At 51.3% G+C, this 71,188-nt stretch overlaps 2 protein-coding genes across 3 annotated transcripts; both read left to right on the top strand.

Moving 5' to 3' along the window:
* Positions 1-5,249: 5,249 nt before the first annotated feature.
* On the top strand, positions 5,250-20,128 carry vps72b (vacuolar protein sorting 72 homolog b). Its single transcript, XM_073061291.1, has 6 exons — positions 5,250-5,417; positions 12,005-12,157; positions 13,726-13,849; positions 14,606-14,791; positions 16,385-16,529; positions 19,318-20,128. Exons 1-6 carry the CDS (start codon positions 5,301-5,303, stop codon positions 19,685-19,687), a joined length of 1,095 nt encoding a protein of 364 aa, XP_072917392.1. The 5' UTR covers positions 5,250-5,300; the 3' UTR covers positions 19,688-20,128.
* A 5,668-nt stretch (positions 20,129-25,796) lies between these two features.
* tmod4 (tropomodulin 4 (muscle)) lies at positions 25,797-65,565 on the top strand. 2 transcript variants are annotated; one of them, XM_073061292.1, is made up of 10 exons: positions 25,797-25,948; positions 36,004-36,209; positions 36,969-37,125; positions 37,840-37,965; positions 46,497-46,586; positions 51,439-51,575; positions 59,985-60,092; positions 61,081-61,224; positions 61,410-61,554; positions 65,324-65,565. In XM_073061292.1, the coding sequence occupies exons 2-10, from the start codon at positions 36,093-36,095 to the stop codon at positions 65,344-65,346; spliced, it is 1,047 nt and encodes a 348-aa protein (XP_072917393.1). In that variant the 5' UTR covers positions 25,797-25,948; positions 36,004-36,092; the 3' UTR covers positions 65,347-65,565. The 2 variants fall into 2 exon arrangements, with proteins under 2 accessions (XP_072917393.1, XP_072917394.1); XM_073061293.1 differs by lacking the exon at positions 25,797-25,948 and adding an exon at positions 30,260-30,388.
* Positions 65,566-71,188: the final 5,623 nt, after the last annotated feature.

Genomic DNA, 71,188 nt, shown 5'->3' with positions numbered 1-71,188 from the left:
GACGGGGTGAGCCAGTCCCACGGTACCGGTCAGGACACCCGACAGACCCTCGACAACAGTGTGTCCGTCCTGGGTCACCGGTCTGCTGTTCCAGAGCGAGAAACTGCTCAGCTGAAGCGGGGCAGGATGCAGGACCCCCTACCCTCATCCTGCACCCCAGTCACGTTCCTCATTCTCCCCTGACACCAGGAAGGTGGGAGAGCCAGTCAGCCGGTTTCCTCGACCACGTGGGCCATCCAGCCTGCATCTGCTGCAGCCAGCTGAGGCTGACGTGGGAACCGGCTTCAGAGATGCCACAGCCGGGGCCGGATTGTGGGCAGTGGGGCTGGAGTGGAGGAAGGATGGGTGTAGTTGGGAAGGCCACTCCCCAATTACCCAGCTGTAGCCCCTTGGCTGAACAACACACCCTGGGACAAAGTCTTTCACCCATCAGAGAGCTGGCTTCATGTTCAAACGTAACAAGGATGCATAAAGATACACAAAATACAGACACACACGAACAGAGAGACACAGGCACACACACAAATACACACTCACTCATTCACAGACACACACACACTCACTCATACACAGATACACACACTCACTCATACACAGACACACAAATACACACTCACTCATACACAGACACATAAACACACACACACTCATACACAGACACACAAACACACATTCCCTCATACACAGATGCACTCACTCATACACAGACACACAAACATACATTCCCTCATACACACACAAACACACATACTCATACACAGACACATAAACACACATTCCCTCATACACAGATGCACTCACTCATACACAGACACATAAACACACACTCACTCACTCATACACAGAGACACAAACACATACACACTCATACACAGGCGCACAAACACATACACACTCATACACAGACGCACAAACACACACTCCATGTAAAGGGTCTCTACGTTCTCCCCGTGATCGCATTGGTTTCCTCGGGCTGCTCCGGTTTCCTTCCCCATCCCAGACAAGGTCAGGGAGTGGTGGGTCTGCTATGTTAGTACCAGCAGCATAATGACATAACTGGGCTGACCCCAGTACATCTTGTCAGAAACAACACATTTTACTGTATGTTTCCTTGTACACGTGATAAATAAAACTAATCTTTAATCTTTTAAAAAAATGTCAGTTCTTGAACCCCTGTGCAATTCTAATCACTACCTCAGTACAGCAACTTGGCACGAAAATGGACTTGTTTTTGGTTTAATTGTGTAAATGAAGATGGCAACGAGGAGGCGTAGAGGAGTGAGATACAGTAACAATAACCTCGCACTTAACACCAAGGAGATGAAGTAATTGATTGTGGACTTCATGGAGGCGATGTTAGGAGAACACACGCACAGTGACAAGATGAGCAGTTTCAAATACCCAACACCAACGTCGCAGAAGATCTATTTTCGGCTCAACACATCGATGCAATCATGAAGGGGGCACACCAGTGGCTCTACTTCATTAGGAGTTTGAAGAGATTTGATATGTTACTAAAAACTCCCACAAATTTTTTGAGATGCACCACGGAGAGCATTCTGACCGGTGTGGAGGCTCCAATGCAGAGGATCGTCAGGCAGCCAGCTCCATGGAGGACATCTTCGAGAGGTGATGCCTGAAGGAAACAGCATCCTCCCCCACCCGATAGAAAGTGGCTCCTCCCACTTTCTCCAGACTCGAGGGGTAGCCATGGGCCCCAGCTATGCCGGCTGTCTCACTGGCTACACAGAACAGTCCATCTCTGGTAATGCTCGCCAAATCTTTCTGCGCTACACTGACCACTGCCAAAAGGACTAGACAGGCTGGATGTGGAGCAGACGTTTCCTATGGTGGGGGTATCCAGAACTAGAGGACGCAGCCTCATAATTGATGGGTGACCTTTTAGAACAGAGGTAAGTAGGAATTTTTTTTAAACCAGAGAGTGGTGAATCTGCGGAATGCTCTGCCACAGACTGCGGTTGAGGCCAAGTCTGTGGGTATTTAAGGCAGAAGTTGATAGTTTCCTGATCGGTCAGGGCATCAAAGAATATGGCGAGAAGGCAGGTGTATCTTGTTGAATGGGATCCCGGATCAGCCCTGATGGAATGGCAGAGCAGACGATGGGCTGAATGGCCTAATTCTGCTCCTATGTCTTATGGCCTTATGGACTGTATTGGTGCTGCTTCATGCACCCATGCTGAGCTTGTCAATTTCATCAACTTTGCCTCAAACTTCCACCCTGCCTTAAATTCACTTGGTCCATTTCAGACACCTCCCTCCCCTTTCTCAAACTCTCTGTTGCCATCACTGGAGGCAAACTGTCCACTGGGATCTTTTATAGACCCACTGATTCCCACGACTATCTTAAGTCAAGTCAAGTCACTTTTATTGTCATTTCGACCATAACTGCTGGTACAGTTCATAGTAAAAATGAGACAATGTTTTTCAGGACCATGATGTTACATGACACAGTACAAAAACTAGACTGAACTACGTAAAAAAACAACAACACAGGGAGAAATAAAAACTATTAAAAAAACTATACCTCTTCCCATGCTGTCTCCTAGAAAAATGTTATTTCCTTTTCTCCGTTCTTCCATCTTTGCTGCACCTGTTTTCAGAATGAGGTTTTCCTTTCCAGGACATCAGAGAAGTCCTCCTTCTCCAAAGGATGGGATTTCCCTTTCCCCAGCATTGCTGCTGCCCTTGCCCACATCTCCTCCGTTTCCCGGACATCTGTGTTCCTGTTGCCTTAACAGTGATAAGAGTTCCACTTGTCCTTACCTGGCACCCCATGAGCCTCCACACCCAACACATCATCCTCCACAACTTCTGCCGTCTCCTACTACTAAACATATCTTTAGTTCCACCCCACTCTCCAGTTTCCACAGGGATCGCTCCCTCTGTGATTCCCTTGTCCATTCATCTCTCCCCACTAATTTCCCTCCTGGCACGTACCCCTGTAAGTGACAGAAATGCTACACCTGCCCATTCATCTCCTCCCTCACCTCCGTTCAGGGCCCCAAACAGTCCTTCCAGATGAGGCAACACTTCACCTGTGAATCTGTTGGGGTCACCTCGAGGACTTGATGCTCCTGATGTGGGCCCCTCTGTATTGGTGAGACCTGACGTAAATTCTGAGATCAAGTTGTCGAGCACCTCCGCTCCATCCGCAAAAAGCATAATCTCCCAGTGGCCAACATTCATTCCTATCCCCGTTCCTGTTCTGACATGTTAGTCCACGGCCTCCTCTTCTGCCTCAATGAGGCCATTCTCTGGGTGGAGGGCCAACACCTCAAATTTCAACTTGATGGCATGAATATTTATTTCTCCTTCTAGAAATATTTTCCCTCCCTCTTTCCTTTTCTTATATCCCTCACGCTGGCCTCTTACTGCTTCTCCTCACCTGCAAATCACTCCCCCATGGTGCCTCTATTTCTCTGCCCTCCTATCAGATTCCTTCATCTTCAGCTCTTTCCCACTGACCTATCACATCCCAGCTTCTTAGTTCATCTCCACTCCCCCACCCCCAGCTTCTAGCTTGTACTCCTTCCCATCCCCCCTCCCTCCCAATCTTCTTATTCTGAACTTCCTTTCCAGTCCTGATGAAGGGTCTCTGTCCGAATCGTCAGCTGTATATTCATTTCCACAGATGACTGGAATGTAGAAGATTGAGGAGGGATCTTATTGAAACGTATAAAATTCTAAAGGGATTGGACAGGCTAGATGCAGGAGGATTGTTCCCGATGTTGGGGGAGTCCAGAACGAGGAGTCACAGTTTAAGGATAAAGGGGAAGCCTTTTAGGACCGAGATGAGGAAAAACTTCTTCACACAGAGGGTGGTGAATCTGTGGAATTCTCTGCCACACGAAACAGTTGAGGCCGGTTCATTGGCTATATTTAAGAGGGAGTTAGATATGGCCCTTGTGGCTAAAGGGATCAGGGGGTATGGAGAGAAAGCAGGTACAAGGTTCTGAGTTGGATGATCAGCCATGATCATACTGAATGGGGTGCAGGCTCGAAGGGGCGAATGGCCTACTCCTGCACCTATTGTCTATGTTTCTATGATGCCTGATCTGCTGAGCTTCCCCAGCATTTTGTGTGTGTTGATCCATCATTAAGGACTGTCACCATCCAGGATGTGACCTCTTCTCATTACTACCACTAGAGAGAAGGTACACACTCGACGTTTCAGGCAGAGTACAAAGTAAATGGCAGGATACTTGGTAGTGTGGAGGAGCAGAGGGATATGAGGGTACATGTCCACAGATCCCTGAAAGTTGCCACATAGGTAGATAGGGTAGTTAAGAAAGCTTATGGGGTGTTAGCTTTCATAAATCGAGGGATAGAGCTTAATAGTCGCGAGGTAATGATGTAGCTCTATAAAACTCTGGTTAGGTCACACTTGGAGTACTGTGTCCAGTTCTATTTGCCTCACTATAGGAAGGATGTGGAAGCATTGGAAAGGGTACAGAGGAGATTTACCAGGATGCTGCCTGGTTTAGAAAGTATGCATTATGATCAGAGATTAAGGGAGCTAGGGCTTTACTCTTTGGAGAGAAGGAGGATGAGAGGAGACACGATAGAGGTGTACAAGATATTAAGAGGAATGGATAGAGTGGACAGCCAGCGCCTCTTCCCTGGGGCACCACTGCTCAGTACAAGAGGACATGGCTTTAAGGTAAGGGGAGGGAAGTTCAAGGGGGATATTAGAGGAGGGTTTTTCACTCAGAGAGTGGTTGGTGCATGGAATGCACTGCCTGAGTCAGTGGTGGAGGCAGATACACTAGTGAAGTTTAAGAGACTACTAGACAGGTATATGGAGGAATTTAAGGTGGGGGGGGGTATATGGGAGGCAGGGTTTAAGTGTCGGACCAGCATTGTGGGCCGAAGGGCCTGTACTATTTATGTTCTATGTTCTGTTTCAGGAACAGCCTCTTCCCCTCTGCCATCAGATTTCTAATGTACCCATGTACATTGCCTCACTGACCTTGCTCTCTCTTGCGCTACTTATTCATTTTTTAAAATGTATTTCATATTGTAATTTGTAGATTTTTATAATGTGTTGCAATGTACTGCTGCCTAAAATCAACACATTTCAGGGCCTATGTCAGTGATCCTGTTTCGATATTTATGAATGTAATGCATCTGATTCTGCACCCGCGAATACTTGTGCACGTGACAGTGAATGCCATCGATGCTCTCGGCTCTCGATTGTCGGTTCGATCGGAGTCCGCTCGTCACTCGACGGATCGCGCCTGGCCGTTGTCAAGGAGGGTCGAACGCATCGAGCGGGGAGGATGAGCCTGGCGGAGAACAGGCCGTCGCGCAAAAATGCCGGCAACCGTATGTCGCGGCTGCTGGAGGCAGAGGAAGAGGACGACTTCTACAAGACGACTTACGGCGGCTTCCACGAGGTAGGCAACGGCGGTAGGGGCAGTGGCCCCCGCTCCCGGGCCAAGGCGGTCGGCCGGACGGCCTAATGGCGGGTATGGCGGCTGAAGGGAGGGCGGGACCAACTGTGCTTCTTCGCCCTCCGATTGGCTGGATTGCTACCTCTCGTAGGGGAAACCCTCGTGTCCTATTGGACGCCACCGCCGTCAGTCACGAGGCAGTCCCTCTGCAGTGTATGAAGTGTGCTGTCAATCATACGAGCGTCCCGGGTTTCTTTGAAAGGTAACCCGAAGGGTTTGCAACTCCCTCGGAGATGGAGTGGAGAGAATGGAAGGAAGGAGGGTTTGCATACTCCCACTGCGTTGTGGGAATTGAAATGCACCCGTCCTCACCCCCCCGCGCACGGCAGAATCGCACTACGCCCAGAGAGCAACCCATAGAGTTGCAGAAGCGATTTACCAGAATGCTTCTGGGTCCTATTAGTTGTGTGGAGATGTTGGAGTTTAGAGGTTAGACGTTGATCTAATTGGAACGTTCAAAGTTTATGCAGGGCCACAAACATCTCACTGAAACAGCAAGTCAAGTTAAGTTTATTGTAATTTAACTATATTGTATTTATTGTAATGCCTGTACAGTTTTGTGCACTTTATGTGTCCTGGGTAGGTCTGTAGTCTAGTGTAGTTTTTTTCTGTGTTATTTTTTACGTAGTTCAGTCTAGTTTTTGTACTGTGTCATGTAACACCATGGTCCTGAAAAACATTGTCTCGTTTTTACTCTGTACTGTACCAATCAGTTATGGTCGAAATAACAATAAAAAGTGACTTGACTTGGCTTGACTTGACTATGTACATGTATACCGTCAAATGAGACAATGTTTTGTCCGGACCAGGGTGTAAAGCACAGTAGCACACTTAGGATAAACTCTACAGATAAATTATGTATAAATAACAAACTAAGGTGCATAAATTAAATATTGTAAACTATGGAACAGATTAGCTGGTGATACTTTGCATGTGACACAGCTGGGAGTTCAGATGCCTAATGAACTGGGGGAAGGAACTGTTTCTGTGCTGACCGTTGTTGTTTTTATACATCGTAGTTTCCCGCTTGATGGTAGCGAGCTGGCAGGATAGGTGGGATCCGTGTTAGTTCGAAGGGGCCTGCGTACACAGCACTCCTGATCAATGCCCCTGCTGGATGGTAGGGAGACCACTATGATCCTCTCAGTTGTTCTCACAGTTCTTTGTAGGGACTTCTGGTCTGATGCTCTGCTGTTCCCATACCAGATGGAGCTGAGATGCAGCTGGTCAGGACGCTCCCAATGGTGTTCCAGTACAATGCAGTTATGAGTGGGGTGGGAGAGCCTCGCTTGCCTCAGTCTCAATCGTGTTGCTGCGGCTTCTTGTTCAGGGAGGTGATGTTGAGGGACCAAATGAGGTCATCTGTGATGTGAACTCCCAGGAACTTGGTGCACTTAACTTTCTCTTTGGAGGAGTCAGGTGTTCGCAGAGGGGGATGATTCATTTGCACCTTCCTAATGTCAACAATTATTTCCTGGTCTTCTCCACTTTCAGACTTGGGTTCTTCTTCTCACAACTGTCCACCACTTATTCCAGGTCTTCAGGCCAACCCATCCATACCATCCAAGTTGCCTGTCTATGCCAATCCATTTGCCTGCATTTCGTACATACCACTCTAAACTTTCCTAATCAGTGTACCTGTCCATATCCCTCTAAACCTTTCCTATCCGTGTACCCGTCCGTATCCCTCTAAACCTTTCCTATCCGTGTACCTGTCCGTATCCCTCTAAACCTTTCCTATCCATGTACCTGTCCGTATCCCTCTAAACCTTTCCTATCCCTGTCCCTGTCCGTATCCCTCTAAACCTTTCCTATCCATGTACCTGTCCGTATCCCTCTAAACCTTTCCTATCCCTGTCCCTGTCCGTATCCCTCTAAACCTTTCCTATCCGTGTACCTGTCCGTATCCCTCTAAACCTTTCCTATCCGTGTACCTGTCCGTATCCCTCTAAACCTTTCCTATCCCTGTCCCTGTCCGTATCCCTCTAAACCTTTCCTATCCCTGTCCCTGTCCGTATCCCTCTAAACCTTTCCTATCCCTGTCAGTATCCCTCTAAACCTTTCCTATCCGTGTACCTGTCCGTATCCCTCTAAACCTTTCCTATCCGTGTACCTGTCCGTATCCCTCTAAACCTTTCTTATCCCTGTCCCTGTCTGTATCCCTCTAAACGTTTCCTATCGGTGTACCTGTCTGTATCCCTCTAAACCTTTCTTACCTGTGTACTTGTCCATATCCCTCTTTCCTATCCGTGTACCTGTCCAACTTTTTTTTTACACCTTGTAATTGTATCTGCCTCAAGTACTTCCACTGGCAGCTCATTCCATATTTCCACAACCCTTTGTGTAGAAGAAATTGTCCCTAGGCCCCCTTTAAACCTCTCCTCTCTCACCTTAAACTTGTACCCTCTTCTTTTTCCCAGGGTCCCTAGAGTCTAGTCTCCCAAGCCAGGGAAAATTGACTGCATTCACCGTCTATTCCCCTCATTATTCTACACTCCTCTGTAACATCACCCCTCAGTCTTTTACAGTTCCGTAAGGTTGTCATAGCCGGGGGTGGTAATGGAGATAATCTCCCACTACTTTTAAATGTTCCCAATGGCATGTGCCTCATGTATCCTCTGACAACCAAGTCCAGCTCCTGACCTTCATGTGTAGCCAGTACTAAGCTGGGCATAACCGTTTGTACCAACAGGAGGAGGAGTAAAGGCAGGTTACTGGCACTTTAAAACCAGTTGCATTGTGCAGACAAGGCTTGTCAACCGTTATTGGCAGCTTGTCTAGGAGAAGGAAGACTCCGATCTCAAACCTCACTGCCTTGCACCGTACCTACTCATGGGGAAGGCTTTGGGAGTAAACCCCGAGGGGAAAAATCCAGAGCTGGAGTCCCTAAGGCAGTTGGACGTTGAGTTCAATGCTGACTAGCAACTCCTGCAATGCTGCTGGTGTCAAACTGTATTGGTCTCTGCAGTTCCTCTGGGTTCAGAGGGGGAGTGTGGAGAGAGGGAGCCTGCTACAAGGGCAACAGCTTGCTTTCAGTGTCATACTACCCTGGCTTCTATATCACCTAGACAGCTGGGACACAACGTCCATGGTTGACCCCAACTAATGGAGGGGCCTCAGCAGTCTCCTATGTTTCAGTGATTAAATTCCCAGCATGCCAAACCTCTTCCTGTAACTCAGGCTCTTAACTCCTGCCAGTACCTGGTAAAGGCAAGTTGGGCTGCATCTGGAAGTTAGCATTTCAGAGTGTTTGTATGTGGCTTGCCAGGGTATACAGTGGTGCTAGAAAGTCTGTGAACCCTGTAGAATTTTCTCCATTTCTGAATGAATATGACCTAAAATATGATCAGATCTTCACCTGTCCTAAAACTAGATGAAGAGAACCCAATTAAATAAATAACACAAAAACATTTTACTTCATTTATTTATTTGTTGGAAAAAGTATGTGAACCTTTGTTTTCAGTAACTGGTGCAACACCCTTGGACAGCAATAACTTCAACCAAGTGTTTCCAGTGACTGTTGATCAGTCCTGCACATCGGCTTGGAGGAACTTTAGGCCATTCCTCCTTACAAAACTGCTTCAACTCTGGGATGTTGGTGGGCTTCCTTGCATGAACTGCTTGCTTCAGGTCCGTCCACAACATTTCTGTAGGATTAGGGTCAGCACTTTGACTCAGCCATTCCAAAACATGAATTTTCTTCTTTTTAATCCATTCTGTTGACTTACTCTTGTCTTTCAGATCATTGTCTTCTTGCATTATCCAACTTCTATTAGGCTTCAGGTGACGGACTGCTACCTTGACATTCTCCTGTAAAATGTCCCGATACAATTTTGAATTCATCGTTCCCTCAATGATTGCAAGCTGTCCAGGCCCCAAACCATGATGTTCCACCGTGCTTCACAGTTGGGGTGGGGTTTTGGTGTTGGTGTGCACTGCCGTTTTTCCCTCCAAACATAGCAGTATGCATTTCTGCCAAAAAGTTCAACTTTTGTCTCATCTGTCCACAGAACATTGTCCCAGAAGCATTGTGGAACGTCCAGGTGGTCTTTTGCAAACGTGAGACGTGCAGCAATGGTTTTTTTTGGAGAGCAGTGGTTTTCTGCATGGTGTCCTTCCACAAACACCATTCTTGTTCAGTGTTTTTCTTATAGTGGACACATGAACAGAGACTTTAGCAAGTTCTGGAGATCTCTGCAGGTCTTTTGCTGTTACCATTGGGTTCTTTTTCACCTCCTTCAGCATTGCACATTGTGCTCTTGGTGTGATCTTTGCAGAATGCTCACTCCTAGGGAGGGTAGCAACGGTATTGAGTTCCCTCCATTTGTAGAGATTTTTTCTCGCTGTGGACTGATGAACACTCAGGTCTTAAGAACAGCTTTTATATCCTTTTCCAGCTTCATGCATCTCTACAATTCTTCCAAGGTCTTCTGAAAGTTGTTTTGATCAAGACATGGTGCAAATAAACAGATCTTTCTTTGAGAAGAGCAGGTTATGTCAATAACCTGACTTTGTGTGTCTTTTTTATAGGGCAGGGCACCTCTACAACCCACACCTCCAATCTCATCACATTGATTGGAACACCAGACTCCAAATAGCTTTTGTAGAAAGCTTTACTCCAGAGGTTCACATACTTTTTTCAACAAATACATGTAATATTGGATCGTTTTTCACATTGAATAAATGAACAAGTATAATGTTTTTGTGTTATTTATTTAATTGGGTTCTCTTTATCTAGTTTTAGGACAGGTGAAGATCTGATCACATTTTAGGTCATACCTACACAGAAATCGAGAAAATTCTACAGGTTTCACAAGCTTTTATATCACCACTGTATGTGGAGAGGATTTTACTGCCTGGGGTGTCCAGAGCCGGGGGATGTCCTGCCAGGCAGTGACACAAGAGGTTTTGCAGATGATGGAAATCTTGAAGTACACACACAAAACACTGGAGGGTCACAGAGCATCGAGGTAGGGGAATAAGCAGTTGACATTCTGGGCTGAGACCCTTCGTCGGGACTGAAAAGCGAGGGGCAAACACCAGAATAAGAAGGGGCAGGAGCAGAGTACAAGTTGGCAGGTGATAGGTGAGGCCAGGTGCACCCCCTCCCTCTAGTTCTCCACCTCCTTCATTCCTTTCTTCCATGGTTTACTTTCCTCTCCTATCAAATTCCTCCTTAGTCAGCTTCTCACATCAACCTTCCCAGCTTTTCCCTCACCTGGTTTCACTGCCCCTCCCGCCATGCAGCTCTCCCTCCTCATTGCTTCTCCTGTGGCAGGGCGATCCCTCCTCACAAACTACACCCCACTCCGCACCCAGTGTTTACTATGATTAAAAATGTAGTTCATAGAATTTGTTCGCAAATCCCTTCAAAGAATTGGAGATATTTATCAGGAGCTCTGGGTATGCAGGGCCCTTCGCATTGTAAATCAGCCCTCCCATCTGTCCAACAATCTCTTTGACCCTTACTGTCAGGCTGGAGGTACTGCAGTATTAGACAAGGGCTGTTAGGATGGGAAACAGATTTTCTCCCAGGCTGTAAGACAACTGAACTCCTTGACACCATCCAGGTCTCATCACGTATGAAGTGCCAGTAGTGTTAGCCTGTTTACTTTTTAACTTGTGATGTAAATGCACCTTATTACTTGTTAATTTATTTGTGGTAATATTACTTCATATGTCGTGTGTGTGAGTTCAGTGTATTTTGTTGTGCACCTTGGTCCAGAGGAACATTGTTTCATTTGATGGTATATGTGTATACGACTGAATAACAATAAACTGAACTTCAACTTGCTGTGTATATTGGGCTACTGTGTTTACTGGCAGGGAAGGGCTGTTGGGGACTGGGGAGAATTTTGCTGGGCAACAGGCAGGCTATGGTGTTGGCTGTCGCTGATGACACTCTCCACCCCACTCTCTCTCTTTTGCCTCCCTCACTGCTCTCCCCTCCCCTTCAAACTTTTCCTCATATATCTTTCTCTCCATATCTCCTCCCTCTTTCCCTCCCTCCCCCTTTGTTACCTCCTACCCATTTCCCTCTGTCCTTTCTCTTTTTCCCTCCCTCTCCTCCCTCACTTTCCATTCTACCATCCTCCTTCATCCTTTTCACTTTCTCCCACTCTCATTCTCTACTACCTCTCTCTACATTCCCACTCCCCCTCATACCCACTCCCCTTCTCCTCTCCACCCCCTCTCCCCCTCCCCTACATTTCCCCTTCCCCATCCCCCCTGCCCCCTCCTCCCCTGCATCCTTCTCCCCCTCCCCTCACACCGTCCCTCTCCTCTCGCTCTCCCTCCCCCCACGCCCCTCTCCCCCTCTCCCTTCTTCCCTCACTCTGCCTCCACCTCCTCTCACACCACCCTCCCTCTCTCCTCCCACCATCCCTCTACCCTACCCCTCTGTCTTCCCTTTCTTCCTCCCTCTTTTTGCTTCCTCCTCATCCTTCCCTTCTCCCTTCCTCCACCTTCTTCCTCCCCTTTCCCTCTTCCCTCCCTGTTACCCTCCCCTTCTACCTCTCCTCCCTCGGCAGGAGTCCGGAGATGACGAGTACAATACGGACCAGTCAGAGAGCGAGGACGAGGTGGACTCGGACTTCGACATTGATGAGGGCGATGAGCCAGCCAGCGACCAGGAGGACGATGAGCCGCGCAGGAAACGCCGTGTCATCACCAAAGTCTACAAGGTGAGGTGTGGGTGGGTGCAGAAACTCTCCGGTGGGCTCTTCTCCATCCTCTTGTATATCTGACTGCCAGCTCCTTGACTGCAGGACAGATTGCGGATCAGATGATGGGAGTTGGCATCCCATTCCTCACCCTGCCATAGTCTAGTTCTATTCAGACACTGACACAGAACCTGTTCACCTTCTACGGGGCTCAACTCTTTGCTCCCCTGGGGGGGAGTTAGTCCATGCATTTGCCACATTACCTCTCCCCATCTACAAGGCACAGGTCAGGAGTGTGACGGGACACTCTCTGTGGACACCCTTCCACAGGTCTTTATCATCCTTGCGACCCTCAATGGCAGTCGTTCACTTTCTCAAAGCAATCGCTGATTCTCTCTTTTGCTTTCACATTGCAACCAGCTTCCTCTGATGGGCTCCATCCGCACTTCTCACTGCTTCAGTAAAGCAGCTAGTATGATCAAAGACATTTTCTCTTCTCCCTCCTCCCACTGGGTAGAAGGTACAAAAGCCTAGAAGCACAAACCCCACTGTGAAAAGCCGGAGAGTGGTTCCCCAGTATGACCTCATTATGGCCTTGTACCTTACTGATGACCTGCCCTCATTTTCTCTGTAACTGGAACACTAGTCTGCATTCTGATGTTGCACATTCAATGGTATTTCCATCACTGAATCCTCCACCATCACTATTTATGTGACTACCTTTGACCGGAAACTGAACTGGAGTAGCCCTTGACATGCAATTTGGCTACAAGAGCTGATAGAAGGAATTACCTCAAAACTCCCCAAAACTTGATCACCTGTCTACAAGGCTCAACTCTTCACTCCCCCTGGGTGGAGTTAATCCATGCACTCAACATTTGCCACATTACCTCTCCCCTGTCTACAAGACACACGTCAGGAGTGTGTGACGGGACACTGTCCAATTCCCTGGGTGGAGTTAATCTATGTACTCAACATCCACCACATTACCTGTTCAACGTCTACAAAGCACAGGTCAGGAGTGTGAATGGACACTCTCCACTTCCCTGGGTAAGTACAGCTCCAACAACTCTCGGGAAGCACGGCACAACCTGAGACAAAGCCGCCCAATCAGTTGTGGCACCTCATCCACAACCACTCACTCACTTTGTTACTGACGCACGGTAGCAGCAATCTGTACAGGATGCACTGCAGCGATGTAGCAAAGCTCCTAAGATATAAATCTTCCAAATCCACAACCTCTACCAGATAGAAGGACAAGAGCCACAAAACCACAGGGAACAGTACCTCTGGAAGTTGCCCTCGGAGCACACATCATCCCTTTTGGAAATATATTGCCGTTCCTTCACCGTCGCTCGGTCAAAATGTTAGAAGTGCTTCCCTAACAGCTTCCTCACACCTCAAGGACTGCAGCGGTTGTAGAAGGCAGCTCAGCGATACCTCCTCAGAGCAACTAGGGACAAATAATTAAACGCTGGTTCAGCCTCGCGTGGACAAGACACTGGGTGGGCTGAAGGTCCTGTTTCTGTGCTGGATCTCTCTGTGTTCCTCCCCCCACGCCAGAGTTAATGCCTGTTGTCATTCTGCAGGAGCCAGTGAAGTCGAGTCGGCCAAAAGCCAAGCCCAGGAAGTCCTCGGGCACCCCTGGCACGTCAGAGAAAGCATATCCTGAGAAGGGGGATGCCACCGATCTCCCAGACGAATTTGGAGAATGTAAGTGTCCATCGCCACATGTTGTTCACTCACTAACAAAAGCAGGTGGACTCAGGTATGCACAGGGCCGACAGCGGCAGACTGTGGTAATCCAGACTATTGGTGCTCTGTGCTTGTATGTAATCTACATATTCTCTGTGTGACGGTGTGGTGCTCAGTTCCCTCCCACATTCTCACTACGTGGGGTAGATGGGTTAATCAGCTGAGTGGCTGAGAAGTACAACCTCTGCCTTTGGTGTGCTCTTAGGATCCAGTCTGATGAACATTCCCTTTATTCTTTATAAAGACGTCTGGGACTGGTCTCTTAAGCCAAGTGGGTCTTACTAACCACCAACCACCCATTTACGTCCATCACATTTCATTCTCCAGCATTTTCCTGTCAAGTCCCCCCAGATTCTACCCCTCTTCAACATACCAAGGGGGGGGGGGGGGGCTGTTACAAGTTACTGAGGGCAATTAATCCTCCAACCCAACGCATCACTGGGGAGGGGGGGGGCGTCGAAGCTGGAGCACCTGAGGGAAACCCACATGCATGCACACACACACACAGACCCCACTGGAGGTCAGGACTTAACCTGGAATGGGTGTACTGCTGTCAGAGGAGGTATCTGGTCGGGGGAGGTTGGGGTGTTATCTTGCTGTGTCAGAAATCAGTAGGAGCAGTGACAGGATGGGGTTCTGAGTTTTCGAGTCAGGAGCCACAACTGACCATCACCGTCCATTCCTCTCAACTCCTTCCTTCCACTCTCCCTGCAGGTGGTCGTAAGTCAGTGCGGCAGTCGACCACAGAGCACACCCGGCTGACGTACCTGCGGGTGCAGGAGCGCCAGGTGCAGCCCCGCCGCCTTCGCAAGGCGCCGCACGCAGAGACCCACCAGCTCAGCCAGGAGGAGCTGCTGGCGGAGGCCAAGCTCACCGAAGAGATCAACCTGCGCTCCCTGGGTAGGTTCAGAAGCACAGGGCTGCTGGCTCAGCACATGCTCATGGTTAGAGCTGCTGCCTCGTGGATTTGATCCCCACTTCCAGTGTTGAGTGTGCATGTGTGTCAGTCTGTGTGTGTGTGTGCGCGCATGCGCACATGTGTATCTTTGTTTGCATGTGTGTTTGGTCTGTCTTTGTGTGTGTGATTTGCATCTTCTCCCTGTGATTGTGTGAGTGTCCCCCTCAGGTGTTCCATTTCCCTCCCCCGTCCCAAAGGTGTGACTCACCTAATTTTCCAATGTCTCTTGCCCAAAGACAAGACGCATGTCAGGACACTCCACTTCCATGGGTGAGTGCATCTCCCACAACAGTCAAGATGCTTGACTCCACAAGGCAGCATCCACAAACACTAGCTCACCACCTGTCGGAGCGAGGGGAAAGAGAATCTCCAGGGCGGGTGGGGTCTTTAATTATGCTGGCTGCTTTCTCAAGGCAGAGTGAAGGCTGGTTTCCGTGATGTACTGAGTTGTGCCCACAGTTCTCTCGTGGCCCGAATATGTTCTCTGTGATGCACTGTAAAAAAAAGATTGGTGAGGACGTGCTGAATTCCTTATCCTCCTGAGGAGGAGAAACATCAGTGGACTTTCGCCTCCAGCACAGCAAAGTAATGTAGTGCAGTGGTCCCCAACCACTGGGCCGCAAAGCATGTGCTACCGGACCGTGAGGAAACGATATGATTTGGCGGTATGAAGCGATATGAGTCAGTTGGGGACCACTGATGTATTGGGTCAGCCCCGATCATGTAGAGACTTGAACAAACTTCCATAGATGCATAGTGGAGAGTGTGGGTTGGTACGGAAACACCACTGCCCGGGAACAGAATAGTCTACCGAAAGTGGTGGACGCAGCCCAGTCCATCACAGGCAAAGCCCTCCCCACCATTGACATGGAGCACTGCAACAAGCAAAGCAGCATCCATCCAGGCAGAGGCACCCACACCACCCGTGTTACCTTACGATCAGGCTCCTGAACCAGTGAGGATAAGTTCACTCACGTCAGCTCGAATTGATTCCACGACTAACAGACTCACTTTCAAGGTCTTTACAACTCACGTACTCAGTACTATTTTTATTTGCAGTTTGTCTTTTGCACATTGGTTGTTTGTCAGTTTTTGTTCATGTATGCTTTTTCATAAAGTTATATTGTATGTCCCTTTTCCTGTGAATGCCTGTAAAAATGAATCATACGTTAGAGTGTGGTAGTGTACGTACTTTGATAGTAAACTTACTTTGAACTATGAGTGATGGGATAGTCTAGAGGGACTGAAGGTCCTCCAAGTGTCCGTGCTCTAAATGCTTAACTGTGCTGGGAGCTCTCCCAAGTGCAGAGTCTTTTCGCTGATCTCTCTTCCCCCTCCCCACACAGAACTTTTCAGACTCGATGGTGTGGTTAGCGTTACACTTTACAGTGCCAGTTCCTCCTGCTCTCTGTGACCATAAAGTACTATGACACTTGCATCCAGCACAATCTTTGGACACTGTTGGCCGTTGACTCTGTGTGTTTTGATGTACTTGACAAAAGTTAACCTTTGACTCTTTTATCCCACCCCTGCAGAGAACTACGAGCGGCTGGAGGCGGACAAGAAGAAGCAGGTGCTGAAGAAGCGGCGGTGCGTGGGACCTACGATCCGTTTCCATTCCGTCACCATGCCGCTGGTCACTGAGATCAACGTAAAGGAGGAAAACGTGGATGTAGAAGGGTGAGTGAGGGGCCATGTGGAGAGGGAGGGGAAGGGATGATGGCTCCCCTGCTTTCCATGAAATGCAGGATCGGTAGATTGGTTTATTATTGTCACACATGCAAAACTCTGTTTTGAATGCCATCCTTGTGTTGCATCAGTACTTTGAGATAACCCAAGTGAAAACAACAACAGAATGCAGAATAAGTGTTACTGTTGCAAAGAAAGTGCAGTGCAGACGGGCATTAAGGTACAAGGGCCATAACAAGTTAGATTGTGCTGTTAAGAGTCCATCGTCTTGTACTAGAGGTAGAAGCTGTCCTTCAGCCTTGTGGTACATGCTTTCAGGCTTTTTATCTTGTACAGTAACAAAGAACCTTTGACCTCACAGTCTGACTCATTGGACTCTACTACTATCAGCTCCTACCTCCTGCTGCGTTCTGTGAAAGCACGTAGCACCTGGCTCAAGGACAGCTTCTATCCCGCTTTTATAAGAGCATTGAATGGTTCCCCAGCACAATAAGATTGTCTCTTGACCTCACAATCTTCCTCGTCTTGGCCCTTGCACCTTATTGTCTGCCTGCGCTGCACTTTCTGTGTAACTGTGACACTTCATTCTGCATTCTGTTACTGTGTTCCCTTGGACTACCTCAGTCTATTGAGGTGCTGAAGTACTCTGTACAGATGGCATGCAAAACAATGTTCAATGGGTTATTGTCACATGTACTGATTACAGTGAGAAACTTAAAGTTATCCATTTTGTCATACAAGGGGTCCGTTAAGTAGTGTTCTAACAGTGGGGAAGCAGCTGTCCTTGAATGTGGTGGTAGTACATCATTTTAGGCTTTTTATTTACCGCCCTTTGGGAGGGAGAAGAAGAGGGAATGTTCAGTGTTGGAGGGGTATTTGATCATGTTGGCTGCTACACTGAGGCAGTGAGAAGTGTAGACAGTTCATTGAGGGGAGGCTGCTTTTAAGCTTCCAGAGAGTTACTGGAGCCACACTCACACAGGCAAGTGGAAAGCGTCCCGTCACACTCTGACCAATTCCTTGTAGAGCTCTGGACAATGTCAGGATGGATTTTGGTAGGCATTTGGAAAGGTCCTTCATGGAAGACATCCAGAAGAATATGCATGGGATCTCTGGTGAATAGGCTGTTTGCATTCAGACAGGGTCTTATTCTGGCTGGAGGTCTATGTCTAGTGATGTTCTGCAGGGATCTACATTGGCACATCTGCTGTTTGTGATCGATATAAATGAAAATGTAGATGGGTAGGTTAGTGAGTTTTCAGGTGATACAAAATTTGGTGGTGTGGACAGTGTAGAAGGTTGTAAAAAGGTACAGCAGGGATACACTGTAGATTAGGTGCAGATAAAGGCAGAGAAATGGCAAATGGAGTTAAACGCAGCTAAATATGAAGTGTTGAATGTAAAGTACACTGTTAGAGCAATTCCTTTAACAAGTGTGGAGAGCAGAGGGATCGTGAGGTCCAAGTTCATAGCTCCCAGAAAGTGGCCACACGGGTTGATATGATGGCAAAGAAGGCGTATGGCATGCTTGCCTTCATTAGCCGAGGGAAATTATGTTACAGCTTTATAAAACTCTGGTTAGGCCGCATCTGGAGTTTTGCATTTGTTTCTGCTCAAACCATTACAGGAAGGATGTGGAGGCTTTAGAGAGGGTGCAGAAGAGGATCAGCAGAATGCTGCCTGGATTGGATATGAGCTAAAAGGAGAGGTTGGACAGACTTGGGTTGTTTTCTGTAGAGCAGTCAGGGTGAGGAGAGGCCTGATAGAAGTCTGTAGGATTATGAGAAGCAGTGATAGAATAGACAGTCAGTATCCTCTTCCCAGGATTGAAGGATCTAATACTAGAGGAGGACAGGCACTTCAAAGTTCACAGTAAAATTCAATATCGAAGTACATATATGTCACCACATACAACCCTGAGATTCTTTTTTTCTGCGGGCATACTTAGCAAACCTGTAGAACAGTAACTGTAAACAGGATCTGTAAACTGTAAACAAATTGTAAATGCAGATAAGGTGAGAGGGAGAAAGTTCAAAGGAGGTGTGTTGGACAAGTTTTTTTTTACATAGAGCGGTGGGAGACTGGAGTGTGTTGCCAGGGTGGTGGTGAAGGCAGATACCATAGGGGCATTCAAGAAACTCTTAAGGCACATGAATGGAAGGATATAGACAATTGTGTAGGCAAAAGAGATTAGTTGGACAACTGATTACTAATTTCATTAGTTTGGCACAAGATTGTGGGGCAAAGGGCCTATTTCCATGCTGTAGACTTTGTGTCTGATCCCGGGAGTGTATGATTGGATAGTATAGAGAGTTTCACTCTGTGTCTGACTCCGGGAGTGTGTGATGGGATGGTGTGGAGGGAGCTTCCAATCTGTGTCTGACCCCGGGAGTGTGTGATGGGACGGTGTGGAGGGAGCTTCAATCTGTGTCTGACCCCAGGAGTGTGTGATGGGACGGTGTGGAGGGAGCTTCAATCTGTGTCTGACCCCGGGAGTGTGTGATGGGACGGTGTGGAGGGAGTTTCACTCTGTGTCTGACCCCGGGAGTGTGTGATGGGACGGTGTGGAGGGAGCTTCACTCTGTGTCTGACCCCGAGAGTGTGTGATGGGACGGTGTGGAGGGAGTTTCACTCTGTGTCTGACCCCGGGAGTGTGTGATGGGACGGTGTGGAGGGAGTTTCACTCTGTGTTGACCCCGGGAGTGTGTGATGGGATGGTACAGACTGAGCCCCTGAACATCCATATCTGATCTCTCTATCTTTCTTTCTCCCTCTGCAGGCTGGACCATGACCCACAGCCGACATCGGAGCAATCCCAGACACCGGTGCTGGCCCCCGTGGGGAGGTGCCTGCGCAACTTCATCACGTTCAGCGATGACGCCACCTTTGAACGAGCCTTCCCCAAGGCCAAGCCGCCCAGGGTTCCGGCCCGCGAGCTCTGCCCCGTCACCCATAAGCCAGCCCTGTACCGTGACCCCATCACCGACATCCCGTACGCCAACACCCGGGCTTTCAAGATTATTCGTGAAGCCTACAAGAAGTACATCACGGCGCATGGGCTGCCCAGCTCCCAGGGTAGCTCACAGCCCGAGCAGGCTGGCCGCAACCGCCAAAGGATCATCATCAAACAGGCGGCACCTCCAACCTGAAGGGAGAGGGGAGTGTTGGGGTGGGGGCGGTATGGGAGGGGAGTATTTTATGGCCCCCTCCCATTCCCCCTCTGATCCGAAGAAAGATGTATCATCACTTCCTGGGACGGTGTAGGGGGAGCTTCACTCTTTATCTGAACACATGAGCGTGTGATGGGACTGGATGGAGGGAGCTTCAGTCTGTGCCTGAAGTCCTGGGAGTGTGTAATAGGACTTGTAGAGGTCACAGAACTCTAGGCTCCCAACTACTCTATGACTGACCCCAAGAGTACGAGATGGGACAGTGTAGAGGGAGCTTCACTCTGTGTCTGGTTGAGTTTGTCACATCCACCTGCCAGGGGCAGTGTGTGGCAGAAATAACAATCCTTTTTATATTCACAGCCTACCTTTATGCCCCTAAATATGTCATTTTTAAATAATAAATCTACAAAATGATTACAAGTTGTTCCTCTTTGTAAAAGCTTGTAGGTTCTACTGCTGAAGATATTTTGGAACTTTCTGAGTTTGCAGTGAATGATGGTGGAAACTTTGCAAAATCCTCCTAGAACAGTGTGAAGGAGAGAGGTTCAAGGTCTAGCCCTGGGACAGATATTCCCCTGTTATTCAAATCACCTTTCAAAGACCAGGAACCCTTCTGTTCCCAGTTTCCTGCTTGGATCTGGATGCAGTGTGTATCTGGAGTAGCAAGGGGCTATGGCTGCCTTACACCAAGAGCTCTCCCAGTTTACAGTCTCCCATTTCCCAGAGGAACCCTCCCCCCATTGTAACTGCCCATGGGTTTGTGAATGGTCGAGGCTTCCATTTTTCTTAACCTTTTTGTCCATTCCATTCCATGCAGGACAGAAACAGAACCCACAGGGTCCACGCCGTCTGAGCTGATTTCAATTTAATCTCCCCACGTTCCACCCCTCACCCACACATGGCAGGGGGTTGCACACAGCAGCCTATTAACCCACCAACTCTGGACGTCATTATGTTCTGGCAGGGAAAGTAAACTCCGTTTCAAACTCTAGGCATGTGTGTGCGCTCATTTGTACACACACAGACATACGTAGCAGCAGAGATCAGGATCGAACCTGGAACCTTACAGCTGTGTGGCAGCGACTCCACCTGCCACGCCAAGTTGGGGTACGGGTGGCAGTGGAGAAGTAAATTATTGGGTTACAAATCAGACTGGATTCAGAAGGGTAAAACTGTAATTGCCTCACACTTGTCCACCAACCTTGGATTACTGAATGAATGTTTTTTTAAAGAGCACCACCGTCATCCCCAAGTTAGTGTAACAAAATCTCAACTTGTAAAAGAACACTACCTGTGAATGCTGTACCTCGGGTATCACTCCAAGAAATCTAGTTGTGCATCTATAAGATTGAGATGTGTATTTTGTTAGTTTGGATTCAGAATTGGTTTGCCCATAGATGACAGAGGCAGTAGTGGAGTCACCTCTGCTGACCAGAGGTGAGCCACAGGGATTGGTGTTGGGACCTCTGATGTTTTTTGAAATCTTTAAATGACGTGGATTTAGATGTAGATGATGAGTTAGTAATTTAGCAAATGACACAAAGATTAGTGGTGGTGTGGACAGTGAAGGTTGTCAAAGGATACGGCAGGATATAGATTGATTATTGACATGAGAGATGGAGTTTAATCCACACAAGTGTGAGGTGTTGCACTTTGGCAGGACATTTAACACCATAGGTGTACAGAGGAATATTAGGGTTTAAGGCCAAGTCTGGAAGGCAAGGCCTATTGGCTGAAGCCAAGTCTGTGAATCTCTGCCCGTCTGCTGGGGAGATCAAGGCCTGGTGTCTTCAGGCCCAAGTCTGTGTCTGCTGGAGGGCTGTCCTGGGTTTAAAGGGCTGTGGACGTGCTTGGGAGGGAGCGAGGAAAAGGGCTTGTTTTTGTTGTTGGTTGCTTGCCGATGTACAGGCGGAAGCTGAAACAAGAGGCGGCCATAGTTAAAACTGTCCACTTTGGGTCCGACCAGTCGGCCTCCATGCTGCGACACTGCTTCGATGATGTCGACCGGAATGTCTTCCATGATGAGGATGTCTCCAAGTTCACTTGCTTCATCCGGAAGTGCATCGACGATGTTCCCCAGAAGTCAGTCAGGATCTTCCCGAACCCGAAACCCTGAATCGATAGTTCCGTGCGAGCAGCACTTACAGCGCGACATCGAGTTTACATCGCTGGCGATCAACTAGAGCTCAAGAAAAGCAGCTATGGTCTGCACAAAGCTATCAAGACTGCAAAACAACAATATAGGGAGAAGACTGAGTCAAGATTCACAACGAATAGCACACATGACTTGTGGCAAGGGCATACCATCGCAGTCTTCGAAGCCAAGCGTCATGCTGCTGCTAAGTACAAGAGGACATGGCTTTAAAGTAAGGGGAGGGAAGTTCAAGGGGGATATTAGAGGAAGGTTTTTCACTCAGAGTGGTTGGCGCGTGGAATGCACTGCCTGAGTCAGTGGTGGAGGCAGATACACTAGTGAAGTTTAAGAGACTACTAGACAGGTATATGGAGGAATTTAAGGTGGGAGGTTATATGGGAGGCAGGGTTTGAGGGTCGGCACAACATTGTGGGCCGAAGAGCCTGTAATGTGCTGTACTGTATTATTCTATGTTCTATGTTAACATAGCAGTCTCTTTGCCAGGTGAGCTCAATCGCTTTTACACTCGATTCAATGTTGCTAACTCTGAGTCTCCGAGGAAAGCCACCACTGCAACCTGGTCATCTCCGAGGCTCAGGAACGCAGATATTTCCAATGCGTGGACAGTCACAAGGCTGTGGGACCGGACGGCACCCCAGGGCGAGTACTCAGGATGTGCGCAGCACAACTGGCAGGTGTGTTTACAGACATTTTTGATCTCTCCCTCCCCCAGTGTAGAGTGCCCTCCTGCTTCAAATTATCCATCATTATCCCTGTACCAAAAAAGATAAAGGACAGACTGGCGTCCTGTTGCACTCACCTGAATAATAAGCAAATGCTTTGAGAGGCTGGTCAAGGATTACATCTACAGCTTGTTACCACCCACACTGGACCCCCTACAATCCGCCTTTCCTACACAACCGATCGACAGATGACGCAATAGTCAAACTGCTCTACACACTGTCCTTACACATCTGGTGAAAAGGGATGCTTATGTGAGAATGCTGTTCTTGGGACTACAGTTCAGCATTCAACACCATAATTCCATTCAGGCTCGACAAGAAGCTCAGAGACCTCGGCCTTCACCCTGCCTTGTGCAGCTGGATCCTGGACTTCCTGTCAGGTCACTAGCAGGTTGCAAGAGTGGGCTCCCTCACCTCCACCCCTCTGAGTCTCAAAGCAGGAGCCCCTCAGGGCTGCGTATTGAGTACCCTCCTTTACTCCCTGTATACCCATGACTGTACCCCACAGCTCCAATCTGCTAATTAAATTTGCCCATGACACTACATTTATTGGCCTTATCTCAAACAAGGTGGCCCACAGGGAGGAAGTCATCTCTCTGACACAGTGGGGTCAAGAAAACAGCCTTTCCCTCGACATCGCAAAACAAAGGAGCTGGTTGTGGATTAGAGGAGGAATGGAGATGGGCATCATCTATTGACATCAATGGATCTGGGGTTGAGAGGGTAAACAGCTTCAAGTTCCTCGGCATCCACATCACCAAGGACCTCACGTGGTCTGTACACACCAGCTGTGTGGTGAAAATGGCACAACAGTGCCTCTTTCACCTCAGACGGTTGAGGGAGTTTGGTATGGGCCCCCAAATCCTAGGAACTTTCTACAGGGGAGCAATTGAGAGCATCCTGACTGGCTGCATCACTGTCTGGTATGGGAACTGTGCCTCCCTTAATTGCAGGACTCTGCAGAGAGTGGTGCCGACAGCCCAGCGCATCTGTACTTGTGAACTTCCCATGATCCAGGACATTTACAAAGACAGGTGTGTAAAAAAGAAAAGAAAGCCTGTAGGATCATTGGGGACCCGAGTCACCCCAACCACAAACTATTCCAGCTACTACCATCCGGGAAACAATACCGCTGCATTAAAGCCAGGACCAACAGGTTCCGGGATAGTTTCTTCCACCAGGTCATCAGACCGATGAACTCACACTGATTTGCATGTACTCTATATTACATTGACTGTTCTATTTATTATAAATTACTATGATTGCACGTGGCACATTTAGATGGAGACATAACGTAAAGATTTTTACTCATGTATGTGAAGGATGTAAGAAATAAAGTAAATTCAATTCAATTTGTGTTCTGAACAACATAGCACACCCTCGAGTGGTTAATGCAAACAATACATTTCACTGTTTTGAGGAACTTTGAGTCATAGTTCTCTCAAAGGTAAAGAAGGCATATGGCATGCTTGCCTGTATTGGTCAGGACATTGAGTTCAAGAGACAGGAACACAGAAGATTCTGCAGGTGTTGGAAATCCAGAACATCACACACATAATGTTGGAGTAACTCAGCAGGTCAGGCAGCATCTCTGGCACAGGTGCAGCCTGACCTGAGACGGGAAGACGCGTTGCAGTTGCATGAAACTTTGCGCAGGCCGCACTTGGTATTGCATGTGATTCTGGATGCACTGTTACAAGGAAAGGTGTGGAAGCTTTGGAGAGGGAGCAGAAGGGATTCACTAGGATGCTCCTATATTAGAGGGCATGAGCTATAAGGAGAATTTGGACAAACTTGGCAGCACACACAAAATGCTGGAGGAACTCAGCAGGCCAGGCAGCATCTATGGAAAAGAGTACAGTCGGCATTTTGGGCCGAGACCCTTCATCAGGATGGGAGAAAAATGAGGAGTCAGAGTAAGAAGGTTGGGGGGGGGAGGAGAAGTACGAGTTAGTAGGTAATAGGTGAAACTGGGAGGGAGATGGTGAAGCAGAGAGCTGGAAGTCGATTGGTGAAAGATAAGGAGCTGGAGAAGGGAAAATGATAGGAGAGGACAGAAGGCTGTGGAAGAAAGGGAAGGGGAGGAGCACTAGAGGGGGTGAAGGGCAGGTAAGGAGATGTGAGAGGGGAATGGGAATGGTGGGGTGGGGGGAAATGGAGAAGCAATTCCAAATGTTCAAGAAATCGATGTTCATGCCATCAGATTTGAGGCTACTCAGATGGAATATAAGGTGTTGCTCCTCCAATATGAGTGTGGCCTCATCTTGGCAGTAGAGGAGGCCATGGACTGATATGTTGGGGTGGGGATGGAAAGTAGAATTGAACTGTGTGGTCACCGGGAGATTCCTCTTTCTGTCCTAAGGAGGGTAGGTGCTCGACGAAGCGGTCTCCCAATCTACATCCAGTCTCACCGATATACAGGACGCTGTACTGGGAGCACTGGATACAGTAGATGACCCCAACAGACTCAGGTGAAGTGTTGTGTCACCTGGAAGGGCTAGTTGAGGCACTGAATGCTAGTGAGGGAGGAGGTGTAGGGTAGAGTGTGGCACTTGCTCCGCTTGCAAGGATAAGTGCCAGGAGGGAGAGGCGAATGGACAAGGGAGTTGTCTAGGGAGTGATCGATGTGGAAATTGTGTGTGGCGGGGGATCCCATTGGAAGTTACAGAGAATTATGTGCTGGAAGTGGAGGCTGGTGGGGTGGTAGGTGAGGACAAGAGGAACCCTATCCCTGGTGGGTTGGAGGGAGGATGTACGCAAAATGGAAGAGTTTTGGGTGAGGGCAGAGTTGATGGCGGAGGGAGGGAATCCCCTTTCTTTGCAGAGGGAGAACATCTTTATTCTGGAATGAAAAGCCTCATCTTGAGAGCAGATGCGGCTGAGATGGAGGGCTTGAGAGAAAGGGATGGCTATAGTCCAGGTAGCTGTGAGGGTTTGTGAGTGGACAATCTTGGAGCGCGGGAGGCTGAGGTGAGTCGAGGTACATGCTTTAATGTTTCAGTGTCTTCAACCCTCCTGGAGGTGCGGTGAAGAGGGTGGAGAAATGTCCTGCTCTCGAGGGGTCTTGTCAGAAAGAATATTTAATAGGAAAGGTTTTCTGGGATATGGGTCAAATACAGATGAGTGGGACTTGCTTAGATGGAAACTAAGCCACACCACATGACTCTAGACAACCGTCCCGAGTTCTCCTTTGGGACGCGGTGCAGCGAACGGGTTTACCTCAGCCGCCAGACGGCGCCTCCCCACCACTGCCAGCACGGGTCACCTCGCCTCTGCTGAATAGACCAGCCTCTGCTGAGTAGACAGTTCTGCTGCCGGCCGGACTTGTTGACCAGACCTTTCCTCTTCCACCGGCACCGGGGGGTAAGCCCTTTCAAATTACTTCTGCTAACTTTAAACCAAAACTTTCTTTCTTGCAATCGGCTGCCTTCCTCCCCGGTTGCATTTAGTATCACGTTTTCTGCAGCTACGAGCCTGACAGATTATTTTAAACTTGCAAACAGGTATTTCCACGCGATCTCGGGCGTGGAATGAAAGAGGCGGACCCGAACTCCCGGACTCGATGCAATTAATTTTATAGAGTTTGCAAAAGCAAGTTTTATATTGCTGTATTTCAGTTTTAAGTTGTTTATCAATTTATCGGAATGTGTGTTACTATAGCATCAGCAAATCGAAACCGTGTAGTGGGGAATTTGTCATTTCGCCTCTCTTGGTGCTGTGCCGTTATAGCCCCCACCCCCGTCTCCAATCCCTCTACGGGAGGAGGGGTGAGGGCTCCCCAGTTTGGTCATTGTGTAATGCTGCTCTCCTACTCGGTTATTAATGGGCTAACAGCTCTGCGAGGCTTGTTCACCAGACATGTATACAGAGAAGAGGGATAAACATAGAACACAGGACTGAAACCGGCCCTTCGGCCCACCATGTCTGTGTCGGTCACCATGCCGAATTAAGCTAATCTCTTCTGCCTGCGGTTTCGTGTGTCTAACAGCCTCATGAACACCTCTGTGGGATCTGCCTTCACTGCCACATCATTCCGGGCACCACCCGTCTATATGTGCAAAATAAATGTGCCCTGTATACATCCCCCTTTCCATGCCCTCTAACATTTGACACTTCCACCCTGGGGAGAAAGGTTCTGACTGTCTACTCGATCTCTGCTTCTCATAAGTGTATAAACTTCTATCACATCTCCTGTCAGCCTCAGACACCCCAGAGAAAACTAGTTTGTCCAACCTCTCCTTATAGCACATGCCCTCGAGTCCAGGCAGGGTGAATCTCTTCTGCACCCTCTCCGAAGCCTCCACATCTTTCTTGGAATGGCCAGAACTGCAGGCAGTCTTCCAAATGCAGTCTCTTCATAACATCCCATTTTCTACACTCCAAGTCCAGCATGTCAGACCTCATCACCTTGTCACTCCACTTTCAAGCCAGCTGCCCCCTTCGCCCCTTTGTCTCCCTGCAACACAAGAATTGTGCACTTGTACCACTAGGTTCCTCTGTTCTACAAGACCCTCCAGGGCACTACGGTTGTGCAAGATTCCCCCACCCCGCCCCTGCAAAATGTAATACCTCACACTTTTCCTAGTCAAATTTCATCTGCCATTCCTTGGCCCACTTCCCCAGTTGATCCCAATCCTGTCGTAACCTTAGACAACCTTCTTCACAATCCACCGTGCCGCCAGTGTTCGTGTCATTTGCTCATGCCAAAAACAGCCTCATCCAAACTGTTCATACAAGGCGTGCCTGTCAGGGACAGAGGTGTGTGGGTATCTCAAAGGGTCAGAAGAGGGATTTGAATTGGAAGAGCTTTAACCTTAGCTCAATATTCCTTCAAAACCAGGCCCTGACCCCCTCCCAAAGTGTAACCCAATTAAAGTTCTTAAAGCTTTTGTGGACCACACAGTAGCATAGCGGGTAAAGAGCTGTTGCATCACAACAGCAGGAACGTGGGTTCAAGCTGGAAGTTTGGCACTGTGTGCATGTCAGGGCGTGTGTGTGTGTATGCATGGGGGGGTGTGTAGTTTGCCTGTTCTCTCTCTGTGACCATGTGGGTTTTGCCCGGGTGCTGCAGATCCTGCCGACACCTCAATGAGCACCTGCGGAAATGCACACACTTAGTTGGCCACGAATTGCTCCCCACCCCCTCAGCCCAGTGTGTGCGTGAGTGGAGTTTGGCGGAAAAATAAGCAGATAATAGGAGGATGAGTATAAATAGGTGGTTAATGGTTGGTACAGATTGAGTGGGCCAAAGGGCCTGTTTTTGTGCTGGATCTCTCTAACTAGAAAGGCGTAGAGATCTTGGAAGGTTTAAGGATGCATTAGCCTGGCTCCTAGACTCACAGAGGCACGCAGCACAGAAATAGGCCCTTTGGCCCAACTGGTCCATGCTGACCAAGTTTCTCATTTTTACCTAGTCCCATTTGCCTACATTTGGCCCATATCCCTCTAAACCTTTCCTATCCATGTACCTGTCCGTATCCCTCTAAACCTTTCCTATCCGTGTACCTGTCCGTATCCCTCTAAACCTTTCCTATCCGTGTACCCGTCCGTATCCCTCTGAACCTTTCCTATCCGTGTACCTGTCCGTATCCCTCTGAACCTTTCCTATCCGTGTACCTGTCCGTATCCCTCTAAACCTTTCCTATCCGTGTACCTGTCCGTATCCCTCTAAACCTTTCCTATCCGTGTACCCGTCCGTATCCCTCTAAACCTTTCCTATCCGTGTACCCGTCCGTATCCCTCTAAACCTTTCCTATCCGTGTACCCGTCCGTATCCCTCTAAACCTTTCCTATCCGTGTACCCGCTTTCCTATCCGTGTACCCGTCCATATCCCTCTAAACCTTTCCTATCCGTGTACCCGTCCGTATCCCTCTAAACCTTTCCTATCCGTGTACCCGTCCGTATCCCTCTGAACCTTTCCTATCCGTGTACCCATCCGTATCCCTCTGAACCTTTCCTATCCATGTACCTGTCCGTATCCCTCTGAACCTTTCCTATCCATGTACCTGTCCGTATCCCTCTGAACCTTTCCTATCCGTGTACCTGTCCGTATCCCTCTGAACCTTTCCTATCCGTGTACCTGTCCGTATCCCTCTAAACCTTTCCTATCCGTGTACCTGTCCGTATCCCTCTAAACCTTTCCTATCCGTGTACCTGTCCGTATCCCTCTAAACCTTTCCTATCCGTGTCCCTGTCCGTATCCCTCTAAACCTTTCCTATCCGTGTACCTGTCCCTATCCCTCTAAACCTTTCCTATCCGTGTACCTGTCCGTATCACTCTAAACCTTTCCTATCCGTGTACCCGTCCGTATCCCTCTAAACCTTTCCTATCCGTGTACCTGTCCATATCCCTCTGAACCTTTCCTATCCGTGTCCCTGTCCGTATCCCTCTGAACCTTTCCTATCTGTGTACCCGTCCATATCCCTCTGAACCTTTCCTATCTGTGTACCTGTCCATATCCCTCTGAACCTTTCCTATCCGTGTACCCGTCCGTATCCCTCTGAACCTTTCCTATCCGTGTACCTGTCTGTATCCCTCTGAACCTTTCCTATCCGTGTACCTCACGAATTATCTTTTAAATGTTGTACCTGCCCCAATCACTTCCTGTGGCAACTCGTTCCATAGACTGACCACTCTCTAGGTGAAGCAGTTGCCCCTCAGTTTCCTATTAAACCTCTCCCGCTCACCTTCAACCTCTGCCCTCTAGTTCTGATTCCGCAACCCTGGGGAAAAAGACTGTGTGCGTTCACCCTGTCTGTGCTCCTCATGATGTTATGCACCTCTGTACGGTCTCCACTCAGTCTCCTATGCTCCAGCCTGTCCAATTTCTCCCTTGAGTCCAGGCAACATCCTTGTAGTTGTTTGTCCCAATGTGACACATTGACTTGAGGTTAGGAGTAGTCCTTCACAAGCCCTTTCTTGAAGGAGCTCAGACCAAGAGAGAAGGAATGAAATGTCCCTAAAACAAAAATAAATCCATTTAGCAACAGAGTCTATTTTAAGGTTGATTGCATTTGGTGTCTCTGGATTGGAGGTACACCCGGCTCCTGCCTCCCCCTCCGCCACCCATTGGACAACCAGTACGCCAATCCACTTATTGATCTGTCCAATTGGAAGGAGGCAGAAGCCTCATTGTGCTTGGATGATTTTTCTTACAACATTTGTTCTAGTCTTTAGTTTTGCAGCGAAGTGTTTATCAAAATCTGTAATTAATATATGCTATCAAAATTTGTTATTAATACTTAATCCCAGTTATTGTTCAAAGAGGTCTAGGTACAGCCTTGTTGCACAGAAACAGGCCCTTTGGCCCTCTGAGACAATACTGACCCATTCACATTGATCCTTTCATTCTCCCCATATTTAACCCCAGCTCACCCCAAATTCTACCCCTCAGAGTCCAAACCCCACACTAGCATTGATAACCCCACTGACTGCACATCCTCGGTGGAAACTGCAACTTTCCAGGAGGATCCCACACGGTCACAGGGAGAATGTGCAAACCACACACAGCACCGGGTTTGAACCCGGGTCTCTGTGATGGTGATATCACTGTGCTGCGATAACTGTAATTAACTCCTCATCGTTCCAACTGGTTCCACAGGTTCACTCCCACATTTTCCAACACAGGTTTTGCTGCCTCCTGCCCTAGTGTTCCATTTCCCTCAACTGATTTCCCAAAGGAATTGTTCATCTCCAAAGCAGACCATCTTGGACGGCCCACCAGAATGTTTCTAGAGAGAGCAATCGCAGGGAAGTGAACTCTGGGTGCCTGATCTCACTGCAAGTCCAACCTGCCACAGTGGTTAAGTGAAATCTGGATTTAAATTTGTTTTTTTAAATCTCCTATGTATAGAATCAAACATACAGAATCAGGCCCTTTGGCCCAACTCATCTAAGCTGGTTCTGTAACCCCTCTGCGCTCTTTCCAGCTTAACTTCACCTTTCCCATACGGGGTGACCACAGCTGTACTCTGTTCCAAGCGCAGCCTCACCAGCATCTTGTCCAACTGCAACGTAAGCCTCCCACGTCTAAACTCAGCGCCCTGACAACGAGGGCCAGAGTGCAGAAAGCCTTCTCCACCACTCCACCACGTCAATGCTGCTGTCACATACAGCGTCTGCCTGTAACCCTGCTTTGGGTCATGGGGAGCAGGTTGGGGCCAGGGTTCGGTTAGACACTGGTTAATGAGGCCAAGTAACCCGGTTAGCCATTATGTGGCTATCAGTGGTAGACAGCTAGTACTCGCCCATGGTCGTCCAGGAAACACCCCTGGGTCTTATCAGCGACGTGCGTGGGTGTGGGGCCCTCAGAGCCAACCGTGAACCCATGACGTGCGCCTGCCCTGGCTGTGCCTTGGGAACGGGTGCTCTATTGTGTACAGTAAGATCCACTTTGTTTTGGTAACATTAGAGTCACCGAGTCACATACCCTGCGTCACATTGATCAAAGTTCCCTTCCAAACTAGTCCCATTTACCTGCTTTTGGCCCATATCCCTCCAAACCTTTTCTGTCCATGTCCCTCTAAACCTTTCCTATCCGTGTACCTGTCCATATCCCTCTAAACCTTTCCTATCTGTGTACCTGTCCATATCCCTCTAAACCTTTCCTATCCGTGTATACGTCCGTATCCCTCTAAACCTTTCCTATCCGTGTACCTGTCCGTATCCCTGTAAACCTTTCCTATCCGTGTACCTGTCCGTATCACTCTAAACCTTTCCTATCCGTGTACCCGTCCGTATCCCTCTAAACCTTTCCTATCCGTGTACCTGTCCCTATCCCTCTAAACCTTTCCTATCCGTGTACCTGTCCGTATCACTCTAAACCTTTCCTATCCGTGTACCCGTCCGTATCCCTCTAAACCTTTCCTATCCGTGTACCTGTCCATATCCCTCTGAACCTTTCCTATCCGTGTCCCTGTCCGTATCCCTCTGAACCTTTCCTATCCGTGTACCTGTCCATATCCCTCTAAACCTTTCCTATCCGTGTACCTGTCCATATCCCTCTGAACCTTTCCTATCCGTGTACCTGTCCATATCCCTCTAAACCTTTCCTATCTGGTACTTGTCTGTATCCCTCTAAACCTTTCTTATCCGTGTCCCTGTCTGTATCCCTCTAAACCTTTCCTATCCGGTACCTGTCTGTATCCCTCTAAACCTTTCTTATCCGTGTCCCTGTCCGTATCCCTCTAAACCTTTCTTATCCGTGTACCTGTCCGTATCCCTCTGAACCTTTCCTATCCGTGTACCTGTCCGTATCCCTCTGAACCTTTCTTATCCGTGTACCTGTCCGTATCCCTCTGAACCTTTCCTAACCGTGTACCTGTCCGTATCCCTCTAAACCTTTCCTATCCGTGTACCTGTCCGTATCCCTCTGAACCTTTCCTATCCGTGTACCTTTCCGTATCACTCTAAACCTTTCCTATCCGTGTACCCGTTTGTATCCCTCTAAACCTTTTCTATCCGTGTACCCGTCCGTATCCCTCTAAACCTTTCCTATCCGTGTACCTGTCCGTATCCCTCTAAACCTTTCCTATCCGTGTACCTGTCCGTATCCCTCTGAACCTTTCCTATCCGTGTACCTGTCCAAATCCCTCTGAACCTTTCCTATCCGTGTACCAGTCCATACCCCTCTAAACCTTTCCTATCCGTGTACCTGTCCGTATCCCTCTAAACCTTTCCTATCCGTGTACCTTGCCGTATCACTCTAAACCTTTCCTATCCGTGTACCCGTCCGTATCCCTCTAAACCTTTCCTATCCGTGTACCTGTCCGTATCCCTCCAAACCTTTCCTATCCGTGTACCCGTCCGTATCACTCTAAACCTTTCCTATCTGTGTACCTGTCCGTATCCCTCTGAACCTTTCCTATCCGTGTACCTGTCCATATCCCTCTGAACCTTTCCTATCCGTGTCCCTGTCCGTATCCCTCTGAACCTTTCCTATCCGTGTACCTGTCCATATCCCTCTAAACCTTTCCTATCCGTGTACCTGTCCATATCCCTCTAAACCTTTCCTATCCATGTACTGGTCAAAGTGTCTTTTAAATGTTGTTAATGTACCTGCCTCAACCACTTCCTCTAGGACATATATGTCAAACTCAAGGCCCGCGGGCCAAATCCAGCCCGCGGTGGAATTATCTTTGGCCCCCGAGATAATATCTAATTACTATTAAAGCTGGCCCCAGTAATCGAAGCGCCTATGGCGTATGATATGGCTAATGCTGAGTTTATTCAGGTACCAGGTTTTCAGGGTTTTTAGTGTTTATTCGGCAGTCTTCTTCATAAGAAACGGAATTTGTAAAGTGAAACACTTTGTAGTTATAGCAGAGACTGAGACACATGAGAGCAGGCTGAAAAAACGGAGGCAACGAAAGCTGCGTTCGCACGCGTCCGACTGATCCGGCCCGCATGAAGCTGCATTTTGCTCAATCCGGCCTGTGACCTAAAATGAGTTTGACACCCCTGCTCTAGGAGCTCGTTCCACAGACTGACCACTCTCCGGGTGAAGAAGTTGCCCCTCAGGTTCCAATTAAATCTCTCCCCTTTCAATTTAAACCTGTTTTCTCTGGTTCTTGATTCCCAACACAGAGAAAAATCATGTGTGCACTCACCCTATCTCTGCCCCTCATGATATTATACACCTTTATAAGGTCACCCCTCAGTCCCTTGTACTTCAAGGATCCAAGTCCTTCCCTGTCTAACTTCTCCCCTTAACTCAGGCCCTCGATTCTTGGCAACATCCTCATAAATCAGTTCTGTACCCTCTCAGCTGAATCTCATCGCTCCTGTAGCTGGGTGACACAATGTTCCAGGTGTGGTGTCGCCAGCCTCCTATAGAACTGTACGTGACATCCCGACTCCTACACTCAGTGCCCTGACTGATGAAGGCCAGCATGGTGAACTGTCCCAGAGTCTCCACTTTTCATGGAACCATGTACCTGTGCAGTTGTTATATAACGCTCCCCAGGGTCCTGCCATTCACCGAGGGGAGAGTGGTGCATTTCTTCTCAAACTTTCCCTCTTCATTCTCTTCTGAAATTGAGGGTAACCTGTTCCAGGTATCTACCGGCATTGTCCCGGTTGTGTTGGAAGGTGTACGTGTGGATCACTCCTTCCCCTCCACCATCCCCGAATAGTCCATGAATGGAGGGCTCCTGTTGGTCGGGGTCACAAGTGCAGCCTCACCACTGTCTCGTTCAACTGCAACAGAACCGGGACCCACCACACCGTCTGCCTGTGATGCCATGTCCCTCTGCCCTGCAACACTTGGGGTCGAAGGATGTCCCAGATCCAAGGGATGAACTGGACGGGTGTGGGTGGGGAATGGGGTCAGATGCTGGAGAAATGGCCCTTTCAGATAGGTTCTGGGATATGGTTTTGGAAAGGGGGTTAGGATATGTCATGTTCTGAATCAGATCTGTTAAAACTTACATAGGTGATGGAATGTGTTGTTCTGTGGCAGCAGTGCAGGGCAAAGACCCAGAATTTCTATAAATCACAAATAACCAAACAAAAGGAGGAATGAGGTCACGTTCATCGCCCATGCAGAAATGTGATGGTGTAGGGAAGGAAGCTGTTCCTGAATCATTTTGTGTGTGTGTGTTTAGGCTCCTATATCTCCTCCCTGATAGTAATTAGGAGAAGAGGCCCTGTCCCGGATGGTGAGGGTCTGAGGGTTCTTAATGATGCCACCTTCTGGAGGTACTGCCAGTTGAAGATGTCCTCAATGGTGGAGAAGGATGGAAATGGCTGAAACTACAACCTTTTTCAACCTCTTTAGGCTTTACAATTCTACCGCCAGGACTTAAGAACTTTTTAAAAGCTATTATTAATGCTTTTTGAGATAGTGATTTAGATGCATATCATATTTTTACTGAGTTAAGTATTGTATGTAATTAGTTTTGCTACAACAAGTGTATGGGACATTGGAAAAAAGTTGAATTTCCCCATGGGGATGAATAAAGTATCTATCTATCTATCTATCTATCTATCTCTTGCGATGCCGTGCATTGGAGTCTCCAAGTCAGGCTGTGATAGTCAGTCAGAATCCTCTCCACCATAACCTGTAGCACTTGGTAAGAGTTTCTCCAAAGACTCTTCTCAAATACCAAATCTTCTCAAATATCTATTAAGGTGGAGCCCCTGACGTGTGATTCTATCCTGTTGGGCCCAGGGTAAATCCTCTGAGGTGTTGATGCCCATGAATTTGAAGCTGCTCCCCCTTTCAACCGCGGGCTCCTCGATGAGGACTGGTGTGCGTGCGTTCTCCTGACTTTCCCTTCCTGAAGTCCACAGGCAGTTCCTCGGCCTTAGTGATGTTGAGTGCAGGTTTGTTGTTGCAACACCACTCAACCAGCCGATCTGTCTCACTCCTGTACTTCTCCTTGTCACAGTCTGAGAGTTTGCTGGCAACGGTGGTGAATTTGAGTTGTGCCAAGCCATACAGTCATGGTGCAGAGTAGAGCAGTGGGCTAAGCACATGTCTTTGAGGTGCACAGGTGTTGATTATCAGCGAAGAGGAGATGTAACTAATAGGAAGGGAGAAAAGAGAGGGGTGGAGAGAGAAAGAGGATGGGAGGAGAGAGGGAGGGAAATCAACAGACCCTGCAGAAGTGATAGCATAGTGTGACGCCATTACGGGTCAGAGCATCGGAGTTTGGAGTTTTATCCCAATATCCTCTGTAAGGAGTCTCTGTACGTCCTCCACGTGGAATGTGTGGGATTTTTCCGGGTGCTCCGGTTTCCTCTCACAGCCCAAAGACGTACCGGGGTAGCAGGTTAATTGGTTATTGTAAATGATCCTGTGATTAGGTTAGGATTAAATCAGGGTTGTCGGGGTTTTCTGGGTGGTGTGGCTCGAGTGTCCGGAATGGCTATTCCACATTGAATCTCTAACTCATAATCATAATCATCAGAAAGTGGGAGGGAACTGGAGCATCGGGCAGAAAACCCACACATTTCACATGGAGGACGTACATAGACTCCGTGCTACCGCTATGTATATGTGTGTGTGTATGCGTGTGTGTGTGTCTGTGTGTGTGTATATACACACAGATACAGACACACATGCACACAACTACACAGACACATGCATGAGCACACACACACACACACAATAATTTTATATTACTATAATTACTAATTTATATCAATAAACCCCCACACGTCGTTGGGACATGGGAGGGAACCCACGCTGTCACAGGGAGAACGTGCAAACTCCACACACTTGCGCGCACGCTCCGTACACACACAGACAGGAGTAATCTGTGTTGGAATAATGAATATACCAGTGCAAGTTTCTGTCAGTTTGTACTGTGCTAATTTTCTATGGCCTTCTTACAACAATGAACTGGAACGTGGACGCAGCCACCGAGGCTGACCAGACACGGCCACTGACGGACCTTTCCTGTCCTACTGCAGACTGGGGAACAGGAAGCCTCTCCCACACAGGGCGCGGGACGGAACTCGGCCTGCACTGCTCTCTTTGACTGCTCTGAGAAGGATTAAACATGCAGACTCAGGACCGGGACAAGTATCTGGACATCGATGAGGACCAGATCCTCCGTCAGCTCTCGGAGAATGAGCTGGAACAGCTGGATTACGAGTTAACGGAGATGGATCCCGAGGTAGGGAGGGGGGTGTGGGTGGTGAAGGAGGGACGTCAGACCCTTTCAGGAGACAGTGAGCAGCATAATTGCTTGTGGAGAGGGAGTTTAGTTTTCCTTAAGAAAAGGCAGCGGGAGGGTTTATTCTGAGCGCTCAGCAGAGGCAGCGAGGAGGGAGCAGGGGGGTGCGGTGGATGGAATCTACACAAGGCCAGGCCGGCAGGTCGATTAGTTGGGCCGATTTCGAACACTCGATGCTGTAATGCTGTTGTATAAGGGTAGGGTGCGGAGACAGGCACTGTGTGTGGGAGTGTGGCGAGTGGGAGTGAGGGGCAAGAAGAAGGAGAGGTGGATGAAAAGGAGGCGTGCCTGGACACCCATCCGGCGTTGGTGTAGACAAGGTGCTCATACCCCAGCCAATCCCATCTCTATGTGAATGGAGGGGATGTGGGAACTTCAAGAAGGAGCTGGGGGAGGTTCTATACTCATTGGGGTGTAGGGTGCAGGATGGGGTGTCAAAACCAGATCGGTGAACTCAGCTGTACCCTGTATCTCCTTCCTGGTGCTCACCTTTCTCTCCCCTCCTCTTTCCCCCACCACATGTTCAACCCACTTCCTCCGCCCCTCTTCTACATCTCTCCCACCATCCACTTTCCCTATCCGTGCCCCCTTTCCCTACCCGCCCCTCTTTCCCTTCCCTCTTCACCTATTTCCCCTTCTTCTCCCGCTCCACTTCTTAACTCTTTCTCCTCCTCCTCCTCCGCTCCCACTCTCTGACAGAACGCCCTGCTGCCCGCCGGTCTCAGACAGAGGGACCAGACCAAGAAGACCCCCACAGGTCCCTACGACCGCGATCAGCTACTCGACTACCTGGAAAAGGAGGCGCTGGAAGTGAAGGAGAGGGAGGACCTGATCCCCTTCACCGGAGAGAAACGAGGTGCACACTCATCTCAGTCTCTCTGAGACGCTTTTCCCACCCTCTCTCTCTCCTTCCATCCCTCTCTCCCCATTCCTCTAACACCCATTTATCAACATCCAACTTTCCCTATCTGCCCCACCTCTGCCTCCATCCCCTCCCCTTTTGCTCCTCACCCTCTTTGCCCTCCCTTCTCCCCAGCCCCACCCCCACCCCATACCCATCTTCCCCTCCACCATTCCCTTTCCCCGTCCCCTGCCCCCCACTCACCCCTAGCCCCATCCCCCCAATTTCCTTCCCTATCTCCTCCACCAATCTCTTTCTCCACCACCACCCCTCCCTACCCCTCACCTCTCCCTCACCCCTCTCTTCCTCATCTCTCCCCACCCCCTCTTTCCCTCCCCCACCCCTCCCTCTCTCTCTCCCCACTCTCTCTCCCCCACCCCCACCTCTCTCTCTCCCCCACCCCTCTCTCTCCCCACCCCTCTCCCCTCTACTTCCCTACCTGTTACATCTTCACCCTCTCTCTCCTTTTCTCTTCACTCTCACACCCCTCCCTCTACCTCTCTGTCACTCTTTCCTCCTCCTTCCGAACTGCTCTCATCCCCGTTCTCCCCCACTCCCACCCTCGTACCACCTCAGCCCTCTTCCACTCCTCCTCTCCTACCTTCCTCTGCCCCCTAGCCCTCTGCACACCCCACACCTCTCTAACTCTTGCGCTCTGTCCCGGGACAGGGAAGCCCTTTGTGCCGAAGGAGAGGGAGCTGACGCAGTTCGAGAAGGACGCGGCTGTGATCCTGGAGCCTGAGCTGGAGGAGGCGCTGGCCAACGCCAGCGACGCGGAGATGTGCGACATCGCTGGTGAGTGGAGACCGGGTGCTGGGGTGCGGGTCAGCCGACGGTTAAACTGGAGGAGGTACGACAGCCAACAGTGTCACTGGACGAAGAGGGCAGGTTGTCTTGGGGACATTGGGAGGCAACATGACAGGTGGGAATCTTGCCCCCATATCCACTCCCACGCCCCCACATTGCATCCCACGCGTGATGTCCCATAGGCACGGAGTGTATTCACCCACTAATCCACAGCAAGCCTGAGAGCAGGGTTGTAATGAGAGATAAATCCAACAGTGTTATGCCCTCACCCCCTCCCACAGCGTTCCCTCCTCCCCTACACCGTTCCCTCCTCCCCCCCACAGCATTCCCTCCTCACCCTCCGCAGTGTTCTCATCACCTCCTCACCCCCTCCCACAGCGTTCCCTCCTCACCCCCCACAGTATTCCCTCCCACAGCGTTCCCTCCTCACCCCCTCCCACAGCGTTCCCTCCTCACCCCCTCCCACAGCGTTCCCTCCTCACCCCCTCCCACAGCGTTCCCTCCTCACCCCCCACAGCGTTCCCTCCTCACCCCCCACAGTATTCCCTCCCACAGCGTTCCCTCCTCACCCCCCACAGTATTCCCTCCCACAGCGTTCCCTCCTCACCCCCCACAGTATTCCCTCCCACAGCATTCCCTCCTCACCCCCCACAGTATTCCCTCCCACAGCGTTCCCTCCTCACCCCCTCCCACAGCGTTCCCTCCTCCCCTACACCGTTCCCTCCTCCCCCCCACAGCATTCCCTCCTCACCCTCCGCAGTGTTCTCATCACCTCCTCACCCCCTCCCACAGCGTTCCCTCCTCACCCCCCACAGTATTCCCTCCCACAGCGTTCCCTCCTCACCCCCCACAGTATTCCCTCCCACAGCGTTCCCTCCTCACCCCCTCCCACAGCGTTCCCTCCTCACCCCCCACAGTATTCCCTCCCACAGCGTTCCCTCCTCACCCCCCACAGTATTCCCTCCCACAGCGTTCCCTCCTCACCCCCTCCCACAGCGTTCCCTCCTCACCCCCCACAGTATTCCCTCCCACAGCGTTCCCTCCTCACCCCCCACAGTATTCCCTCCCACAGCATTCCCTCCTCACCCCCCACAGTATTCCCTCCCACAGCGTTCCCTCCTCACCCCCTCCCACAGCGTTCCCTCCTCACCCCCCACAGTATTCCCTCCCACAGCGTTCCCTCCTCACCCCCCACAGTATTCCCTCCCACAGCGTTCCCTCCTCACCCCCTCCCACAGCGTTCCCTCCTCCCCTACACCGTTCCCTCCTCCCCCCCACAGCATTCCCTCCTCACCCTCCGCAGTGTTCTCATCACCTCCTCACCCCCTCCCACAGCGTTCCCTCCTCACCCCCCACAGTATTCCCTCCCACAGCGTTCCCTCCTCACCCCCCACAGTATTCCCTCCCACAGCGTTCCCTCCTCACCCCCTCCCACAGCGTTCCCTCCTCCCCTACACCGTTCCCTCCTCCCCCCCACAGCATTCCCTCCTCACCCTCCGCAGTGTTCTCATCACCTCCTCACCCCCTCCCACAGCGTTCCCTCCTCACCCCCCACAGTATTCCCACCCACAGCGTTCCCTCCTCACCCCCCACAGTATTCCCTCCCACAGCATTCCCTCCTCACCCCCCACAGTATTCCCTCCCACAGCGTTCCCTCCTCACCCCCTCCCACAGCGTTCCCTCCTCCCCTACACCGTTCCCTCCTCCCCCCCACAGCATTCCCTCCTCACCCTCCGCAGTGTTCTCATCACCTCCTCACCCCCTCCCACAGCGTTCCCTCCTCACCCCCCACAGTATTCCCTCCCACAGCGTTCCCTCCTCACCCCCCACAGTATTCCCTCCCACAGCGTTCCCTCCTCACCCCCTCCCACAGCGTTCCCTCCTCCCCTACACCGTTCCCTCCTCCCCCCCACAGCATTCCCTCCTCACCCTCCGCAGTGTTCTCATCACCTCCTCACCCCCTCCCACAGCGTTCCCTCCTCACCCCCCACAGTATTCCCTCCCACAGCGTTCCCTCCTCACCCCCCACAGTATTCCCTCCCACAGCATTCCCTCCTCACCCCCCACAGTATTCCCTCCCACAGCGTTCCCTCCTCACCCCCTCCCACAGCGTTCCCTCCTCCCCTACACCGTTCCCTCCTCCCCCCCACAGCATTCCCTCCTCACCCTCCGCAGTGTTCTCATCACCTCCTCACCCCCTCCCACAGCGTTCCCTCCTCACCCCCCACAGTATTCCCTCCCACAGCGTTCCCTCCTCACCCCCTCCCACAGCGTTCCCTCCTCCCCTACACCGTTCCCTCCTCCCCCCCACAGCATTCCCTCCTCACCCTCCGCAGTGTTCTCATCACCTCCTCACCCCCTCCCACAGCGTTCCCTCCGTGCCCCTCTCAACTCTACCCACTTACACCTTGCTCCCCCCATGGTCCTCACTGTGAGACAGTCGGGAGGTAAGGGAGAGGGAACGGAGGGGTGGAGAGAGGGTGAGGACAGCAAGGGCAGGAGGAGTGGGCAGGGATGAAGGGGGAGAGAGGGCAGAGGGACGGGATGAGATCTGGGAGGGGTGGGATGAAGAGAGGGGAAGGGCTGTGAGCATGTGAAGAGGGTGTGGGGAGGTGTAAGCGTGGAGAGAACGAGGGGGTCAGAGGGAGGAAGGGAGGGTATGGGACAAGAGAGGGAAGTGAGAAGCTGGCATCTGAGACGGGGAGGAGGAGGAGGGGTGAATGAGGGAAAATTCCTGAGGGATGGGCGGGGATGGTGTGAACAGGGCATAATAATCCACAGACGAGGATCTGCTGCAGCTTGGCAGGGCCAGCCGGCGTGGATTTGCTAATTGGGCGTGAGTGCAGTTTGGATTGCCCATCGTACACGGGTTACACGTTGCTGATGGGGTTGCAGCTGACATCTGAGCAGGGAGACAGCTCCCTGCTATCCCAACAATTGTGCTTTCAAAGGGCAAGCTTGAGCCTTTAGAGACTCTGTGATTAACAGCCAGGTCTCTGTGTGTTACACAGATTCTTCACACCCGCAATTCCTCCCCCGTCTCCCCATACCAGTCACCCATGTACGAGCCTGAGCTTTCCTCTCTTGTGGGCATTCAGAAAATACAAGAAACACAATAGAACCAATGAAAACTACACCCTATAGTTGGGACAAACAAACAGTGTACAAAAATACAGCAAACTGTGCAAATATAGACAGACAGACAGAAGAAAATAAGCAATAAATGTTGAGAACCTGAGTTGAAGAGTCCTTGGAAGTGAGAGGACGAATGAAATTGAGTGAAGTTATCCCCTCTCCAGTTCCTATCCGTGTACCTGTCCGTGTCCCTCTAAACCTTTCCTATCCGTGTACCTGTCCGTATCCCTCTAAACCTTCCCTATCCGTGTACCTGTCCGTATCCCTCTAAACCGTTCCCATCCGCGTACCTGTCCGTATCCCTCTAAACCGTTCCTATCCGCGTACCTGTCCGTATCCCTCTAAACCTTTCCTATCCGCGTACCTGTCCGTATCCCTCTAAACCTTTCCTATCCGTGTACCTGTCCGTATCCCTCTAAACCTTTCCTATCCGTGTACCTGTCCGTATCCCTCTAAACCTTTCCTATCCGTGTACCTGTCCGTATCCCTCTAAACCTTTCCTATCCGTGTACCTGTCCGTATCCCTCTAAACCTTTCCTATCCGTGTACCTGTCCGTATCCCTCTAAACCTTTCCTATCCGTATACCTGTCTGTATCCCTCTAAACCTTTCCGAATTCCTCTGAACCTTTCCTATCTGTGTACCTGTGCACATCACTGTAAACCTTTCACCTGTTCTGTAAAGTGTTGTGATGAGCACTACACTATCATACTGCCGGGAAGATGTTTGTATGTTTTCCCTATGTGAGTACATTGGTTTCCTCCCATAGTCCAAAGCTGTACCAGTTGGTAGGTTAATTTGTCGTTCTACATTGTCCTGTGGCTAGGCTAGTGTTAAACAGATGGGTTGCTGGTGGTGTGGCTTGTTGGGTTTGAAGGGTCTGTTCCCTGCTGTATCTCTAAATAAATTATGCATAGAATCTTTGTGACAGTAGGAGTACAAGGTGATGCGTAGAGTGGACAGCCAGAGGGTGTCCTTCTGATGTGATTGAAGGAAGTATAAGGGAGAGTGTCAGTGGTAGTGATGGGTGTCTGGAATGTGCTACCAGGGCTGATGGAGGCGGGTACAATAGAGGAGTTTCAGGGGCTCTTGGATGGACATGTCAGGAGGGATTTTGTTTATAATTCCCCAGGGTGGTCAGCAGAGATTTGGTGGGCTGAAGGGTCTGTTCCTGTGCTGTACTTTCCACACTGTGAATTGCTTTCTCACCTAGTCAGTATGGTGTATGTACTGTACCGAGGAGTGAGGTACCGGTGGGTAATCAGGGCTGGAGTGGTCAGCTGTGCCGACAGGGAGACTGGAAGGAGTGTGGTGTGCTGGGCGGGGGGGGGGGGTGGAGAAATCAGGAGGCAGAGCTTCAGGGGAAGGCTGTGACGTGTCTCCTTGTCAGAGGAGTCTCCGATTCCCATGGGTCAGCACTGGGCACCGTGACACGGCAGGTGGCTGAGACCCAATATAGATCACAGATGGGTAATCCATCTGCCGCAGCCGGGTCACCCGGGGTTACTCGACTCCCTGGAGCGATGGAGGGGGCAGGGTGGGAGCCACTTTCTAGATGGTTTCCGAGGAGAAAGGGGGAGTAGAGCTCCCTTCTCTCAAAGGTTTCACCCTGCATATCGGTGCCACCCCACACATAGTGCAGCACCTTCATTCTGTCCACCACAAAAGGCAGGATTTCCCAGTGGCCTCCCATTCTGACACGTGTGTCCATGGTCACCTCTACTGCCACGATGAGGCCAAATTCAGATTGGAAGAGCAACGACTTGTATTCTATCTCGGTAGCCTCCAACCTGACGACATGAACATCGATTTCACTAACCGCTGGTAAATACTAACCCCCCCCCCCCACCCATTCTCTCTGTTTCTATTCCCCATTATGGTTCCCTCCTCACCTCTTCTCTCCTTTCCTTCTCATCACCTCTCTATAGTGACCCTCTCCCTTCTCTTTCTCCTGTGGTCCAGTCTCCTCTCCTATTGGATGCCTTCTTCTTCAGCCCTTTACCTCTTCCACCTATCACCTCCCAGCTTCTTACTTCCCTCTCCCACCCACTGACCTTCCCCTTTACCTACTCTCATGTATCACCTGCCAGATGGTTCTCATTTACCACACCCCCACCATATCTGGCTTCTTCCCCTTCCTTTCTGGTCTAGATGAAGGGGCTCGGCCTAATCGACTGTTTATTCCTCTCCATAGATGCTGTCTGACCTGCTGGGTTCATTCAGCATTTTTTTGGTGTAGCCTAAAGTTCCATTGCCCGCAGAGAGTCTGTTTCTAACCTGTGTCCAACCTGTGTCCTGGGAGTGTGTGATGGGACGGTGTATAGAATTATAGAACAGTATTGTGCAGGTACTTCAGCCCAACCAGTTCGTGCTAGCCCAGCCAGTCCCAGTTTCCTGCATTTGTCCCAAACCGGCATGGGAAGTCTAGTTGTCCACAGGGTTTATCTGACAAGATACTGAAGTAGTTGGCCAGGCCTTTCTAACTGCTGGGACCCAGCTGGATTCGAACTCGTGGCCACTGGTGATGCCACTACACCACCGGCAGGCCCAACCCCTCCAAGTGCTTTGTAAGTCATACTGTTTTACCCGTCACAACCACTACCTCCGGCAGATGGTCCACACGCTAAAGGAGTTGCCCCCCAGGTTCCTATTAAATCTTTCTTATCCGACTGGAAATCTCCGACCCCCCCCCCACTTAGTTTTGGACCCGTCTACCAAATGCTGATTGATTCTGTTCCTCAGAATTCCCTCCAGTAACTTCCCAAGTCTACTGTGTCAATCCTCTACCTCCAAACTGTGTCTGACCCCGGGAGTGTGTGATGGGACGGTGTAGAGGGAGTTTCACTCTGTGTCTGACCCTGGGAGTGTGTGATGGGACGGTGTGGAGGGAGCTTCACTCTGTGTCTGACCCCGGGAGTGTGTGATGAGACTGTATAGAGGGAGCTTCACTCTGTGTCTGACCCCGGGAGTGTGTGATGGGACAGTGTAGAGGGAGTTTCACTCTGTGTCTGACCCCGGGAGTGTGTGATGGGACGGTGTGGAGGGAGCTTCACTCTGTGTCTGACACCGGGAGTGTGTGATGGGACGGTGTGGAGGGAGCTTCACTCTGTGTCTGACCCCGGGAGTGTGTGATGGGACGGTGTGGGGAGGGTCTGACACCGGGAGTGTGTGATGGGACGGTGTGGGGAGGGTCTGACACCGGGAGTGTGTGATGGGACGGTGTGGAGGGAGTTTCACTCTGTGTCTGACCCCGGGAGTGTGTGATGGAACGGTGTGGAGGGAGTTTCACTCTGTGTCTGACCCCGGGAGTGTGTGATGGGACGGTGTGGAGGGAGTTTCACTCTGTGTCTGACCCCGGGAGTGTGTGATGGGACGGTGTGGAGGGAGTTTCACTCTCTGTCTGACACCGGGAGTGTGTGATGGGACGGTGTAGAGGGAGTTTCACTCTGTGTCTGACCCCGGGAGTGGGTGATGGGACGGTGTGGAGGAAGTTTCACTCTGTGTCTGACCCCGGGAGTGTGTGATGGGACGGTGTGGAGGGAGTTTCACTCCGTGTCTGACCCCGGGAGTGTGTGATGGGACGGTGTGGAGGGAGTTTCACTCTGTGTCTGACACCGGGAGTGTGTGATGGGACGGTGTGGAGGGAGTTTCACTCTGTGTCTGACCCCGGGAGTTGTGATGGGACGGTGTGGGGAGGGTCTGACCCCGGGGGTTGTGATGGGACGGTGTGGGGAGGGTCTGACCCCGGGAGTTGTGATGGGACAGTGTGGGGAGGGTCTGACCCCGGGGGTTGTGATGGGACGGTGTGGGGAGGGTCTGACCCCGGGTGTGTGTGATGGGACAGTGTGGGGAGGGTCTGACCCCGGGGGTTGTGATGGGACAGTGTGCGGAGTGTCTGACCCCGGGGGTTGTGATGGGACAGTGTGGGGAGGGTCTGACCCCGGGGGTTGTGATGGGACGGTGTGGGGAGTGTCTGACCCCGGGGGTTGTGATGGGACGGTGTGGGGGAGGGTCTGACCCTGGGGGTTGTGATGGGACGGTGTGGGGTGGGTCTGACCCCGGGGGTTGTGATGGGACGGTTTGCGGAGGGTCTGACCCCGGGGGTTGTGATGGGACGATCTGAGGAGGGTCTGACCCCGGGGGTTGTGATGGGACGGTGTGCGGAGGGTCTGACCCCGGGGGTTGTGATGGGACGGTGTGGGGAGGGTCTGACCCCGGGGGTTGTGATGGGACGGTGTGGGGGAGGGTCTGACCCCGGGGGTTGTGATGGGACGGTGTGGGGTGGGTCTGACCCCGGGGGTTGTGATGGGACGGTGTGGGGAGGGTCTGACCCCGGGGGTTGTGATGGGACGGTGTGGGGTGGGTCTGACCCCGGGGGTTGTGATGGGACGGTGTGGGGAGGGTCTGACCCCGGGGGTTGTGATGGGACGGTGTGGGGAGGTTCTGACCCCGGGGGTTGTGATGGGACGGTGTGGGGGAGGGTCTGACCCCGGGGGTTGTGACGGGACGGTGAGGGGAGGGTCTGACCCCGGGGGTTGTGATGGGACGGTGTGGGGAAGGTCTGACCCCGGGGGTTGTGACGGGACGGTGTGGGGAGGGTCTGACCCCGGGGGTTGTGAAGGGACGGTGTGGGGAAGGTCTGACCCCGGGGGTTGTGACGGGACGGTGTGGGGAGGGTCTGACCCCGAGGGTTGTGACGGGACGGTGTGGGGAAGGTCTGACCCCGGGGGTTGTGACGGGACGGTGTGGGGAGGGTCTGACCCCGAGGGTTGTGACGGGACGGTGTGGGGAAGGTCTGACCCCGGGGGTTGTGACGGGACTGTGTGGGGAGGGTCTGACCCCGGGGGTTGTGATGGGACGGTGTGGGGAGGGTCTGACCCCGGGAGTGTGTGATGGGACGGTGTGGGGAGGGTCTGACCATGGGGGTTGTGATGGGACGGTGTGGGGAGTGTCTGACCCCGGGGGTTGTGATGGGACGGTGTGGGGAAGGTCTGACCCCGGGGGTTGTGATGGGACGGTGTAGGGAGGGTCTGACCCCGGGAGTTGTGATGGGACGGTGTGCGGAGGGTCTGACCCCGGGGGTTGTGATGGGACGGTGTGGGGAGGGTCTGACCCCGGGGGTTGTGATGGGACGGTGTGGGGAAGGTCTGACCCCGGGGGTTGTGATGGGACGGTGTGGGGAGTGTCTGACCCCGAGGGTTGTGATGGGACGGTGTGGGGAAGGTCTGACCCCGGGGGTTGTGATGGGACGGTGTGGGGAGGGTCTGACCCCGGGGGTTGTGATGGGACGGTGTAGGGAGGGTCTGACCCCGGGAGTTGTGATGGGACGGTGTGCGGAGGGTCTGACTAATGTACGAAATCCCTGATGACTGCTCTGTTTTGCAGCGATTCTGGGGATGTACAAGCTGATGAGCAACAAGCAGTACTACGATGCGCTGGCAACTGGAACAATCATCAACAAGGAGGGCATAAACAGTGAGTGACAACATTATTCCGGCAGCCTCCTGCCCCCGGGAACTCTGCCGTGATCCCTCACCACCCACGAACTGCTTGTTTCTCTCGTGCGGTCTCAGGCAGTAAAATCACTCCTGCTACTACTGAACATGGACTAAATGTTCTTTGGAACCTCTTGTCCATTGAAATGAACCAATGGGCATATTTCTCATGTTTCTTCCATCTTTTGCTTCAGTTTGGACTCTACACTGTCCCAGCATCTGCAGGTCAGGAGTGTCACGGGATAGTCCTCTCTTCTGTGGCTGCAGTTAGTCCATGTATTCAACATCTGCCACATTACCTCTGCAAGGTACAGATAGGACATGCTTCACATCCCTGAGTTAAACTCTTGGGGACTTGGGAACCTCGACACCACCCATGACAAAGTGGCCCACTTGAATGGCATACCATTCACCCCACCCCCAGCAAACATCACCCCCTCTCCACCACAGTGTCTGCAGTGTGTACCATCAACAAAACGCACCATGGTTACTTACCAAGGTCATCCCGACAACCAATTTCAAACTGACTGCCTCTCCCACCTTGGGGAACTCCCATCCTCCGTGGGAACCCCTTCCACCATCCTGGACTGGGAAATACTTCGGCCACACCTACACTATCTTCGGCTACGATTCCCGGACCTTCCTTCCCATCAGCACTGTGAGAGACTCTTCCCCACACCGACTGTGGCAGTTTGAAATGGCAGATCATAAGAACACCAAAGAGTCACACAGCCGGGAAACAGCCCAATGGCCCAACTGGTCCATGATGACCAAAATTCCCATCGAACCAAGCTCGCCCATTTTCTCACAATTGTCCTATCCGTGTACCTGTCCACATCCCTCTAAACCTTTCCTATCCGTGTACCCGTCCGTATCCCTCTAAACCTTTCCTATCCGTGTCCCTGTCCGTATCCCTCTAAACCTTTCCTATCCGTGTACCTGTCCACATCCCTCTAAACCTTTCCTATCCGTGTCCCTGTCCGTATCCCTCTAAACCTTTCCTATCCGTGTACCTGTCCACATCCCTCTAAACCTTTCCTATCCGTGTACCTGTCCGTATCTTTCTAAACCTTTCCTATCCATGTACCTGTCCGTATCCCTCTAAACCTTTCCTATCCGTGTCCCTGTCCGTATCTTTCTAAACCTTTCCTATCCGTGTACCTGTCCGTATCGTTCTAAACCTTTCCTATCCGTGTACCTGTCCGTATCTTTCTAAACCTTTCCTATCCGTGTACCTGTCCGTATCTTTCTAAACCTTTCCTATCCGTGTACCTGTCCGTATCCCTCTGAACCTTTCCTATCCGTGAACCTGTCCGTATCCCTCTAAACCTTTCCTATCCGTGTACCTGTCTGTATCTTTCTAAACCTTTCCTATCCATGTACCTGTCCGTATCTTTCTAAACCTTTCCTATCCGTGTACCTGTCCGTATCCCTCTAAACCTTTCCTATCCGTGTCCCTGTCCGTATCTTTCTAAACCTTTCCTATCCGTGTACCTGTCCGTATCTTTCTAAACCTTTCCTATCCGTATACCTCTGAACCTTTCCTATCCGTGTACCCGTCCGTATCCCGCTAAACCTTTCCTATCCGTGTACCCGTCCGTATCACTCTGAACCTTTCCTTTGAGTGTACCCGTCCGTATCCCTCTAAACCTTTCCTATCCGTGTACCTGTCCATATCCCTCTGAACCTTTCCTAACCGTGTACCTGTCCGTATCACTCTGAACCTTTCCTATCCGTGTACCTGTCCATATCTCCCTCTAAACCTTTCCTATCCGTGTACCTGTCCGTATCCCTCTAAACCTTTCCTATCCGTGTACCTGTCCATATCCCTCTAAACCTTTCCTATCCGTGTACCTGTCCATATCCCTCTAAACCTTTCCTATCCATGTACCCGTCCGTATCCCTCTCAACCTTTCGTATCCGTGTCCCTATCCGTATCCCTCTAAACCTTTCCTATCCGTGTACCTGTTCATATCCCTCTAAACCTTTCCTATCCGTGTACCTGTCCGTATCCCTCTGAACCATTCCTATCCGTGTACCTGTCCGTATCCCTCTAAACCTTTCCTATCCATGTATGTGTCCATTTGTCTTTTAAATGTTGTTAATGTACCTGCCTCAACCACTTCCTCTGGCAGCTCATTCCACAGACTGACCACCCTCTGGGTGCAGAAGTTGCCCCTCAGGTTCCAATTAAATCTCTGCACTCTCATCTTAAACCCCTGTTCTCTGGCAGCATCACCAACGTTTTGGAGAACTGTAACTTTATGTCCCAACTCTTGTACTCTGTGTCCTACCTGATGAAGGCCAGCATGTCAAATGCCTTCCTCACCACCCTGTCTACCTGTACCTCCCGTTCCCTCTGTTCTACAGCATTCTTCAGGGCCCTGGCATTGACTGTGAAAGTCCTGCCTTGGTTTGTCTTCTCAAAATGTGACACTGATAACGTGCCCTGACGAAGATCATTCAGCCCCTCGAACCCCCCCTTCATTCAGTGTATTCTGCCTTCTCGCCACTTCATTGCACTGACCCCTGACCCTTCAATTCCCCCAATAGGCTTCCACCTTGAAATTCCTCGGCATGCAAGGCACGTCGTGAAAGAATTCCAAATATTCCACAGCCTCTTTGGTGATGAAATCATTCCCATGTCCATCCAGAATCATTGACCCCTCATCCTCAGTTGGTGACCCTCTCAAGTCCTCTGAGAGTTTTGTCCATTTCAATGAGATCTCCCCTCGTTCTGGTTCAGAGAGGTCATGCCACAAAGAAACAGGCCCTTTGGCCCATCATGACTGCACTAACCCTACTTGCCAGCGTTAATTCCATTTCCCTGTAAAACTTCACTGTTCCTCCCTCCTCCACCTCCTCTGGAAGCTCATTCCAAGTACCAACTAATGTGAGAACATTTCTGCCCTGCAGATCGGTTAGACTATTAGATGTAGGAACACAATTAAGGCATTCAACCATCGATTCTGCTCTGCCATTTCATTACGACGAATTTCTAATCCCTCAGCCCCATTCTCCTGCCTTCTGCCTTTGACACCCTTACTAATCAAGAACTTATCAATCTTTTCTTTAAATATACCCCACGACCTGACCTGCAACAATGAATTCCACTAGTCATCGTCCTCTTGCTGAACTCCTCCTCTCTGTAGCATCTAAATCATCATCTTTCAAACCCTCTCCCTCTCCAGTTCAACCTATCTCTCTGGTTTTAGACACCTCTGAAAGATTGGGACTATTTACACTAAATATGCCACATTTTTTCCATGCTGACTCTGTCCTCCCATTTAGCCTCTAGCCCTAAGCCTCTCCTACCCGTGTATTTTCAATGTTACCGATGTGCCAGCCTCAATCAATATTTCCAAATCAGCACCACCCTCAATCTGAAGAAGCAGCCTGTAATGTCCTGTGTAAATCTGATCTTAAATGTCCAGTTTACGTCCCTCATGATCTTGAATGCCTCCAGCAGGTCACCACTGAATCACGCACATTCCAGTCCACACAGCCTCTCCGTGTAACTCAGGCTCCCAAGTCCAGGCAATCATCAACATCCTGGTTGATCTTTTCCGCATTAGTTCTCGTTTAACGACATCATTCCTAAAACAGGATGAGTACAAAGTAACCATATAACCATATAACAATCACAGCACGGAAACAGGCCATTCCGGCCCTCCTAGTCCGTGCCGAACTCTTAATCTCACCTAGTCCCACCTACCCGCACTCAGCCCATAACCCTCCACTCCTTTCCTATCCATATACCTATCCAATTTTACCTTAAATGACACAACTGATCTGGCCTCTACTACTTCTACAGGAAGCTCATTCCACACAGCTATCACTCTCTGAGTAAAGAAATACCCCCTCGTGTTTCCCTTAAACTTTTGCCCCCTAACTCTCAAATCATGTCCTCTCGTTTGAATCTCCCCTACTCTCAATGGAAACAGCCTATTCACGTCAACTCTATCTATCCCTCTCAACATTTTAAATACCTCGATCAAATCCCCCCTCAACCTTCTACGCTCCAATGAATAGAGACCTAACTCTGAGATCGGCCTCACCAATGGGATCCCCCTGCTCCACAACACCCCTCATACCACCTCTCAGCTCCGTAGCTCCAGAGGTATTAGAACCAGCCTATCAGAATTCAGATTCAGATGTACGCTCAGTGGCCACTTTATTAGGTACACCTGTACACCTCAATAATGCAAATATCTAATCAGCCAATCATGTGGCAGCATCTCAATGCATGTAAACATGCAGACATGGTCAAGAGATTCATTTGTTGTTCAGACCAAACGTCAGGATGGAGAAGAAATATGATCTAAGTGACTTTGACCATGGAATGATTGTTGGTGCCAGACGGGGTGGTTTGAGTATCTTCGAAACTGCCGATCTCCTGGGATTTTCATGCACAACAGTCTCTAGAGTCTACTGAGAATGGTGCGAGAAACAAGACAACAGCTCTGTGGGTGAAAACGCTTTGTTAATAAGAGAGGCCAGAGGAGAATGGTCAGACTGGTTCACGCTGACAGGAAGGCGACAGCACCTCAAACCACCAGGCAATACAAGAAGAGCACGTCTGAATGTTGAACCTTGACATGGACAGGCTACTGCAGCAGGAGACCACAGCGTGTTCTCCTAGTACAGTGCCACCGCCTGTATTAGTCACATGTAAGGTACAACGAAACATATGGTGTCACCTGCGTCCGCAACCAACATGCCCAAGAATGTGGTGGGGCCGGTCTGCCACCCAAAGCCTATTCGAAGGGTAAATGGGATGGGCAATAAATGGTGGCAGGCCCAGATAACTTCTTTTTTGTTTTGTCTGGTAGGTGTTGTGAAACCGGATTCTTATGAATATAAACCAGTGCCTGATGAACCGCCCAACGAAACGGACGTAGAGGACACCATGAAGAGAATAAAAAACAACGATAAGGATCTCGTGGAGGTCAACCTCAACAACATTCAGGTGATCCTTCCCTCTGTTACCTGCTGTGCTGATCAATGAGGAGAGGCCCCAGTCTCTTGTTGTTCATTGGTACTCCGCCTCTCTCCAGCAATCCAAGGTAAACTCTGACCATCAGTAAATGAAAACTTATTTTTAAAAAATAATCTTTTGAACACAGAGAGCAGCTCTTCCTGTACCATCCCATCACTCACTCCCGGGGTCAGACACAGAGTGAAACTCCCTCCACACTGTCCCATCACACACTCCCGGGGTCAGAGTGAAACTCCCTCTACACCGTCCCATCACACACTCCCGGGGTCAGACACAGAGTGAATCTCCCTCTACACCGTCCCATCACACACTCCCTGGGTCAGACACAGAGTGAAACTCCCTCCACACCGTCCCATCACACACTCCCGGGGTCAGACACAGAGTGAAACTCCCTCCACACCGTCCCATCACACACTCCCGGGGTCAGACACAGAGTGAAGCTCCCTCCACACCGTCCCATCACACACTCCCGGGGTCAGACACAGAGTGAAACTCCCTCCACACCGTCCCATCACACACTCCTGGGGTCAGACACAGAGTGATACTCCCTCCACACCATCCCATCACTCACTCCCGGGGTCAGACACAGAGTGAAACTCCCTCCACACCGTCCCATCACTCACTCCCGGGGTCAGACACAGAGTGAATCTCCCTCCACACCGTCCCATCACACACTCCCGGGGTCAGACACAGAGTGAAACTCCCTCCACACCGTCCCATCACACACTCCCGGGGTCAGACACAGAGTGAATCTCCCTCCACACCGTCCCATCACACACTCCCGGGGTCAGACACAGAGTGAAACTCCCTCCACACCGTCCCATCACACACTCCCGGGGTCAGACACAGAGTGAAGCTCCCTCCACACCGTCCCATCACACACTCCCGGGGTCAGACACAGAGTGAAGCTCCCTCCACACCGTCCCATCACACACTCCCGGGGTCAGACACAGAGTGAAGCTCCCTCCACACCGTCCCATCACACACTCCCGGGGTCAGACACAGAGTGAAGCTCCCTCCACACCGTCCCATCACACACTCCCGGGGTCAGACACAGAGTGAAGCTCCCTCCACACCGTCCCATCACACACTCCCGGGGTCAGACACAGAGTGAAGCTCCCTCCACACCGTCCCATCACACACTCCCGGGGTCAGACAGAGAGTGAAGCTCCCTCCACACCGTCCCATCACACACTCCCGGGGTCAGACACAGAGTGAAGCTCCCTCCACACCGTCCCATCACACACTCCCGGGGTCAGACACAGAGTGAACCTCCCTCCACACCGTCCCATCACACACTCCCAGGGTCAGACACAGAGTGAAACTCCCTCTACACTGTCCCATCACACACTCCCGGGGTCAGACACAGAGTGAATCTCCCTCCACACCGTCCCATCACACACTCCCGGGGTCAGACACAGAGTGAAACTCCCTCCACACCGTCCCATCACACACTCCCGGGGTCAGACACAGAGTGAAACTCTTCTGAATGCACTGGGAGAAATCGAGGAAAAACTGCTGTATTAAGGTCGTGAGTTACTTGGGGTTGGTTTGAAACGTCTCTTGAACATCTAAGTGAGCGGCTGGTTTAGTGTGGAAGCTTCGTTTGGAGTTTTTCTGCCAGTTTGGACGGGGTTCGTTGACGGCTGCGAACTGCGTAGCACCCTGCTGTGGCCGCTGGCAACTCGCCAGGAAGCCAGGTCGCTCCAAAAACCGGAGACAAACGCCGTTGTTCCCCCACTGACATCGGGACAACCTCCTTCCATCTTTATCGTCGTGACTCACGTTCGGTGTAGGAGCCAAAACATCGTTTGAGACATCTCGATCTCTCATGGCCTGGAGTTTCTGCAGGACTAACGGAGCCTTTCCTGGCGTTGGAATTTCTGGCACTGAGCCAGCAAGGTACTGCCAAGTACAAACTTTTCCGGCCAGTTACTCAACTCGCTCCAGGACTTTAGAAGCAGCAGCACCACCGTATCTTTCTCGATTCGGACACAGAAGTAACATGCCGGACCGGTCTACAGGGAGTCGCAGGCCTTCGGGGAGTTATGCCAAGGCGGCTGCCTCTCCAACCTCGGACAACGCCCTGTTTCGGTCGGTGAAAGTTGAACACGGGGTGCAATGTATTTTGTGAACTGGAACTACCCTGGAAAAGTGCGCGGAGGCTATGGAGGACTTGTTGGGGAGAGATGGTGTTTTGGCCACCGAGAAAGAGTTCGGGAAGGCAGTGTTTTACCTGAGGAATGATGAGTTGGTGCATCGGGCCCTCAGTAGAGGGATCACGGTGGAAAACATCTTTTTACAGATGGAGCTGGTGACAGCTCCCACACAATGCATCGTCCTCGGCCACGTAAAGCCTTTCATCCCCAACGTGGACCTGCTTCCCGCACTAGCCCGTTTGGGGCAAGTACGGTCAGAAATAACTGCCATCAGGCACAAATTCAGGAGACGCACCCTCCGTACCGTAATCTCTTTCCGGCGACAGGTATTCATGCAGCTGGAAAAGGAGGACGAAGTTGAGGGCCGGTTTACTGTCCGGCACGAGGGGGTAGATTATCAGGTGTATTGGAGCTCTGAGCGCCCACGGTGCCATGCGTGCGGGGAGGTGGGGCACTTTCGGAGGGATTGTCCTAGCACCCGAAAACCCAGGGAGTCCACTTCGGGAACCAGTACCCCAGCTAACTCTGCCCCTGATCCCATTCCTGCTGCTACACCTGTGCCAGCCCCTGCTCCTGCCCCTGACCCTGTCTCTACCCCTGTCCCTATTCCTATGTCTGTTCCAGTCTCTGCTCCTACCCCTGTGGTTCAGGCGAGTGTACCTGAGGCTACGTGCGGGGAGGTTCAGGCGAGGGGTGGGGTGGAGTCTGTGCGGGGCAAGAAAGCGAGGAAGAAGTCGAAACACATGAAGAAGTCGGCCCCCGAGACCGCAGAGCTCACGCCCTTTTGCCCTGAAGTGGAGCGGGAGGCTCGGGGAAGTGCACAGTTGGACGGGGTGATGGAAGCGGAGAGTAACGCTCCATCGGTAAATCCCGCACCTGTGTGCTCCTCCGGCTTGAAGAGGAGAAGGGAATGTTCCCCCAAGAGGGCAGGGAATGTAGAATCGGGAGAGTCCCAGAAAGGGGTGTGATGCACCATCAATAACTTACTCTGAGACGTAAAGGCGAGATATCGGCTTTTATTGACTGGAAGAAGGAACAAGCAGTGGTTGACCACCATGCTACATCCTGGAGACTGAGAGGCCGGGCCCAGGCCTCAATCACCTTTATACAGGGTCTGTGGGAGGAGCCACAGGAACAGTCAGCAGGGGTCTGTGGGAGGAGCCACAGGAGCAGTCAGCAGAGGGGCGTGTCCAGACAGGTATATGTAGTTCACCACAGGGTGGGAATCCGGGTGGAAGTTGTGTCTAACCCTGAATCCCCAGATGTAGCTACCAGTCCTGTGGTGGGTGGTGTGGTTGTGCAGGAAGCTAGTGCTGGGCCTGTTTGCACAACTAAAACAGACCTGGAGCCCTCCACCCAGGACTTAGCAGTAAGCGCCTCCCTGGAGGCAAGTGTATTAAACAGTATGAGCGGAGAGGAGACCAAACTCTCTCACTGTCAGGCTGCAGGTGAATCCCTTGGACCAGAGGGAATCCCCTTCATGCCTGTCTCCTGGGGAGGGTGATATACCCTGAATGCCGACCCCATCAACTAATAGCCTGCAGGGAGTCCCTGGGGATTTTCCCTCCATCGTCGCAACTGCGGATAAGACTGATGCGACGGTGGAGCGGGAAGGTATGAGGGAGGGTGCTCGGATCATCACCTTGTGTGCATGGAATTTACTCCTCTGCACCCTCGGGTGGGATCTGGGTATTGGCACTTTAACAACCGGCTGCTGGAGGACAGCCGATTCCGGGATTCATTCCGAGCGTTCTGGGCCACCTGGAGAGAGAGACGGAGAGAGTTCAGCTCTCTATGGCTGTGGTGGGATGTGGGCAAGGCCCACATCCGGTTTTTATGTCGGGAGTACACTAGGGGGTCGACAAAGAGGCAGGGCTCTGAGATTGAGCGGCTAGAGAGAGCGTTGCTTGACCTAGAGTCCCGTCTTGGTCCGACCGGTGGAGACCATCAAATGTGGCAGGAATACCAGGAGAAGAAGGACGCACTAAGGAATCTGCAGCTTCAGCAGTCCCGAGGTGCATATGTGAGGTCGTGGATCCAAATGCTGCAAGATTTGGACCGCAGCTCACCCTTCTACTCGTTGGAGAAGTCGCGGGGAGTTCAAAAGCAGCTGGTGGAGCTACTGGCTGCTAATGGCTCCTCCATCACGGACCCCGACGAAATTATCAAAGAAGTCCGCTCATTCTATCGGTCCTTATTCTCACCAGATCCGTCAAATGTGGGGGCGTGCAGTGAGGTCTGGGAAGATTTAGCAAAGGTCAGCCCAGAGGACGCAGCGCGTCTGGACGCTCCCCTGACTGGGGAGGAGCTGTCTACTGCCCTTCGGCAACTCCGGAGGGGTAAGTCCCCTGGCTTAGATGGTCTGAGTGTAGAGTTTTATCAGGCTTTTTGGGATGTCCTGGGGGTTGATTACAGCCTTGTTCTAGGGGAGAGCCTAGCCACCGGGGAAATGCCCCTCTCATGGCGGAGAGCTGTTGTGGTCCTGCTGCCCAAGAAGGGAGACCTTCGCCTGCTAAAGAACTGGCGCCCGGTCTCCCTCTTGTGCGCGGACTACAACATCTTCGCCCAGGCAATGGCCAACCGTCTTGGTTGCAATCTTACATGGTCCCGGGCCGCTCCATCCAGGACAATGTCCACCTAGTATGGGACCTGATCCACCTGCAGCAGGAGACTGGGTCCCGGGCAGCGTTTCTCTCTCTTGACCAGGAGAAGGCATTTGACCGGGTAGACCACAGTTTCCTGGTGGGCATTCTGCAGGCCTTTGGGCTCGGACCACATTTTGTGGCCCGAGTTCGGCTCCTATACTCTGCCGCAGAGTGCCTTGTTAAGGTCAATGGATCGCTGACAGTGCCCATTCCCTTCAGGAGAGGAGTACGTCGGGGGTGCCCCATGTCCGGTCAATTGTACGTGATCTGTGTCGAGCCATCCCTGAGCCTTCTTCGGCGAAGGCTGACGGGTCTGTTTCTGCGTGAACCGGACATGGAGGTCGTCCTGTCGGCCTACGCCGATGATGTACTCCTCATGATGACAGATCCCAATGACCTGCGGAGGATGCGCGAGTGCCAAGAAGTTTTCTGGGCGGCATCCTCCGCTAGGATCAACTGGGCGAAATGTTCCGGACTCTTAGTGGGTCAGTGGCAGGTGGACTCCCTGCCGGAGGAGATGAGAGCTTTTGAATGGAGCACTAGACGTCTCCTCTATCTGGGAGTCTACCTGAGTCCTTCTGGGGAGACCTGGCTAGCGAACTGGCAGGACCTGGAGATGAAAGTCATGGCCCGGCTGGGGCGCTGGTCAGGCCTTCTCAGGGTACTTTCCTATCGAGGCAGGGTGGCGGTCATAAACCAGCTGGTGGCCTCCATGTTGTGGTATCGGATGGTCACCTTGGCCCCTCCTGCCCCGTTTGTTGCGAGAATGCAGAGGAAGTTAGTGGACTTCTTCTGGGGCAACAGGAAACACTGGGTCTCTGCAGCGGTCTTGAGTCTCCCAGTGGGAGAGGGCGGACAGTCGCTGGTGTGCGTTTGTACACGACTGGCGGCTCTCCGCCTCAGGACTCTGCAGAGATTCCTGGACGCCGAGCACCCTCCCAGGTGGCACGTGTTGGCGACTTTCTTCCTCCGGAGGGGCTGCTGTCTTCACGAAGATATGCGGCTACCACCGGCGGGCGTCAGCCGTACTGCTTTGCGGAATCTGCCCGGCTTCTATCAGGACCTACTGAGAGTCTGGAACATGGTCGCCTCAGGCCGGGAATCCCCTCCTCAGGCGGAGGGCGGGGTCCTGGCGGACCCTTGCCCTACCTCAGTGGATGTCAGTGCGGCTCAGTTGTGTGGACCGACTCAGGCCGAACTGCTTGTCGGGCCCAGACCCCACAATCTTCTCCCGGAGCCGTGTCCACACAACTTGAGCCGTCTCTCATCGATACCCACAGTCCCATTCAGGGATGCAAGTAGGAGGTATTTGTATGGGCTGCTGCTCCACACCCTCCACTTCCTTGCCCTTGTCCACCGTCCCGACACGCCATGGCGATCGGTCTTTCCACCCGGAGGTGAGGCGGGTCCCCACTGGAAGTCCCTTTACGAGGGGGTTCTTCCCATGCACCTGGGGGATCTCGGCTGGAGGGTGCTGCACAGAGCGGTGCCCTGCAATAAGTTTTTTAGTTTGTACATGGATCTCCCACCCGCATGCCACTTCTGCGGGCTGGAGGAGACCGAGTATCACATGTACATGGAGTGTGCGAGGCTGCAGCCTCTTTTTGCGTATTTGCGTGGGCTGCTTCTCGCCTTCTGGCTGCATTTTAGCCCCACCCTGTTTATATATGGTCATCCAGTAAGGAAGGGGGCATGGAGGGATGAGGATGTCCTAGTCAACTTGCTCCTGGGGCTGGCGAAATCCGCCATCCGAGGGTCTTGGAAACGGGTGGCGGGAGGATCTCCCCGGGCAGACTGCCTGGCAATGTTTAGAGGGTATGTTCGTGCCCGGGTCAATATTGAAAAGGAACACGCGCAGTCCACGGCGACCTTAGAGGAGTTTCGAGACCGTTGGGCTCCGCGGGGTGTAAATGCCATCGTGGATAGAGATGGCAACATTTTGGTGTAATGTCTATTGTCTATTTGTAGTGAAGTAACTGTGTTTGCCACTGATTTGTATATATTGTATAGCACCGATATTTGTAATAAAGGATTTTGTAATTAAAAAAAGGTCAGACACAGAGTGAATCTCCCTCCACACTGTCCCATCACACATCCCGGGGTCAGACACAGAGTGAAACTCCCTCCACACCGTCCCATCACACACTCCCGGGGTCAGACACAGAGTGAAACTCCCTCCACACCGTCCCATCACACACTCCCGGGGTCAGACACAGAGTGAAACTCCCTCCACACCGTCCCATCACACACTCCCGGGGTCAGACACAGAGTGAAACTCCCTCCACACCGTCCCATCACACACTCCCGGGGTCAGACACAGAGTGAAACTCCCTCCACACCGTCCCATCACACACTCCCGGGGTCAGACACAGAGTGAAACTCCCTCCACACCGTCCCATCACACACTCCCGGGGTCAGACACAGAGTGAAACTCCCTCCACACCGTCCCATCACACACTCCCGGGGTCAGACACAGAGTGAAACTTCCTCCACACCGTCCCATCACACACTCCCGGGGTCAGACGCAGAGTGAAACTCCCTCCACACCGTCCCATCACACACTCCCGGGGTCAGACGCAGAGTGAAACTCCCTCCACACCGTCCCATCACACACTCCCGGGGTCAGACGCAGAGTGAAACTCCCTCCACACCGTCCCATCACACACTCCCGGGGTCAGACGCAGAGTGAAACTCCCTCCACACCGTCCCATCACACACTCCCGGGGTCAGACGCAGAGTGAAACTCCCTCCACACCGTCCCATCACACACTCCCGGGGTCAGACGCAGAGTGAAACTCCCTCCACACCGTCCCATCACACACTCCCGGGGTCAGACGCAGAGTGAAACTCCCTCCACACCGTCCCATCACACACTCCCGGGGTCAGACGCAGAGTGAAACTCCCTCCACACCGTCCCATCACACACTCCCGGGGTCAGACGCAGAGTGAAACTCCCTCCACACCGTCCCATCACACACTCCCGGGGTCAGACGCAGAGTGAAGCTCCCTCCACACCGTCCCATCACACACTCCCGGGGTCAGACGCAGAGTGAAGCTCCCTCCACACCGTCCCATCACACACTCCCGGGGTCAGACGCAGAGTGAAGCTCCCTCCACACCGTCCCATCACACACTCCCGGGGTCAGACGCAGAGTGAAGCTCCCTCCACACCGTCCCATCACACACTCCCGGGGTCAGACGCAGAGTGAAGCTCCCTCCACACCGTCCCATCACACACTCCCGGGGTCAGACGCAGAGTGAAGCTCCCTCCACACCGTCCCATCACACACTCCCGTGGTCAGACGCAGAGTGAAACTCCCTCCACACCGTCCCATCACACACTCCCGGGGTCAGACGCAGAGTGAAACTCCCTCCACACCGTCCCATCACACACTCCCGGGGTCAGACACAGAGTGAAGCTCCCTCTACACCGTCCCATCACACACTCCCGGGGTCAGACACAGAGTGAAGCTCCCTCTTCTGGACTACCTCTGACAATGTTCATTGAGTTCTCCGAACTTCTCCAGTAGGTGATGTGTCTGTGCTGAAAGCTCTGTGGTTTCTCTCACCCCCAGGACATCCCCATCCCAACGCTAAAGGAACTGGCCGATGCCGTGAAACACAACAGCCATGTGAGAAGCCTGAGTATGGTCGCAACCCGGAGCAACGACCCCGTGGCCCATGTAGGTGGACCCCGTGTAGGGGAGGCACAGTCCCCTGACTGGATGGGAGGGAGCTGGGATTACCTGATTGGGTGGGAGGGAGGTGGGGGGTCACCTGATTGGATGGGAGGCAAGCGGTACCCCTGATTGGGAGGTTGCGACCACGATTGGCTGAGATGAAGATGGGATTTCCTGATTGGAAATCAGGGCAGCTGGTTGTAAGGTAGTGGAGCTTCCGTGATTGGAGGGGAGATGGTGCTCCTGACTGGGGAGGAATGGGAGGTGGTGGGCTCTTATTGGTGTGAAGAAAGAAGGGGCCCCTAATTGGTGGAGAGGGATGGTTAGGGCCCATGGATGGAGGTGAAGGGGCGATGTAACTCCCTGATTGGAGGGAAGGGGAGAGTAGGTGGGACTCATGATTGGTGGAAAGGGAAAGCTGGTGCCCCGATTGGTGGGTGGGAATGATGGGGATCCTGTTTGGCATGGTGGGATTGTGAGGAGCCATGAATGGAGATGAGGTGGGGACCTATGATTGGAGGAGAGAGGAGATGGTGTTCATGATTGGAGAGGATGGGTTGGTGGGAACCCATCATTGGAGGAGAGATTAATTGGGTAAGAATCAGATCCCCCCCCCCCCAAACATAGCCTGTGAAGGCCAGGATCGGGTGCCCTGTCTCTGTGGAAAGTGAACGGACAAAGCCCCACAGATCCAGCACCCACCATTGGCAAATGCTGTGGATACAGCATCCAGATCAGGCCGGGCTCGGATCGCACTCCGAGAGGAGGAGGTGGGATGAGGATTGGGGGGGAGGGAGGTATGTATATGGGGGAGGAGTGTAGGCTGGAGGAGGAGAGATACAGTTGAGGGATGGGGAGGAAATGTGTAGAGAAGGGGAAAAGTGAGGAGGAAGGGGGTAGAGTGGGGGAAGGTGAATGGGGAGGGGATAAGATGGCGGTGAGCAGAGGGAGGAGGTGTGTATGTGAGTGACCCTCCATCCTTGTTCCGTAGGCACTGGCAGAGATGCTCAAGGTGAACACCTCACTGAAGAGTCTCAACATCGAGTCGAATTTTATCAGTGGAGTGGGGATGGTGGCCATAGTGAGAGCAATGAAAGAAAACAACTCTGTGACAGAGCTAAAGATCGACAATCAGGTAGCGGTCACGCACACACAGACCATCACTGAGGATGGGCCTCTCTCTCACTCACACTCACAAACTCAGACACACTGTCACACCCACACTCTCTCTCACACGCGGGTTAATGATAGCTAACTTTGGATGCCTATGGCTGACGAATTGAGTATTTCTCATTCCTCCTCACTTGCATCCCTTCCTAGCGCCATCAGCTGGGTGATGCCGCCGAGATGGAGATTGCCAGTATGCTGGAACAAAACACAAACATCATCCGGTTCGGGTATCACTTCACGCAACAAGGCCCAAGAGCGCGCGCAGCCATTGCCATTACCAAAAACAACGATCTGTGTGAGTACTGAATCCTGCACGCTCTCCTCTGCCTGACTTCGGTTTTCCCAGCCTTTCTAATCCTGTTGCGATAGTCATCCCAGGCTCCAACTCCATCACAAACGGTAGTGGCGGGTTATCTGAAATGTGCCAAGATGGGAGATGAGGCTTAGGAGGCAGGGTACAGTGACGGGAGTACAGAACAGAGAAGGGTGGGGGGGGGGGTTGGCTCTTGCCTAACATGGCAGTGAGTGATCCATCAATGAATCAGGCCCTTCGGTCCAGCAGGACTGTGCTGACCACAACCACCCATTCACACTGACCCCATTTTGTTCTCCCCTCCTGTTTTCCCATCAACAACCCCGTGAACTCTAGCCCTTACCCGGGTGGGGGGTGATTTACTGCAGCCCATAAACCCCCAACCTCACATGTCCTTGGGATGTGGGAGGGAACCAGAGTGGCTGGGGGGAAACCCATGGGATCACACAGACACAAACACTGTGTGTGCCAGAGGTCAAACCAAGGCCTCTGGAGCTATGAGGCAGTGTCTCTCCCCACTGTGCTCCCTTTTTTGGGGAAGGGTTATTAGTTGAGGAAGGAATCTTTGGGCCCAAGTCTACAGATCCCTGAAAGTGGCCACACAAGTGGACAGGGTGTTAAAGAAGATGCCAGACATGCCTGTCATTTTGGTCAGGGCACTGTCTGTAACAGTCAGGGTGTCTTGATACACTTGTATAAAACTTTAGTTAGGCTAAATTAGTTAGGAATATTGTGTGCGGTTATGGTCGCCCTATCGGGGAGGCTATGGAGTGGGTGCAGGGTGCTGCCTGGATTAGGGGGAATGAGCTATAGGGGGAGGTCAGACAAACTTGGGTTATTTTCTCTGGAGTGGAGCCGGCTGAGGGGGGATCTGTTGGAAATTTATAAACCAGAGGCAGAGACAGTCAGAGTCACTTCCCCAGTGTAGGAATGCCAAACACTAGAGTGTACAGTTTTTAAGGTGAGAGGGGTGAATTTTAAAGGATGAAAAGTCCTGATGAAATCAATCTCCATAGATGCTGACTGACCTGCTGAATCCTCCAGCATTTTCTCTGTGTGTGTGTGTGTGTGTGTGTGTGTGTTTGCTCAAGATTTCCAGCATCGGCAGAATCTCTTGAGTTTATGAAAGTTCAAAGGCGATGTGCAGGGCAAGTTTTTTTTTACACAGAGAGGGGGTGCCTGGAGTGAGCTGCCAGGTGGAGGCAGATACGGTAGACCAGGAGATGGACACGCATGCAGCGATGGGAGTAGTTTAATTTGGCATCGTGCTTGGCCCTTTGGCTCAGCTGTGGTACTGTACTGCTGGGTGTTGTATGAACGTTGGCCACAGGGTTGTGGGGAGAACTTCCCCTGTTCTTCAGGAGCAGTGATCCGTCTTACAGGTCAGTTCCGGAGAATCCTCCTGGTTTAATGTCATGGAGCGATCCCTCCGTGCCACGCTCAGAGATCGGTCTAACACCCATCAGCTCCTCGTACGCTCATGCATTTCCACAGAGAGGGGGTCTCTGTGAGCAGTCGGCGGCTGTTAGGGTTAGGGTCATTGGGTCAGTACGGCTCCTCGTGCACTCATTTCACTTCACAGGTTGGCAGGGCAGCGATGGAGGCATTTGGCACGCTGGCCTTCAGCAGTGTTCTGAGTGCACGAGTTGGACTGTTGCGTTGCCATTGCACTTGGAATGTTGTGTTCGGGTTTCGTCACCCTGCTGTGGGAACGATGCCGTTAGCTGGCAGAGGAAATTTACATGCATGTTACTGGGGCTTGAAAGGTTGACCAGGCTGGGACTGTTCCTTGGCCTGTAGGAAACTGAGAGGTGAATTTATAGAGGTATATATAATCATGAGGGGCAGAGATCCAGTATGGTGAATGCCCACAGTCTTTTCCCCAGGAGTTTTAGGTGAGAGGGGAGAGATTTAATAGGAGCCTGAGGGGCAACTTCTTCACCCAGAGGTAATGAGCTGCTAGAGGAACTGGTTTAACTACATTTAAAATGCACTTGGACAGGTACACGGATAGGAAAGGTTCAGAGGGATACGGACAGGTACACGGATAGGAAAGGTTCAGAGGGATACGGACAGGGACACGGATAGGAAAGGTTTAGAGGGATATGGACAGGTACACGGATAGGAAAGGTTCAGAGGGATACGGACAGGTACACGGATAGGAAAGGTTTAGAGGGATATGGACAGGTACACGGATAGGAAAGGTTCAGAGGGATACGGACAGGTACACGGATAGGAAAGGTTTAGAGGGATACGGACAGGAACACGGATAGGAAAGGTTCAGAGGGATACGGACAGGTACACGGATAGGAAAGGTTTAGAGGGATATGGACAGGTACACGGATAGGAAAGGTTTAGAGGGATATGGACAGGTACACGGATAGGAAAGGTTCAGAGGGATACGGACAGGTACACGGATAGGAAAGGTTTAGAGGGATACGGACAGGTACACGGATAGGAAAGGTTTAGAGGGATACGGACACGTACACGGATAGGAAAGGTTTAGAGGGATACGGACGGGTACACGGATAGGAAAGGTTTAGAGGGATATGGACAGGTACACGGATAGGGAAGGTTTAGAGGGATACGAACACGTACACGGATAGGAAAGGTTTAGAGGGATACGGACGGGTACACGGATAGGAAAGGTTTAGAGGGATATGGACAGGTACACGGATAGGGAAGGTTTAGAGGGATACGAACAGGTACACGGATAGGAAAGGTTCAGAGGGATACGGACAGGTACACGGATAGGAAAGGTTTAGAGGGATATGGACAGGTACACGGATAGGAAAGGTTTAGAGGGATATGGACAGGTACACGGATAGGGAAGGTTTAGAGGGATATGAACAGGTACACGGATAGGAAAGGTTCAGAGGGATATGGACAGGTACACGGATAGGAAAGGTTTAGAGGGATATGGACAGGTACACGGATAGGGAAGGTTTAGAGGGATACGAACAGGTACACGGATAGGAAAGGTTCAGAGGGATACGGACAGGTACACGGATAGGAAAGGTTTAGAGGGATATGGACAGGTACACGGATAGGAAAGGTTTAGAGGGATATGGACAGGTACACGGATAGGAAAGGTTCAGAGGGATACGGACAGGTACACGGATGGGAAAGGTTTAGAGGGATATGGACAGGTACACGGATAGGAAAGGTTTAGAGGGATATGGACAGGTACACGGATAGGAAAGGTTCAGAGGGATACGGACAGGTACACGGATGGGAAAGGTTTAGAGGGATATGGACAGGTACACGGATAGGAAAGGTTTAGAGGGATATGGACAGGTACACGGATAGGGAAGGTTTAGAGGGATATGGACAGGTACACGGATAGGGAAGGTTTAGAGGGATATGGACCAAATGTGGACAAATGGGACTAGCTTAGATGAGTATTTTGGTCGGCATGAACCAGTCTATTTCCATGACACGTGACTGTAGTGACAGGCAGTCTCCTGAGCCCCTGGTGCTCACCATTGTGTTCTGCATTGCTGCCTGCAGTGTGGATTCAGCGAGATCCCACAGACAGCACCCCCCCCCCCTCCCATTAATGTCGGGTTCTGTGGTGGGGATGGACATTGAGCAAACATATGGTTGAGTCGCAGGGATGCCATTATGGGGTTGGGTTTCTTTCTTTGGGAGGGGCTGGATTCCAGGGTCCAATTCTGGGGGAGGGGCTCTGGAATTGGTGGGCATTGGAGCTGAGACTAATGGGGTGATCTCCCTCATCTCCCTCCCACAGTGCGTCAGCAACGGAGGCGGTGAGAAAGGACGTGGGACGGAAGCTGTGACGTCTCCAGGTCTTTGCCGCTGATTGGATCTTCGCCCGGCGCCTACGGGTAAACGGGTGGCTGCTCTGTGGAAACGCCAGTGTCCCGGCGGAAAGCCTTGCCCTCTTGCCTTAGCTTGAGAGGTTGAGGGTGAGGGGCTTTAGGGAATTTAAACAGACAATGATTACGAATAAAATGAGTCGCAAGTTTACAACTTTGAACTCATCTTGTCTTTGTTGCTAAGTTTCAACGATAGGCTTGTATCCTGGGGTACTATGGGTGCCATAGATACACCAGGATGGTATGTTCCCTCCTGGTGCCAGGATCAGGGATGTCTCGGATCATGTCCATGGCATTCTCAAGGGCGAGGGTGAGCAGAAGTGTTGGTACATATTGACATAGGTAGACAAGGTGAGGAGGTCTTGAAGAGAGATTTTAGGGAGCTAGGAAGAACGCTGAGCAACAGGACCTCCAGGGTAGCAATCTCTGGATTTCTGACTGTGCCACGTGCCAGTGAGGGTAAGAATAGGGTGATTTGGCAGATCAGTGCATGGCTGAGAAACTGGTGCAGGGTTTCAGATTTTTGGATCATTGGGATGTCTTGTGGGGAAGGGATGTACAAAAAGGACGGATTACACCTGAACCAGAGGAGGTCCAATATCCTTACGGGCAGGTTGACTAGAATCGTTCAGGTGGGTTTAAACTAATTTGTCAGGGGGGTGGGAACCGGAGGGATAGGGCTGAGGATGAGGTAGTTGGTTGACAAACAGAGGCAATGTGCAGTGAGCAAGGAGAGGATGGTGATCGGGCAGAATTACAGTCAACAGGATGAGATGCAACGTAAATGGTGGACAGAAAGGTGGATACAGGACTGAAGGTGTTGTGTTTGAATGAGCACAGTATACAGACCAGGGTCCATGAACTTGTAGTACAGTAACAGATTGGCAGGTATGGGCTTTACTGCATCTTGGCTGAAAGAAGGTTATAGCCAGAAGCTTAACGTCCAAGGATACACATTGTAGGAAGGCAGAGGGGGCAACATAGCTCTGTTGGTAAAAAATCAAATCAAATCATTAGAGGTGACATAGCACTGGAAGGTCTTGAATCATTGTGGATCGAGCCAAGGAACTGCAAGGGTAAAAAGACCCTGATGGGAGTTTTATACAGACCCCCAAACACTAGTAAGGATGTGGCCTACAAATTACAAATAGACATCGAAAAGTCATGCCTGAAGGCAGTGTTACAATAGTCATGGGGGATTTCAAATGCAGGTAGTTTGGGAAATTCTTGGTTGGTGCTCAGTTCCAGGAGGGGGGGGTTTCTAGAGGCCTATGAGATGGCTTTTCAGAGCAGCTCCCGGTTGAGCCCCCTAGGGAATCAGCTGTTCTGGATTGGGTGTTGTGCAATGAACCAGAATTGATTAGAAAAGAACACTGGCAGGGATCATGGCAGAGCAGCAATGGCTGGGATTTCTGGGAGAAATTTGGAAGGTACAGGATATAAGGCCTGGACAGAGTGGATGTGGTAAAGATGTTTCCTATGGTGGTGGGGGGGGGCTAAGACCAGAGGATACAGCGGGATAGAGGGATGGCCATTTAGAACGGAGATGAGGAGGAATTTCTTTAGCCAGGGAGTGGTGAATCTGTGGAATTTGTTGCCACAGGCAGCTGTGGAATCAGGTCTTTACGAATATTTAAGGCAGAAGTTGATAGTTTCTTGATTGGTCAGGGCATGAAGGGGCAGGAGACTGGGGCTGAGAGGAAAATTGGATCAGCCATGATGAAATGGCGGAGCAGACTCAATGGGCCTTTGGCCTAATTCCGTTCCTGTATCTTGTGGCCCTGTGCACATATGTGAGTGCACACACGAGTGAGTGTGTCTGTGAAAGAGTGCACATGCCATGTCGATAAGCAGTTTTCACGTTCTCCCCGTGACTGCATGGGTTTCCCCCAGGTGCTCCGGTTCCCTCCCACATCCCCAGAGGGATGCTGTAAATCACCTCCCGTGTGTGTGTAGCTGAGGGGTAGACAAGGGTGAAGTTCAGAATCAGGTTTATTATCACCAGCATATGATGTGAAATTTGTTAACTTAACAGCAGCAGTTTATTGCAGTATATAATCTAGAAGAAATAAATAAAAATAAGTAAATCTTCAGCACACTTTATACATTATTGAATAGATTAAAAAATGTGCAAACCAGAAATAATATATATTTAAAAAGTGAGGTGATGTTGAAAGGTTCAATGACCATTTAGGAATCGGATGGCAGAGGGGAAGAAGCTGTTCCTGAATCGCTGAGTGTGTGCCTTCAGGCTTCTGTACCTCCTCCCTGATGGTAACAGTGAGAAAAGGGCATGCCCTGGGTGCTGGAGATCCTTCATAATGGATACTGCCTTTCTGAGACACCGCTCCCTAAAGATGTCTTGGGTACTTTGTAGGCTAGTGCCCAAGATGGAGCTGACTAGATTTACAATCTTCTGCAGCTTCTTTTGGTCCTGTGCAGTAGCCCCTCCATACCAGACAGTGATGCAGCCTGTCAGAATGCTCTCCACGGTACAACTGTAGAAGATTTTGAATGTATTTGTTGACAGGCCAAATTTCTTCAAACTCCTAATAAAGTATAGCCGCTGTCTTGCCTTCTTTATAACTGCATTGATACGTTGGGACCAATTAGATCCTCAGAGACACCCAGGAACTTGAAACTGCTCACTCTCTCCACTTCTGATCCCTCTGTGAGGATTGGTATGTGTTCCTTCGTCTTACCCTTCCTGAAGTCCACAATCAGCTCTTTCATCTTACTAACGTTGAGTGCCAGGTTGTTGCTGCGGCACCACTCCACTAGTTGGCATATCTCACTCCTGTACACCCTCTCGTCACCACCTGAGATTATACCAACAATGGCTGTATCATCAGCAAATTTACAGATGGTATCTGAGCCACACAGTCATGGGTATGGAGAGAGCAGAGCAGTGGGCTAAGCACACACCCCTGAGGTGCGTCACCACCTGAGATTATACCAACAATGGCTGTATCATCAGCAAATTTACAGATGGTATCTGAGCCACACAGTCATGGGTGTGGAGAGAGTAGAGCAGTGGGCTAAGCACACATCCAAGGTGCACCAGTGTTGATCGTCAGTGAGATGGAGATATTATCACTAATCCGCACAGATTGTGGTCTTCTAGTTAGGAAGTCGAGGATCCAATTGCAGAGGGACCTACAGAGGTCCAAGTTCTCAATCAAAATGAGGAAAGAATCAAATGAGATCAGAGTTAATGAGTAGACACAGACGCCGTGGTCTGAGGGCCTTGTTTCTGCCCTGTATGAGAGTAAATAGTATGGTGCTGATGTACAGGGACCTCAGGGTGCAAGTCTATGGCTCCCTGAAAGGGGCATCACAGGAAGATAAGGTGGTGAAGATCGTGTCTGACACAAGGGTCTGTGGTGTGGCATAGAATGTAAGTGTTGGGACATTATGTAGTAACTTCGCATGGGCAGTCCCAAGCCCGGCTGTGAAAGGACGGTTGGGTATGGGGCAAGCAATCCCCTCCTGTAAAAGAAAACAAAACTACAGAAACGTCAACAGTAACTCTAAAGACCTCATCCCTGAGAGAGGAAGGATCTTCACTGAAAAGATGTATGAAGTCATGTGGTCAAAATGGAAGTCACAAGGCTGATGGACCTTTTATCAAACATCTGAACCCCGGGCGCTGTTCTGGTCACCCATCTATAGGAAGGACGTGGTCACCCTGGAGAGGCCGCAGAGGACATTCCCCAGGACGCTGCCTGGACTGGGCGGCTCTAGCGATGGGGAGAGATCGCACGGGCTGGGACTGTTTTCCCCGGAGTGAAGGAGGCTGATAGGGCAGACAGTCTTTTCCCCGCGGTGGGGGCATCAAAAGCAAAAGGGTGGGGGTTTATTTTTATTGAGATACAGCGTGGAATAGGCCCTTCGAGCCGCGCCGCCCATCAGTCCTCCACTTTAACCCGAGCCTGATCATGGGACAATTTACAATGACTTTGGACCGTGGGAGGAGAGCGGAGCAGCGGGAATTGAACCCGGGTCGTTTGTACCGTAACCGTTGTGCTGCCGTGCCGCCACAAGGGGAGGGGTGGGGTGGGGTGGGGTGGGGGAGATTTAAAGGGAGAGTGTTTCACACAAAGAGGGCTTGATATCCGTTACAGAGGTAGTTGTGGAGTCCGATACGGGCATTTATTCGGTTTAGACCATTAAGCAGGCGGAGGAGAGAGGGCTACAGAATTAATGCGGGCAAATGGATCAAAGTCACACACGGCACGGGAACAGGGCCTTCGGCCAACTTGTCCTTGCACGCTGTGCCGCCCAGCCAGCGCGTCCCACCTTCCGTCCATAGCCCTTTCAATGGCTTTCAAACGTTGAGAAGGTGCCCGCCACAGCTGCTATTTCTGGCAGCTCATTTCAAATGCCCTCTGTGTGAATGTGAAGAAGCTGTCCCCGATGATCCTTTTAAATGTCTCATCTAAAGCCCAAGCCTTCTTGTTTCAGTCCCACCTCCCCGGGAATAAAGAACCGTGTGCGTTCACCCTGTCTACGCACCTCAATATTCTTATACACGGCCTCAGCCTCCTGCACTCCAGGGACTTGCCTACAAACTTCCCTTTGTAATTCGGGTTCCAAGTTCCGGGAACATCCTGGGAAATCTTTCCTGCACTCCTCCCAGTTGAGTAACAGTCTTCCCCTACCAGGGCGCGCAAGACAGCCCACAGTACAGTACTCCGAGCCCGCTCTCACCAATACCGCACGCAACTGCAACACGACGTCCCGACTCCTGCCTTTTGTGCCCCGGCCGATGATCCACGACGGGTCTGGGCCCGAAATGTCGACCATTTACCCCCCAGCCCTCGATGCTCACTCCAGTATTTTGTGTGAGTCACTCCGGATTTCCAGCATCTCCAGAATCCCGTGTTTACTCGTCACCGCCCCTGTCGACCTGCGACACCGCTTTCAGTGATCGTTCTCCGAGATCCCCCCGTCCCACCGTTCACAGTAGGCCCTGGCTATCTCTGGCTTATGGAAACCTCACAGCGCCAGAGACTCGGAGCCGATCCTGACCTCCAGCTGTGTGTGTGGCCGTTGTAAATCGCCCTCTACACGTGTGCGTGTGGAAGGGGCTGTGAAATCTGGGGGCAATAGATGGGAAATGCGGCGGGGATGAACAAGATGGCGCAAATAAGCCAGCACAGACGCGGTGGGCCGAAGGGCCGCCCAGCGTACTATCGGATAATTCAGTTGCCTGGCCCATTTCGGGGAACGGAACTCCACCCAGCCCCTTGGCGAACAGTTAGGCTTCAGCACCGTGGCGTGGTATCTTCCTCCTCCCGCCAGCTGGCGTTCCCGATCGGTAGCGCTCAAAAATCCCACCAGGCAGGCAGGGTTTCCTCGAGTCTCGGAGGAGAGGGCCTCGAGTCGCGTGGGAAGGTAGAGCAGCAGGAGTAGGCTATTCAGCCCCTCGATTCTATCCTGGTTGTCTCTGCTCCAGTCTTCTTCCCACGCCCCGACCCCACACACAATACCTTTAACGCGTTGGTTTCAATTACACTTGATGTGGACTCACAGAGCGATCCAGCACGGGAACAGACTCTTCGGCCCGTCGAGTCCACACCGACCCTCACTTCATTCAATTTTACCCCAAATTCTATCCCACACACACAGACTAAGGGGCCAATTAACCCCTGGGCCAGCACGTGGTCGAGCTGCGGGGGGGAAGTGGAGCACCCGGGGTGGAGTCGCAGGGAGAACGCCAAGGGGAAGGAGTGGAACAAGCGACAGATGCAGGCGAGAGGCAATGGGAATGGGTC

The sequence above is a fragment of the Hemitrygon akajei genome, chromosome 11 (assembly GCF_048418815.1).
Source record: "Hemitrygon akajei chromosome 11, sHemAka1.3, whole genome shotgun sequence".
NCBI lineage: Eukaryota > Metazoa > Chordata > Chondrichthyes > Myliobatiformes > Dasyatidae > Hemitrygon > Hemitrygon akajei.
Note: the sequence above shows the minus strand (reverse complement) of the source record. Positions and strands in the feature narration are given on the sequence as shown.

What these genes read in the sequence shown, in the direction of transcription:
- vps72b (XM_073061291.1), top strand. Translation starts at nt 5,301, where the DNA reads ATGAGCCTGGCGGAGAACAGGCCGTCGCGCAAAAATGCCGGCAACCGT. An exon ending in TCATCACCAAAGTCTACAAG is followed by an intron (nt 12,158 to 13,725) that starts GTGAGGTGTGGG and finishes GTCATTCTGCAG; the next exon opens with GAGCCAGTGAAGTCGAGTCG. An exon ending in CCCAGACGAATTTGGAGAAT is followed by an intron (nt 13,850 to 14,605) that starts GTAAGTGTCCAT and finishes CTCTCCCTGCAG; the next exon opens with GTGGTCGTAAGTCAGTGCGG.
- tmod4 (XM_073061292.1), top strand. Translation starts at nt 36,093, where the DNA reads ATGCAGACTCAGGACCGGGACAAGTATCTGGACATCGATGAGGACCAG. An exon ending in CAACAAGGAGGGCATAAACA is followed by an intron (nt 46,587 to 51,438) that starts GTGAGTGACAAC and finishes TTTGTCTGGTAG; the next exon opens with GTGTTGTGAAACCGGATTCT. An exon ending in GCAACGACCCCGTGGCCCAT is followed by an intron (nt 60,093 to 61,080) that starts GTAGGTGGACCC and finishes CTTGTTCCGTAG; the next exon opens with GCACTGGCAGAGATGCTCAA.